This window comes from Calidris pugnax, unplaced genomic scaffold (assembly GCF_001431845.1).
Source record: "Calidris pugnax isolate Ruff unplaced genomic scaffold, ASM143184v1 scaffold103, whole genome shotgun sequence".
Lineage (NCBI taxonomy): Eukaryota > Metazoa > Chordata > Aves > Charadriiformes > Scolopacidae > Calidris > Calidris pugnax.
In genome coordinates, this window is record NW_015090990.1 from 1,800,297 (window position 1) to 1,871,929 (window position 71,633).

Genomic DNA, 71,633 nt, shown 5'->3' on the forward strand with positions numbered 1-71,633 from the left:
TGCTTTTGCTTCTGGATTGTAAAACCAGAAGATGTGAGCACTGAGGAGCTGCTAGCCCCAAGGTCACAGTCCTGATCCTACGTGCCCACTTGAGCCTGAGGAAAAATCCTGCCAATTTCAGTCAGGTTTATGTCAGGCCCTTAAGTGACCTGGTTCAAAATTAATAAACTTGTTGCCTAGTAGACCTATATTACACTGGGAATTTTATCACTCTAATTGAGGCAGTTAGTTGTCTTCTTCAGGGGTTGTCATCCTCTGGGCTTTGGGCAGATGGCTGTTGCATTCCTTCTGGACATGGAATTCTGGATGGACACTTGTTTGCTGTTTGAAATTCTCAAGCCAGATTGTTTTCTCTGTAAAATACAGGTAAATATATTCCCCCTGCAGATACACCTACATTCATTGTAGGTTAGGTTTTGAAACTTTCACTCATTTCTAAACCAAAATAGCTTCACGTTCCCAGTGGTTAAAACTTCTTCCTGCCACCACCTTGCCTGAAATACTTTTTACTCTCAAGCCTGTGATTTTTGCAATTCTGCTGTGAATTTTGCAGCTTGAGCTCAGATCCCAATGTTTTGGCAACACTCCTGGCTGTGTGTGAGGGAATCCAGGCTGCAATATCACTCAAAACCTCCTTGTTTTAAAGACAACTTTCTGTCTCTCTAGAGCAACCCAGAGTTCCAGCATCCCTGTTCTCCTGAAATCCACCGAGCTGGCAAAGAGCAGAGTGTGTAATAGCTGCTACACTTCAGCAGAGCCCTGGCTGGTGTAGGAAATTACTTTCCATCTGAGCAGGTGCAGGGCACATTATGGTTTTTAGCAACGTAGCTGTGCGCACAGAATAAAACAAGCCCCGAGAGGCCGCATGGAATCAGGAATAATCCATTTTGGTAAGAAAATTGAGTTACAGGTAAGATGATGTGTGCAGCAATTTGTGTTTGCCTCGCCTGGGTGATGCAGCTTTTTGTTAATCGGGGGATGTAATTTAACAAGAGGGTTGTTTGTCAGGCTGAAGTCTGTGAAAGATCCAGTTTTGGTCCTGGAGTCATAGAAAGGCTGGTTGGAGAGAACTCTGTGAAGCCCGTGTGTCTGCCAGTGTTTCAAGGCTCCTTCCTCTTTTCCCTGAGGATCATCTCGGGCCTCTCTTCCCCTCTTTTCTCCAAACCATCAGTTTTATCGCTGCAGTAATCAATGGTTGCCACCAGCCTCTTCACACCACGTGTCCCTTCTCTCTGCCAGTCCTGTCCCTGCTCCCTGTCTTCTGCCCATACCACTGTCATATCCCATCCCCTTGTTTATTGTCCTCCATTTCTGATTAGCACAGCTGTTTCTTTCCAAGCAGCTCCTTGTCCTGGCCCTCCATTCTCCCTCTTTGTCTCTCTGTGTATTTTGATAGACTTATTGGAATAGATTTATATTTTAAAAAAAGAAAGAAAGAAAACGAAAAAGAGAGAGAAAAGAAAAGGAATTATCTGGTTTCCAGGGTAAGGATGAGGAACAGACTCTGCCTGTCTCTCCAGGGAAGGAGACACATGTGGAAGTATGGGAAAGTTCTGGGACCCTTCAGCATAAGAGTTTTCAGAGCTTCTTGTGACCGTCTTTTGTGAACCCTATATTTGGCTGGTGAAACACTGCCCCCGCTTTCCTCCTGAGACACGAAGGTTGTGTGGCTGGTTGCACTGGACTTCCAGGCACATCATTTCGAAAAGTGGTTCTCTGGGCATTCAGTGGGCACTACAGAAACAAGGGGCAGCCTCAAAAGATGTCCTGGGGTACAGCTTGCTGTCACGTGCCCTGCATTCAGGAGAGGAGCTGCAGATCTAACCTAGATTTTTACCAGCCCTTTCCTACCATGGCACTGGTGATTGCTTTGTGTCCTCACTTTCTCTGTGCGTACTTCCTCTGAGCGTTCATCTGTGTCTTGAAGCTCACACAGCAATTTGTAGAAGAAAAAGCCCTGGAGTAAGGGCTGACTCTGGTACTGCTTAGATGGGAGATGTTCATTGTCAAGGGCAGTTCTGTGCTGTCCCCGGGAAGAACCTTACACACCAGAAGTGGGTACTCAGAAAATAGCCTTTTTCAGTGCTTGCCTGTACTTACCATGGTTGCCTCAAGCTTATTTCTTGCACATAGGGAAGGCACTTTACATGGACCTTATAGTGATGTTTGGTAAATGGTTTTTGCTGTTTAATGCCATAAACAAATGATAAGTCAAAGTGCTAACACATCGTGCTACGTATGCTATGCCATGGCATTCTAATCCCTTATATGAAGACTTGAGCCCCGATGTGCAGGCAGAAGATGAAAGCTCACTGTATAAGGCCCTGTGTGGATTGTGACCAGAAAGAAAGAGATTTTATTGACCAGGAATGGCAGTAAACAAACAATGAAGAAGGTAAGTTTCACAGTGTGTGTTACAGGTTGATAGAGGAGAGGAAAAGATTAACAAGAGTCGTTCGTTTGCTTTTTTTTTATTATGTATATTTTCATTAGAAAACAACCTTGAACACCCAGGAATAGTTTTCTAATAAACGTAAGCTCATGAAGAGCACTTGGAAGTTTCCATTCTGGGTTCAGGAGAATGACGGGACAGTAACACAGTCGACATGGTCATTCCTCTTCGTCAACCCCTCCCTTGTGGCTGATTGTTTCTTACATTGCAGCCTTCCCTTCCCCGTGCTTCCTGCCCTGAAAAAAAACACACACCCCCCCCCACCTCCCAACCCCACAGACATCTCTGTAGAAGTCTCAACGAGAGTATTTCTGCATGGACACGCCATTGACTCGTCTCATCCCTCAGTGAAAATTGTGATTTCTTCCAGGCCCGATTCAGGACCCTACCAACAGACCTTGGAGATCCATGCAGAGACACTGCTTCCTCTCCCAGGCAGACCCTGTAGTAATGAAGGATCAGACCGCAGGCCTTGCAAGTGATTTCAAAGAGGACTCAGGTGAGGAGATGCAGAATTAGCCTACTGGGGATTCTGCCCACTGGGGATGAAGTTCCAGGGAACTGTTCTTGCCGTCTCCACTAGCTACCTCCCTTCTTACTCTCAGCCTCTCTGGGGCAAAAGTTCTGAAGGGGTTGATGCATAGCTATGGGCTGGTTGTGCTTCTGGAATGAGGAAGATTTCCTCCCCAAGCCTGGCCTGCATTGCCTACAGAGGGTTTGTTTAGAACGGAGAGCTGATGTATATGAGCTAAAAACATGAGTGACAAGGCCATTTTGCTTTGCTGCTGTATAAATCTGACAAAGATTCTTGCTCCCCTGTCATCGGGGCTGACCTCACCTGGTTTTACCACCATTAAAATACAAGTACTTTGTCCTCACCATGTTTTTGGCTCGGGTACATCAACCACTCTAGTTACCCTGAGGCTAAGAAACAAAAGATTCCCCATGCCATTATCCCACAGCTCGATAGCAGTGAAAGAGATGCTTGAAAGCATTTGCTCTTCTGGATCAAGAAGCTAAACTCCATGAAAAAGGGTTTTGCTGGCCACACCAATCTAGAGGGATGGGAGGAAGGTTTGTGTGCCTGTTAGCAAGGAGTAGAAGGGCTGTCCACACTCTCATCTCAGAGAGATGCTCTACCATTTAGTAACAATGAATCACCCCTTTCCAAAGAAAAGCGAAGATTATGGAGTAGCAAGTGAAAGGGGAGGGGGAATATAATCTCATAAGAACATAGGTACTGAGATCAGCTCTTCAGAGAACATCACTTTTTGTCTCTCTATCTGGGAAAGAAGATCAGTGGAACATCCTTCTAGGAAAAAGGACTAAACTGAACTTCTATAATGTGCAGTGGAAAAACTCTCAGAGAAGTGTGGCACGTGGGATCTTAAAGGAAAGCTTTATCAAATTCTTTGTAATGAAGAGCAAAGAGCAGAGTAGGTCTGTCACCAATTTGAATTGTTAAAGGATGAGATAGGTCAGTTGCAGGGCCACACTGGGCATGTGCAGTTCTTGTGATTATTGATATCAAAACTTATATAAGCTGATAGATGCTCCCACTGCCCAACAGTGACTCACTAACAACCTGCTAACAACAGGTTGTCATCCTCCCATCGAGGGGCACAGCTGGAGGCAAAACATCTCTATCTGATTCTGTCTATCCCATCCAGCTGTTGTCCCCTGTAGACTATGGTCTAAGAAGGCTTCTTGATTATGAGCAGACTCAAACACTCAGACTTTCTTTGAGCAAGCAGGAAACTGAATGTGATAACTAATTCTGTTTGTTAAAGCACATCTTGATGCATAATGTAACAAAGAAAGAAGCATCTTCCCTTAGTACCTCTTCTTTACTGTTATTTGATTCTTTAATCAAATGGGTATCAGAATCCTCTTCTCTTCTCTTCTCTTCTCTTCTCTTCTCTTCTCTTCTCTTCTCTTCTCTTCTCTTCTCTTCTCTTCTCTTCTCTTCTCTTCTCTTCTCTAAAAAAAAAGGGGGTTAATAATAGGAAGTAAATAAGCTGGGAAAAATACTGTCAATGTGGCTTGGAAAATAATTTCTTTCTGAGTCCTTGTCCCTGTTCGGAAATCCATCTCTTCTCAAACAGTTGTGGTGGCAGGTGTTTGTGCTTTTGCATCATTGTGCTTGTTTGAATATGGCTCAGATAAGTTTGAGGGATCTTCAGTCTGTTTCCTGCTGCTGGAGCTGAGCGTCTTTTTTCCACATACTTTTGCATTAATTAAATGTTATACAATAATGATCATGAACCACAGACAAGCCACAGGTCACATAAAAGCATTTCCCCCTTCTGTCTTCTCTTTGCCTGAAGTCAAATCATATGTCGTACTTTCCACACAGCAGCTCCCTAGCTCCTGTCAAGACTTACTCAATACAGTTAAGTGTTCTTTCAGGTTTATTTGTTGGTTGGTTGTTTTTTTTTTTCTCTTTATGTTTCCAGGATAGCACTTATAAATATATATGTATATGTGTACATACATTTTATCTTGCAATTTCAGTTCTGGAAGAGAAAACATCATTCTTTCATCAAAGGAGAAATTCACCCACTGACCTGGAGGTAATTTGAATAATGAACTAAGATAGTTTTTGATGTTTGTGTAAACAGCACAGAAGTGTCAGATTCTGTTCTCCTTGTATCCAACATGATAGATGTGAGATCAAAGACTGCCTTCAGTAACTGCAGCATGTCAGACTTGCATTATTGAGGGAAATACTCCGACAGCCATCAGCTCACTGCTGTAATAGGGAGACCAATTGAAGTTTTCACTTTATCTCCTTCAATGTGCTAGAAAAGGTGAAGGTCAATGCAATAAGCTCTTAAACTTGTTTCTCCTCTCAGGATTCAAGTATGTCACTGTCTATCAATGAAACGTCTGGATACATGAAGGATGTAGAAGACTCTAAAACTAGTCTGTGAGGAATCCCGTGTCTGTCTTCTCAGGAGGTCTCCAGGGCTGGAGATGGCAGAGGGGATGAGGCATCTGTTGGTTCAGGAATGAGAAGGAGCAGTCACAGGTGAGGTGAATAGTGTAGGAGTGGTTGGGATATTCAGCCAATATTCACTAAGGCAATTGCACTGCTATTTCCCTCCAATAACTTGACAGACATATAATAGCAAGAGGAAGGAATAAGTCTTCTGCCCATGTGTTCTTGCAAGGAGATGTGCAGGAGTCGTGGTGGATGAACCACAGGTTGGGAGTGGTAATGGTGCAGCCTCCTCCTACAGTGAAGAGTAGCGGTACTTTATTTAGTCAAAATAATTGCTTTTCTCTTGAGGAAAACAAAGAGAAGATGCTTGAATGACTGACTACCACATGTGGGCAAGGGATGGTCTTCAGAACTGGAAAGTCTTCAGAATTGTTCTCCAATGACAAGCATTGGCTCTGACATTTTACTGCTGCCACGTACAAGGCTTTGAGAAGGGTCAGGGACCTGGCAGACATGAGTAGTATTTTCCTGAATCTTCTGGAATCAAAACATAGTGGACAGCCAACACCTCTCTTGACGCAAATCTATGCTGCTGACTTTTCCTTTCCTTGGGTCATCCATCATGGTAAAGTACGGCATGGACCTCTTCAGCACCTTGCTTGGGAAACCACAATAGGAAACACACCTAATTTACTTGAAAAACAGTCCATCACTTCTGGCGTTTGAAATTGGAAACAAAGTGTTAGGTGGGTACCTGGGTTTTGCTAGAATTATGGGGGTTTTGTGGCAACCAATTAACAGCAGGCACTGAGATTGGCAAAGTGAATATATATATCAAAGAGGACTGACTGATGGTTACAGAGTCTGACTACTGATACAGGCTCCTTATGGTCCCTGTGTTCTCTGGTGACCCTTGGGTTTAGTGCATGTGCTTGAGCCATTGCAGGCACAGAGGAAGAGGGTCTGAACTTGGCATGGGTATTTACCAAGAGATTCGATGGCAAGAATGGAAGAGCTGTGGAAGCTGGAGGCCAGCACTGATTTTTCAATAGGCAAGAATAGCGTTGGCAACTGACACAGAGCAAAACACTTCTGAAGAGCATAACCAGAAGAGCATTACCAGAAAGACCTGTAAAAACTGACAAAAAATCAGGGGACTAGCAGAAATCACAAGAATGAGCAGGACCACACACATACGATTTCTGATGATGGATAAACACTGTCCTCCACACTGACCTCCCCCAAACGGTGTTGGAGGACCACAAAGCCCAAGAACTGAGGGTCACCACAGTGATAGGACCTGGAATTTTCTCCACTGGGAGAAACAGCTGCCAAAACTCTGCAAGCTTTGTTTGTTGGTGGAAGCCGATCCGACTGCTTTGTAACAAAATACAAAGAACATCTCCAGGAACCCAGCAGACAAGACTACAGGAAAGATGCGGGGGAGAGGAGATGCCTTCTGTAGCACGGCTCTGCCCCAACTCTTCTGCCTGCTAAAATGCCCCAATACACAATGTATTTTGCATGCCTCGGGAGCGTACTGTCTCCATTTGCACCTTGTAAAGTCCTGCATAGTAGCACAAAGTGGGTGGCACAAGGAGGTTGCAGGAGATGAGAGAACTGTGCTATGGAAGGAAGAGACCCTCATCAGTATTTCTGCCATCAGTACTTTGGGGAGGAAAGAAAAAGAGAATCCAAAACCCCAAACCCCACACTAAATTTGCACTTGTTCTCTCAAGCTGGCAGCCTAGAAGTTCATAAACTCAGAAGTACCTTGTTCTGAAATAAACTGTTCTGAAAACAGTTTGCAATGGCTTCCCCGAGTTTGCTTTGCTGGTGGCAGCCCTTCGGCTCCGTGCTGGCACACGTATGAAGCTCTTTGAACAAGTTTTGACCTTCCTTTAGCCCCTCTTCCCATCAAGCCAGCTAATGACATGCTTCGTATTGCACAGAACACATACAATTGACAAGTTCATAGTGCTGTTTAAATATTAAACAGTCTAGACAGGCTTTTGAGTCTTGTGCCGCTATGGAAAGGCTCAGACCATACCCATCTCTGAAATTGGGCTGCGGGATCATTTGCACAGTAAGACAGACAATAAGACTTGTATACATTGCCATGCAACAGAAGAGACCCCGAACCGCCAGCCCTAAGTGGAAAGTTTATTTCTAAGCACAATATATGGAAAAACCAAACCAACAAACCCCACAGATATAGAAAACGTTGTAGCAAATCCCTGGTCAAGTAGGACTTCATGTCTGTCACTACCCTGCACCTCACAGCCGCTTAAAATGTCATGCAATGGAGGAGAGGGCACTCGGACGACACCCTCCGCTTCGGATCAAGGAGGATCTCCAAGCAGGAGAGGGCCGATGGGACTCCCGCTGAGCGATTCGGACTGTAACCAGCAAAAGGGCAGCGCTGCTCACCCCCACCACGCGCTCCGTGACTACCGGTGGGTGGTAGACTTAGCACTTCAACAGGCTTTACCAACGTGGATTCTCACAACACCCCTGTGAGGTAGGTACGTATTGTTATTCCCCCTTTGCGTGGAGGGGGGGACTGAGCCAAGCAGCCCAAGGCTACAGAGTCGGTGGCAGAGCTGGAGTGAGAGCATGCAGAGTCCTGTGTGCTCAGAGTACTAGAGCGCACCACTCTTTCACGGCAAGTTGTGCTTCTGACCTCATAAACTTTTAGCCGTTAGCCAAATTAAAGAAATTTGACTTGTCCGTATTAAATGAGTGGAGGGCAGGGAGGGAAACAACATCATGTCTGACAGCTGTCCCTTCATCTGTGTATGCTTCCCCCTTCCCAAAACCACCATAATTACTCATCTCTTGGAATGAGGACAGCTTCCAGAACAGACATGGGAGCGAGAGGCTGCTGTGTCTGCTTGCTTTGGCCAGGTTTCTCTCTACTGTGGATCAGAAGCGGTTCTTCCAGAGACCGTTTGTTGCAACACCTTCGTTCTGGGGGTAGCTGCTTTTAGAGATGACCAGAATTACTCCTTCCCTCTCCCTCTGCCCACCAACGTTCCTTCCCTCCCCTCTGGCAAAAGCACTCTTTGGTAGATAGTAAGATTGGTCAGATAAAGGTACAGTGGCCTCAGAAACCATGCTGTTTCACATGGGTCCTCAGTAAGTCAGCTTCCTTGGCCGGTGTTTCTCCTCCCACATTCTCTGCCAGAGAAGTACCTGTTCTGGTGCATTCTGATATTCAAAGGGACACTGTCAAGTAATCGAGCTGAAAAATACAACCTGCCCTTAAGATGCTAACCTCCATCTTCAACGTTGCAGAATGGCTGGTGTGTTTTCAAACACGGAGGCTGAAGTTTGACACCTCCTCTGGTCCAGAAACACCTGACCCATGATGGGCTAGCTGCCGAAGGAGCTGGTGGCTGGCGTTTGCCCTGGCTCAGATAGCAGCTGCCAGAGGTGCTGGTAGGATGGTGGAGGGTAGGTGGACACAGCCACTGTGCAACGTTGCTCAGCACTGCTGCTAAATGGATGCAGTTTGGCTGAAGTCTGTGGTTTAATTTTAGGGGGAGCTGGGTTCAGGCTTGATGGCTACGGGCTCATTGTTTTGGCATTGCTGAGCTGTTGCTCCTCAATTAGCTAATCTCCATATTTTTTAGGATTCCTGCTGTTGTACTCCCTTTGTGGCAGTTGCACTGGCAAAACGGCTCAACCCCATAGAGCTGGGACGTACCCTCCCCAGAGCGAGGACAGTCAGCAGGAAATCAGTAACATGGATTTTCTCCTGTTGCAGAAGAAAGCCGGGGAGGAGAAGGACAGCGATGGTGAAAGGGATGGGGTGAGTGGAGAGAACGATACGTGCCCAAATGGAAAAGGACAAAATCAGTAGGGAAAGAAATTTTATTTTCAAGCTTGTAAGAGAATATTACAAACAATGGAGAGTAAAAAAAGCCCAAACCCTAAAAACTATTTAAAAAGTACTTGACAGTGTCCCTTTAATATCCACAAATGATTCAGCCATTGTGCATTGAAAGAGAATGTTCCTGAAGAGCAACCGGTACCTTCAAGGATATATCCCAGAGAAGGAGACTTAATAGAAGTGTTAGATATTTGATCAGCAACTGTGCTCCCTCTTCAGACTAACTCTCTCTTGAATGATTGAATGGAATAGACTCTGTAATAAACTAACAGACTGGATGTGAAAGGCTCAGCCTATAAGACTGAGACTGTTGCAAATCGAGCAGCAGGGATACAGACACCAAAAAAAAAAAAAAGATGTATATCTCTAATGCATGAGTGTCTGAATCAGCAAGGAAGCAGAAACCCACCGAGATGGGTCAGCTTCTTGTGATTGGTGTAAAATGGAAGGAAATTAACCTGGAATGTCTGCATGGAAAATGATGTGTGCGAGTGGCAAGATTTGGATGTTGGATTTGGGGTCAATGAAGGCATAAATCACACCAGTACTTGTGCTTGAAACACCTGCGGAGCATTTGTACAAAATTTGCCAAAAATGCTTATACGTCGAATAAAGGTCATGGAGCGCCCTCCCCCCTCCCAATTCCACCCTCACAAACCCCTTGTCAAGAACAGTATGAAAAAAACCAGGATTTTTGGTGAAATTTGGGTATGGCTGGGTTTTGTTAGATTTTCTTGGTGGGATGATTCGGCCTCTCTTTCTGTAAATCAACACCGAAAAATCTCCAGCCATTTCACTTCAGGTTTCCTATGGTAAATCAAAAAGGCTCCAGAGTGACTCATGAAACAAAACAACGCATAGCCCTGGTAAATCACAGTCTGGAAAATAAGAATACACCAAACATTTCATTCCCTTCCTTGTTTTTATAAATCTCACACTGTGTGTGTGTGTGCGCGTGCGTGTGTGTACGGGGGGCTGTGTACAGAGCATTACCTATTCCAGGTAATAGGATTTGTAAGACATGCTAAACCGTCTGTTTCTCTGCTTCCCCAGAACTCTGCCTACTCAGTTTGTAGTCTGTATTGCACTTGTTTTGTTGGTTTTTTTTGTGATTTGTGGTGTTGTTTTTTTTTTCTTTTTTTTTTTTTTTTTTCTTTTTTTTTTTTTAAACTAGCTGGAAAACATTGACCTCTTTAGCATGAGTGTGCAGCTCTCCCTCCACCTGCTTTTTTCCTCAGCTGGCCAGGTGCCGCCTCTTATATCTTGTGCAGTTACCGAAAAAGAAAAGGAGAGGAGGGAAGAAAAAAAAAGAAAAAAAAAAAAGAAAAAAAAGAAAAGGAAAGAGAAAGAAAAAGGCACACCATGCTCCTCTGCTTTATGAGTTCTTTGTCTCCTCCGCTTCGTGTTAAGGCCTCCTGAATTCCTCGGCTCAGACCGTCGTGACCCTCATGACGAGCTCTCTGTTACTACTAGACTGACTCCTCTGTTCGTGAGGCCTCAGGTGGCTGAGTATATGCAGGATGGTATAAGCACAGTGGTGGTCAGAGAGGGTGCCTGTGGCATGGCCGGCAGCCCGTGCCCCGCTGTCGGCTGGAGCGGAGTTAGTGGCTGTACCACCAGTGGAGGACGAGTGGGTGGTTTGGGAGGAGGGACGCTGATTTGTCCTGGTCCCTGTTTTTTGTTCCTCCATGTCCTTTGTTTTGTCATAGTTCAGCACTTTCCACTGCTGATTGACCGCCTGCCACCGTTTAAAAATCCGGTAAACCGAGGGCCCTTCGTGTATTATTAGACCTGGAGGGAAGGGGGAAAGAAATAAACATAAAACAGAAACAAAACTTTAGAAAGAACCATAAACCTACCCCAGCATCCTGCCCCCAGCAGCTGGTTAGCTCAGCTCTCCCTCAGCCGGTGTTTATTCACCAATAAATCGTGTATTTTAATTACGGACTGGCAGAGCACCGGTGGCTCCTACTCTGCTGGATCCCTTTTTCCCCCCGAATTAAAAGGATTACAGCTTTATCTCAGCGATCGATAAACGGATCGTAAACGCAGCGGAGTGAGTTATGCTCTTACAGCCAAACCGGTATCTGTTTACCAATAAATGCCCGGGGTTTATCCATCAGGTTTTGCATGCTGCACAGGCATGATTCACCCAGCTACCGGCGTGTGTTTGGAGGGGGTGTCGCTGGCTCTGACACGCCGGTGACGTCCGCTGCACCAGCACCATGTGCGTGCACAGCCCCAGCCTCTCCCCGCACACACGGCAGCAGAGCAGGCGGGCAGGAAAAAAAATAAAGGGTCTGTCTATCCCTATAAAATGGTTTTGTCGTCCTAGGCAAAGTTTTGCTGGTCTGCAGAGCAGGTACCTCCTCGTACGTCATCGCTCCTGGCCGAGGGGGAAAACAATACCCTTGAAAGAAAGGGCAGATGATCCTACACGGTGTGTGGGCTGAGCACGCACAGCATCTGTATGTTCTGCTGCCCATCTGCATATACCACAGCTGATGTCCAAGGTATGGCACGGGGCTGTAGAACACCCCACTTCTATATGGTCTTTTTAGTCTGGAGAAGAGAAGGCTGAGGGGGAATCTAAACACCTATAAATACTTAAAGGGCGGGTGTCAAGAGGATGGGGCCAGTCTTTTTTTCAGTGGTGCCCAGTGACAGGACAAGAAGAAATGGGCACAAACTTGAACACAGGAAGTTCCATCTAAGCATGAGGAGGAACTTCTTCACTTTGAGAGTGGCAGAGCACTGGAACAGGCTGTTCAGAGAGGTGGTGGAGTCTCCTTCTCTGGAGACTTTCAAAACCTGCCTGGACACGTTCCTGTGCGACCTGCTCTAGGTGGACCTGCTTTGGCAGGGGAGTTAGACTTGATGATCTCCAGGTCCCTTCCAACCCCATGTGATTCTGTGATTGAGGGATTAAATAACGTTAGAAGCTGTTTAGATGATGACAGTACTTGACTATTAAATTCTGTTACTGTTACTGTTATTCAAGCTGCCAGGCTTTGGCTAGACCCTTTGAAAGCGCTAGGTCCAGCAGTGACAGCAACACTGTGATGTTCTCCACTGATGCTGAAAGAACCTGCAACTTCTTACGCAGACTGGCTTAGTGGACACCCTGTAATAGAATTAACAAGCTTTGCTAGAGAGTGGGATTTATACAGAATAAGGCAGGGTCTGAGTCTCCTTGTTTTGCAGCAATGTTGGAAACAGGAAAGTGCCTTTGTGCCCCATGTAACTGAAGCCAGACCAGCAGGTAGGACTGGGTGAGTTAGCACATGGATAACTCCGTTCTTCTTAATAACGATGGCTTCACCATTCTTGGTCAGGATCAAGATTATCAGAAACAGTTCTAGGAAGAGCAGCTCTCTTGCCTGCCTGTTGCAAGCACACAAATACAAGAGCAGAGAACAAAAGGCCCACAAGAAATAAGAAGCAAAATCATGCCTAAACGAGCAGGATGCCTCGGCCAGCAGTGGGTGGGGAGATGACGGTCACCACAGAATAATGTGTTTCACTGCTACCCTTGATGAATCAAATGCTGGGGCTTTACCCTCCCCACAGCTTTTCCAGACTGTTCTAGTTTCTGATGGCAGATAACTGTGGGAGTAAACCTATACTATATCAAAAACCAAACTATCTGAAGGTCATCCATCCCTTAGGGCTGATCTACCCACTGCTCACTGATGGTTTCTTAGGGTCTGCATATGATTTTACAGAGTTTACACCCTAGCTTCAGTACAGATTGAGTTTGGAGACTCTCTGGTTTTAAGCATAACTAGAAGCCCTGCTGACTTGATCACAGATTAGCTTTAGGGAGACTATAACGTTCATTGTAATGGGATGCTGGGCCTGTTTACCGGCTGTAGAAGTGACCGCATTGGAAACCGTAAGTATGAAGATCTGGCTATTTTGTGACAGGGACTAGTGTTGGGCACTACAGTATGAGAGGGATCTTCCCTCTGGTTCCCATAGACCACTGAGATTGCACAGCTGCAATCCTGCAGTGATGCTGGCTTCTCATAACCAAACACCGTGATGTCATAATAGAAAAAAAATGTGTTTTTTCCTCCCTATTTTGAAACACTGTTGAGGCAATCCTGCAGCGATGCTGGCTTCTCATAACCAAACACTGTGATGTCATAATAGAAAAAAAAGTGGTTTTTCCTCCCTATTTTGAAACACTGTTGAGAATTCTGACATCTTCTGATCAAAGCATCAACCATAAAAAGCAGGACTTAGGGAAAGCCTGTAGATCCAGCCAAGGAGACAGAGCTTTGAAGCAGGCCTGAAGTGGATCATCCCATGACAAGGGACATTAGACATATATTTAAATGAGCTGTCTGATCTGTAATGAATGAAATTCCACTCTGATCAATGACAGAGGCAATGTTTCTCTGAGACCACTTTAAGCCTTGGATAAAAGAGCCGAAATTGAATGTTTTCTGCTTGGCTGTAGAACATTCTCCATAGAATCAAATCCATTCTCCAAAGTATTAAACACTGAGCCAGGATTGTAAATCTATTCTTAATTACCTTATCACAAATATTTAATGCGCAGCCTGATTCAAGAGGGCTGTTTATAAAATTCTTGTTTGTTTGCCTTCTAATTATAAATGTTTATGATCTTATGCAATTAACTGTGTGATGCTGATGGATGGGTTGCTGAGTCAACTGAGCACCTGTTTTCTTAGATAATTTCGGTTTCCAAATATTTATAAAAGTACAAAATAACTTGTTTTCCTCTGTATTTACTGGGCTTTAAATTACTTATCGATTTCCCAGTGTCAAGCTCAGGAAGCTGTAAAATTAAAAAGGAACCAAGTGGAGGGGTGGGCAGGGAGGCGGAAGTAACAGTGATTCATTTGCAAGAGTGAATGCCAAGAGTAAGCAAGAGTCCATCAGTTTATATCAAGCTGCAGGACGCTTAATGCTCCCATCGAAACAAATTTTGTCTGCCTGAGATTAATTAGGATAGGAATTCCTATGTTCAGCTCTTGTGCATCTGCTTCCAGAGACACCCCTCCCTCAAGGATCATTCTTGTTTACGGAGGCGAAACTTTCCAATTAAAGACCAGACTTAAGTGGGAAATCCTTCAGGAAGAACTGCATTCAACTGGAAGTGTCCGGCTAGAAGCTATTATTCCATAATTCAAACCCTGTGTATGTGGGGAAGAGAGCAGGTTAGTGTGAATTCTGTCTTCGTACACTTCTCTCTTTTCAATACGGAAATGTCTGTATGAGAATTTGAGATGGATTCTGGTAGTGGCCTAGTGCTTTTCCACTCCTCTGTTCTCAATGGATCCTCTGTGAAAACCATCCCCTTTGGAAGGAAAATCTTTGTGAGTTTGCCTGGTCTATGAAATCCCTTGTTTGTGGTGCTGATGAAAGGAAACTCCTATGGAATGTGGATACTAAAGATGTGCTATTCGTATTCCCATTTTCTTATGGAGAGACCTGGCTGGACCAGCATCAGAAGAAATTCCTTGCGCTGAAAATTGTTGAATGCTAGAAGAAGTATTCGAGGGAACTATAGTATACACTTGTGTTGTTCTTATTTCACCCTTGTGTCTGTTTGTGGCCATTGATGGAAACAGGGCAGCTGGTCATTCTTATATTCTTAGACATTTCTACTTGCAGTGGCTTGTACCGCGAAGATTTCCCAGATGGCTCTGGAGCTGGAGAGAGCCCACATTATGTGGTGGGGTCATTCATCTGACAGCAGTGGGCAAAAAAAATTTCTAATGCCTCTGCTTGCATTGGCACGTTGATGTGGCCATGCTATTCCCAGGACAAGACATAGTACCTCCGTAAGGACTAACACGGTAGGGTAACGCAGTACAGGGCTCCGAATTAACACATGCTGAATCTGGATTGGTATGTACAGCAAACCATGCTGATCTTTTTTCATTGTGTTCCCTCTCTCCGTATATATTAGACTTTTCTGCTCCTGCTCTTGTGGCTTTATTATTATTGAGTCAATGCAAAGGATCAGATCATGGTCAGCCCTGTGGGGCTTTGTAGAGTCCAGACCGGAGGGACTAGTGATTATCCTGGGTGCAGGGATTACTTCCCAGAGCTGAGAGGCTGCTTTGTGCTTCACAGCACAAGCAAACACCACGATACCTTGGCAATGGGTTATACCAAAACTGCACACATTGCTTACGCTGGTATCTTATGCTTCCTTTCATTTATTATCCATGGGGGAGCACCCAGCACCTAACCACTGCTCTTATGCAAAACTGTCACAGTAAGTGACCCGTCCCCAGAGAGCACAGAGCCTGGTTCCTGATTGGAACACGGGCAAAACCCAGATGTAACTAGGACAACTGCATTTGTGCCTCTGGATGGGCAAGGGAGGATCCACTGGCACACCACCATCCTGGGAGACTAACCCGAGCCGTTGTGAGCCTCCCATTTAAGGCAAACCTAGAGCAGCAGTTTCCCAGAAATGACAAGCAGTCACCTTCTGCACATTGTCAGCCTCTGCCACCAAGTGATCTTTTCACCAGGACTTTCAGCCTCTAATTAGCCTTCCTCTTATTCCAACACTTGCCATGCATTTTCTTGAAAGAGACAGGTAAATTTTTTGGATGGGAACTGTTTCTCATGTTTTCCAGTAAAGAAACAACCAAAACAAGGCTTCTGCTGACAGTGAGTGGTACATCACCCCTGAGCTGACACTCACATTATCTGCAGGAGGAAAAATCACAGTCTATTCCAGCCAGTTACTCTGTCCTGCTTCTCATATAGTCCCTGTCCTGCCACCTGAGCTGTCACCTCTTATGGCAGCTGTGATCAAAGCTGAATGTTTGCATCCACAGCAGCAGTGGCTCAGGCCAAGGCAAACCAATCCTCCTGGGAGACACCACTTTCATTGCCAGGTGTTCACTGGCCTGACTGTCATTGTGTACACAAAACCTTCCCTCGATTTCTGTGAATTCTTTCAGCTTTTGTGGCAATCTCAAATTCCCCACTTTGTTCCCAAAACTCCAGCAGCTCCACTCTCACTTATCTCTTTGCCTTAATCTCATCCTAAGTGCTCCATCCTTAGCCTCTGTTTATCTTAACCTAAGAGCAAAAAAGTGGTAGTACTGGTTCAGACGAGGGGTCTGTCTGTCACAGCATCCTGCCTCCAGCAGCAGCCAACAGGGTGTAAAAACAAAGCGATGCTTCCCTGATGGGCTCTGCACACTGCAGGGACCATACCTAGCCACAGGTGGTCTCTTTAGGCTCATTTGTGTTCCCCAACCATAGGTTTTCAGTGTAGTACAGTAAACTGTTCTGGCTTTTGCTCTGCGCTCTGTGTTTGCTCAAGTTAGACTGCCTCGCTGCTTCCCAAATTCTCCCAGTCCCCATGAGATTGCTCCATTCCAAAAAGTGCTTTAGAAATAACCATGAATCTCTGCCTTGCCCCAGCTCTGCAAGTACCTCACAGTATGTGGGAGATGAATCACCGAGCTCCCTCTGGACCCTTCCAATCCCTACCACTTTTCAGTGCTGTCCCCTGTACTTCATTCCTCATCCATGACGCAAGATAGTGCTTAGTGATAAACTGGGAAAAGAGAGCCAGAAGGGACCTTTTCCTGCAAATACAGGGTGAGGAAGGGGCAGCTGGTGTCTGGCATCGCCCAGCATTGTGGCAGGGTCTGAATATGACAAGTTCTTTAGACAGCTTAGCATCTTTAAATCCTCCAGTGGCAAGCAATGGGGAAGAGGGTGACCCAGGGAGCAGGAAGAGGTAGATTTGTAATTGAAAGAAATGTCTTGGCACCAGTGGGACACTGCACTTGGGCTGATTTGAGAGGGGAGATGTGAACATCGGAGTTCACATGGGGAAGGGAATCAGATAGTGCCCTCCCTCTCCTCACTCCTGTTCATAATCTCCAAAGCCTCTTTATTTTGTCCCCCTTCTTTTGCAGTCCCCAGAGCAGAGAGGTGCAGAATCAGCACTGTGTATCTCGCCTTCCTTTCAATATCCTGATGACATAAACTGATCTGTCACAGAATCTCTGTCCTCGGCAGTATGACTGCCTGGTCCAGCTTCTGTTTGGGATTCTGATTTCTGCTTCCTAAGGATAGTGCTTTGCACTTCTCTTTATTCAATTCCATCTTGTTGATTTCTGCAATTTGATGATATAATTTATGATTTCTTATTTGATCCTCCAGAGTGCATTGAGCCTTTCCACGCTTGGTGTCATCTGTGAATTTTATAACACTTCCCATTCCACTATCTAAGCCATTAATAAAAAATATTGAAGACAGCAAACTCCAAAACAGTCCTACTTGAAATGTGTTTCCAGGTTCCAGTACACCACTGACAACTACTGAGAAAGCAGTTTTTCAATTGGCTGTACACCTGCATTATAGTTATTTAATCTAGATCACATTTCTCTGGTTTGTTTAGGAGAATCTTAAGGCAAAGCATCAAAAGCATTGCCTGTGTCATGGTATATCAAACTGACTGCTCCTCCCTTAGCCACTAGGACATTTACTCTTCCAAATTAGATACGGTTATACTCTTGTGCTCATCAATTGGCTGGTTAAAAAATATTCTAATATCTTTCTGTGAATCAGTTAAGCTGATTTGCCCTTCAATTCTTTGATCCTCAGTTCCTACCTTCTTTAATGACAGACATTATATTTAAAGCTAAGTAATCTGCTTGCATTTCCCCAGCTGCCTGGCACCTCCTGCATCCTCCCCAGGTTCCTCATTCTAAAACGCTCATGGGTCAGAGACTGTTCCTGTAGCTCGTTCTGAAGTTCATTAGGACATGCTGACAAGGACAGAGATATCTTGTTTGAATGTTTTTGAGTCTGTTCTTTTCTGATTCTGCCTTGGGCTCCCTTCTCCTCATTAAAATTATTTCAGTTAAGTTTTGAAGACTGAAACAAAGGCAACATTTAACTGTTTTGCCCTTTTTGCATCGAATATTATTTGAGCTCTTAGACTTGCCTTGTTCTTCTTACTTTACATATGTTTATGGGCCTATTTCTTGTTGCCTTTTGTATCTCTAGATGGTAATCCTGGGGCTTAGCTCTGAGGGCTCCCCATGCCTGTGTGACTCCGAGGGTCTTGTCATTAGTTGCGGGCTTTTCTTTCTGCCTTTTGTGTGATTGCAGCTTCTGATTTTGGGTCCTCAAAGAGCTCCTGATGCAGCCTCAATGCTCTCTTCCCACGCTTATGAGCTTTCCCCTGCACAGACACAGTTTGCTGTTGTGCCTTTAGTATCATCCCTTTTGGCAGCCATGAGCTGTTCGCGGCTCTTTTATCCGTCAGATTCCCTTCCCAAGAGACCTTCCCTGCTCTGGTCCCCTGGGGCTGCTGCCACTGCTTTTCTGGAGTCCATTATCCTCACTACTTTTCTTCAGCTCAGGAATGCTTTCATTGCACAGTCACTTTTCATACAAGCTACAGCTACATTCAGATTTTCAGGGATTCTTTGGTTTCAGATGAAATCAAATAGGAAGTATAGACTCCTTCATAACTGCTTTTCAAAATACAAATTTTGTCCCCAAAATGTTTCAAGAGCTTAGTGGGCAGTCTATCTTGCATACAGGAGAAGTCCAGGTAATGGATGACCTGGGACTGTCTTTTAAACAGTTCTGGTAGTTGCAAGACACTGGACCAGTGAGCAGGATGTCTCTAGTCCTCAAGACATCTACTGAATAATGCTGGAACTGTATAGGCTTAGAAATGTCCAGCATCGAATGACATATAGTATAAATTGAAAATGTATTTATAATGGTTAGACCTTGAGTGAATGCTTAGCATATGGAAAAAATAATTAGCTGATTACAATCAGGCATTTTCTTATCAATCATTCTCCATGCACATTTTTTTAATATCTAAAGAACTGATTAAATATGTATGAATCTGGGCTGGTTTGGCTCAGCAGAACGGGGGCGGCTGCTACATGGTTGAACCCTGTTGAGAGCTGTTGACCACTAGATGACATGGGCTGTCATGGAGCCCACGGGTCTGGGAAAGACAAAATACTCCTTCTTCTGCCCATCACCCTTTAAGTGCATTTGCTGTAACGGGGCTCCACTGGCAGGCAGCTTTCACAGTGATATTTATGCCACGCTTGACTCTCCTCAGGCCACAGTCCCCAGAGCAGAGAGGTGCAGAATCAGCACTGTGTATCTCGCCTTCCTTTCAATATCCTGATGACATAAACTGATCTGTCACAGAATCTCTGTCCTCGGCAGTATGACTGCCTGGTCCAGCTTCTGTTTGGGATTCTGATTTCTGCTTCCTAAGGATAGTGCTTTGCACTTCTCTTTATTCAATTCCATCTTGTTGATTTCTGCAATTTGATGATATAATTTATGATTTCTTATTTGATCCTCTAGAGTGCATTGAGCCTTTCCACACTTGGTGTCATCTGTGAATTTTATAACACTTCCCATTCCACAATCTAAGCCATTAATAAAAAATATTGAAGACAGCAAACTCCAAAACAGTCCTACTTGAAACGTGTTTCCAGCTGCCAGTACACCACTGACAACTACTGAGAAACCAGTTTTTCAATTGGCTGTACACCTGCATTATAGTGATTTAATCTAGATCACATTTCTCTGGTTTGTTTAGGAGAATCATAAGGTAAAGCATCAAAAGCATTGTCTATGTCATGGTATATCAAACTGACTGCTCCTCCCTTAGCCACTAGGACATTTACTCTTCCAAATTAGATACGGTTATACTCTTGTGCTTATAGTTATTTAATCTAGATCACATTTCTCTGGTTTGTTTAGGAGAATCTTAAGGCAAAGCATCAAAAGCATTGCCTGTGTCATGGTATATCAAACTGACTGCTCCTCCCTTAGCCACTAGGACATTTACTCTTCCAAATTAGATACGGTTATACTCTTGTGCTCATCAATTGGCTGGTTAAAAAATATTCTAATATCTTTCTGTGAATCAGTTAAGCTGATTTGCCCTTCAATTCTTTGATCCTCAGTTCCTACCTTCTTTAATGACAGACATTATATTTAAAGCTAAGTAATCTGCTTGCATTTCCCCAGCTGCCTGGCACCTCCTGCATCCTCCCCAGGTTCCTCATTCTAAAACGCTCATGGGTCAGAGACTGTTCCTGTAGCTCGTTCTGAAGTTCATTAGGACATGCTGACAAGGACAGAGATATCTTGTTTGAATGTTTTTGAGTCTGTTCTTTTCTGATTCTGCCTTGGGCTCCCTTCTCCTCATTAAAATTATTTCAGTTAAGTTTTGAAGACTGAAACAAAGGCAACATTTAACTGTTTTGCCCTTTTTGCATCGAATATTATTTGAGCTCTTAGACTTGCCTTGTTCTTCTTACTTTACATATGTTTATGGGCCTATTTCTTGTTGCCTTTTGTATCTCTAGATGGTAATCCTGGGGCTTAGCTCTGAGGGCTCTCCATGCCTGTGTGACTCTGAGGGTCTTGTCATTAGTTGCGGGCTTTTCTTTCTGCCTTTTGTGTGATTGCAGCTTCTGATTTTGGGTCCTCAAAGAGCTCCTGATGCAGCCTCAATGCTCTCTTCCCACGCTTATGAGCTTTCCCCTGCACAGACACAGTTTGCTGTTGTGCCTTTAGTATCATCCCTTTTGGCAGCCATGAGCTGTTCGCGGCTCTTTTATCCGTCAGATTCCCTTCCCAAGAGACCTTCCCTGCTCTGGTCCCCTGGGGCTGCTGCCACTGCTTTTCTGGAGTCCATTATCCTCACTACTTTTCTTCAGCTCAGGAATGCTTTCATTGCACAGTCACTTTTCATACAAACTACAGCTACATTCAGATTTTCAGGGATTCTTTGGTTTCAGATGAAATCAAATAGGAAGTATAGACTCCTTCATAACTGCTTTTCAAAATACAAATTTTGTCCCCAAAATGTTTCAAGAGCTTAGTGGGCAGTCTATCTTGCATACAGGAGAAGTCCAGGTAATGGATGTCCTGGGAACGTCTTTTAAATAGTTCTGGTAGTTGCAAGACACTGGACCAGTGAGCAGGATGTCTCTAGTCCTCAAGACATCTACTGAATAATGCTGGAACTGTATAGGCTTAGAAATGTCCAGCATCGAATGACATATAGTATAAATTGAAAATGTATTTATAATGGTTAGACCTTGAGTGAATGCTTAGCATATGGAAAAAATAATTAGCTGATTACAATCAGGCATTTTCTTATCAATCATTCTCCATGCACATTTTTTTAATATCTAAAGAACTGATTAAATATGTATGAATCTGGGCTGGTTTGGCTCAGCAGAACGGGGGCGGCTGCTACATGGTTGAACCCTGTTGAGAGCTGTTGACCACTAGATGACATGGGCTGTCATGGAGCCCACGGGTCTGGGAAAGACAAAATACTCCTTCTTCTGCCCATCACCCTTTAAGTGCATTTGCTGTAACGAGGCTCCACTGGCAGGCAGCTTTCACAGTGATATTTATGCCACGCTTGACTCTCCTCAGGCCACGGAGGCCACCACTCTAGCAAAACTGAAACTGAGCCCCTCATTGGATAGGACCTCCATGGCCTGGGCAGAGTCCCCACCAGCGTACACAGAGAAGCTGCTCCCATATTTTGTAGAGGTATGGACTCTTCCATTTCAAGTCATTAACAGCCCAAACAGGCTGGCCCCCAAGCCTTCAACTGCTGACTAACAGGCAAACCTTGTGCTTATTACAGCTTGTCTCCTCTCGTGCAAGCTGGGGTTCAAGGACAACTCTGCCTCAAAGCTCCTCAGCCCCAGGTGGGCCAGGACCCCCCACAAAGGCAGCAAGAGCCCTTCTTCTTCCCTGCCTCCTCCACTCCATCTGGCAGAGCAATGGGAGCAGCAGGTCCCATCTGGGCGGGTGGTTATGCTATGCCCCAAGCGCTCTGCAGCCATTAACACCCGCCCCCAGACTCAGCGAGAGCCCCGCTAGCTGGGAGATGGATCCAGCACACCGTCATCTCAGAGGGTCCTCACAGTTGCTGTTCCACCAGGCAAGCAATCATGGCAGACCTCGCCAGCTGCCACGCTGGGGCTGAGCGTGGGGGGCTCTGGAAAGGAGGCAGCTCTTTTCTTACGGATGGGAGTGCTTGGTGTGACAGCTGGGAGCGTTTCTCCTCCAGGCACCACTGTGACTTTGCAGGATGCTGCTGAGCTATATGGCAAGAGACAATTTCCAGGTCGTGACACTGCAACACATCATGACTTCATGTAACACGGTGATTTCTGCGCGCAGAGGATGCTATGGGTTCTCCTTGGAAGCAGAAGCAGTCCATCCCCATATGTAGCTGGCGAAGGAGCAACGCTTTATCCAGTGGGATGAATTGAGAGGACAGGTAGGACTGCCTCTCACGGGGCTTATGGAGCTGGGGACAGTCTGTTGTAGGAGCACTGGGGGAGCTTTCATGGCTGCCAGGTAGATGCCAACTTCTCTGCGAGATGCTGCCTTCATCCCAGGGCAGCCATCCTCATTCGCATCCTCTGCCCACCCTCATGGTCCTATCCAACACATGGGCTGGGCTCTGGAGGGCTCAGCTCGTAAGGTCCCAAATGGGGAAAGACTGGTGAAATTAAGGAGCTGATAGGAGGTGTCCAAGGGACAGGAAATTCCTTTTCATTCAGCACTCCCACATGTTTTGTTTGTAATGGGCAGACAGCATCAGCTGCCTGTAGGATGCCACCTGTGGCAGAGGAGCTGGGGTCACCCTGAGAACCGCACACACCAACACCATCACTTTCAAAATGCCACCGTATTTTCAGCTGTAAGCACAAGAGCTACTGAGCACCACCAGCTTTCTCCTGCCCTGCCCAGACTAGCACTTTTACACCTCGCCTCAAAACTGGGACAGAAAAGCCCCCAAAACAAGAAATAACAGCAAAAATAGGTAAAATAAAACCCAGAGAAATCCTCGCTCAGGCAATAGATAAACCATAAACAAAAGCACTCCTGTAAACTCAGCTGGCTGTGGACAGCTACAGCAGAATGGATGTTTTCCCCTTAAGGGATCTTGTACTCCTGTGGTATTTAATTCACAGCACACGATAAAGCAGAGGATTAAAGGGCCGTCTCTAGCTATGCAGGCAGCAATAAATGAGACTCTTCTTGGAAAAGGCAAATAAATAAATAAAGACGGGAGCTCCACCGGCGGAACAGCCTTGCTTCTGAATCATGCATCTCCAGCAGCATTCCCTGTTTGTGAGTCTACCCAGGACTGTGCCAGTACAGAAGAGATAGGGCTTGGAGGCAATACCCATATATCCCTTGTTCTCCTCAAGGTTCCCCTCCTTGCTTTGCAGATAGGATTATATAGACCCTCTTGGTGCCTTTTCCCCCCAGTTTTAAAAGGGAGATAATGGCAACACCCCACATCTTGAAAAGATTTTTTGCACAAGAGGTGAAAAACATCCATCTTCGTGCATGTCATACCCTTAGGTCTTTAAAAGAAAGGAGTAAATAATCATTTCAAACTAGATTGACCAGAGCACTGGCCAAATGCACACCCTGGTCTCTGCATGATTTTATGGGTCTTTTCTGCCTTCAGGTTTCCAAACATTCCCTGACAGGAGGCCACAGAGCTGGATACTCATGCTGAGGAGAGAAAAAGCACATGGTTTCCATTTCATTATGCTTGCACCATGGCAGTCAGTCCTCCAGTCTGGGTTCCTGAACCTTTCTATCCTATAGCTAATGGTACTTTGACTAAAGCTCTGCCTGTGCAGTCGTGCTGGATCCCCAGCCATTCCTGGGACATTTCTTTAAAGGCAAAGCAGGACAACAGCACTGTTTTGGGTAGGGTTTGGAAATCTGGCTTCACACTTGCTTGGAGTGAGACTTGAAAAAGTCACGCTGTCCCCGCGAATGAAAGAATACATACATATTTTCAAGCAGGTGAGAATGTTTCATTTGGACTTGATTTTTTTTTTAAATGTTGTATTCCAATTCTGACACTGAATTTAAAATACTCAGCATGAGCAGTCATCTCTAAATGCTAAATCAAAATGCTTTGTTCAATAATGATCAAAACATGACATTTGCTTATTGAAGGTAGAACTACTGCCTCCTTCTCTGCTTTTATTAGCAAATGAAATTCTGTAAGAAAAAAATGGGAATAGTTTCACAGTTTTTCATTTTCTAAGGAATGCAGGTCCTGTCTGAGCCAAATTCCTCCAGACTGCTCCAGCCAACAAAGTGCTCTTCCACTAAGAGGAACAGGGACCATTTATGAGAGGCAAAAAGGTGGGTACAGATCACCCTTAACAGAGCATCACCCAGGGTAAGGTAAGGCACATAGGCTAAATTAATGGACCTGGGAGTGCCTCTGAAATTGCGGGTTGGCTTGTGCATTACCATTGCTTCTACCCCTTTGTTAGAGCAAGATGTGGGCATCTTTCCCCTCTGCCACGTAGGAAGGTATCTGCAAACAAGTTGTATCTGGGTCTGAAAGATGGCTCTGTTGATAGGTAGCCATCCCTCCAGAAGAAGAACCAATCAGACACTACTGAGAGCTGGGGACACACCAAAAGCAGCCTCATCCACTGTGCATGGGGAATGACCCCCCCATGGCCTCATCTTTGACTATGGAGTTGACTTCTCTTACTACAGCCACACAGGCGTGCCACGGACCACAGCCTCCCGCTTCCAGGAGTAATTTGTCTGTAGTAGGAGGAGCGACAGGACAGAAGGCAGTTGGAAAAACACAGCCTGGCACAGAGCTGAGGACTGGTTCCATCCTTTACTAGACAGCACAATTTGTGCAGCTGGTGCGGGAGATCCTACCAGCTGCCTACCAGGGAATCTCCTGCCGTAGTGTAGAAGCTGTGACAGGCAGGTGAGTGCTTCTGCCTCTGCCCACAGATAGGAACTTAACCCAGGGACACCAGGCATGATTCCAGCATGGGCTTTAATGACAAAGAAGCATCGGTCTGATTATAACGTATCACACTCAAAAGCACAAGATGCAGTTCACAAGGCAAAAGGATTTCTTTTCCCCCTCAGAAAATGTTAATTGTGTTGCCCTCATTAAATGCTAAACACACTGATCCACTGGAGCGGAGAGCACCATATGGTTTTTCATGACAAAATACATCTCTGGAGCCTGTTGCAACAGTGGGAAACTGCTTGGAGATGGATGTGGTGAAGGATTGTGCCATTGAAGGGACACGTGTGAAAGGCCAGGTGCTTCTCTGCCTGTGCTGGAAGCCAAGATCCTTCCCTGCAAAAAGGGAGGGGGTTCAGAGCCAGGTCCAAACCCCGTGGCTCTTTGCTCAGCAGCGACATGCTCATTCTGCAGAGAGCTGCTGGAGCTGCACTGGAGCTCGGCCGGCGCATCGAGCCTCTGCAGAAATGCCCGCTGGTGGAAGCAGCACACATGCACACACGCCGGCTGGCCCACTCCGCTCTCTTATTGAATAATCAATGCAGCATTAGATAAAAATAGGTCCCATCTTTCAGGAACGGAGGGGTGGCATGTCTCGGCTCTGCCGAGCATCCGCTGTTCCTGGAGAGCGGCCAAGAATTCAGCCGGCAGATTGGCCGTGCAGCGTCGCTTCTCGTGCTGCTGGCCCAGGGACGGGGCCCTCAAGGACTGCTCTCCAGGGATGGTCCCTGCCCAGCTGGATGGAGAGCCCCACGAGGCACCCTGCGGGGACTGTTCCTGTCTCCACATCCCCCTTTACAGCTGATAAATCAATGATTCGCTCAGTGGTTTTTCAAGCATCCACATTGTGGCTGAACGTACGCAAACCAGGATTCACAGTGGAAATAAAAAGTGAAACACCTGCCTGGCTTTACCCCAACTGCCTGCTCTGATGACAGGGTCTGGGTCTACCCTATCGTTTGCTCCTGGTAGCTCTGAAGTGCATGAAAAGCGTGGCAAGCAGTGAATTAAACTGAAGGGTGTGGAAGACTTCTGCATACTCTCAAGGGTCTCTTCCAGGTACCTTGAAGCCATGCACGTTTACTGTCTGGGTTGGTCTCAGGTTTCTCCTCTGAAGACATCTGCTGAACTTCTCTGCCTTGTGCTCTTGCCTTTAGGGTGTCATCAAGCCAACGCATGGGCTTGGTGCTTCCCCAGAACTGATTCCCTCGAGCTGTAGCAACTCTTCCTGCTTTGCACCTCGGGGATCTATGCAGACCTGAATGAAAACACCTGCTTTCGTTTTGAGAATCAGATCAATACAGAGGAAGACCCTGAAGACACTTAAATTCTCAGTTCCTCTTTATTTTATTGGGACTTTGACTCCTAAATCCTTTGAACGCTGAGGGCCCAAGCAACCTGACTAGAAAACACCCTGAGGCTACCTCAGCCTGGCATTTCCTCTAGGAAGCAAAGCTCATTTAAAATGAAACCACATTAGTCTTGGCAGGAAGTTTGAATTGTGACTGTCTCAAGGAAGCTCCATTAATTACTGTTCCCATTGCACTATGAAAGATCAAATGCTGTGGATCAGTTTTAATTGGCTATTGATTTCTTATGTTATTACCTACGGTTGTGCTGAGATGCCGTTAGACGTACTGGATGCTTTTGATTATTCTTGCTGGCAGCTGGGATTAAAAAACAGCGGGCACACACTTCCTGATCTGTAATGGATTGCATGGTGTGCCAACAGAAATCGTTGGCAGGATGAATGGTCCTCCTTTGCCTGTCTCTTGTGCTATTGAGCTGCAGTGCAGTTACTGTTGTGAAGGCAAATACCCTCAGGGACTGGCTGCCAAGGAAATCGAGGGAAAAGCTTCAGAGAGCATGAGGATTTAGTGCTTGCAGCAGTGAGATGTTCAGCACCAAGGCCGGGTGAGTCAGAGAGCAAGGACGGGGTGGGCACGGACAAAGCAACAGTCTCCAGCAGACAGTGATCCAAGGGGAGGCAGGTGGGATCGCTTTCGCATTGCTGGGGATGCCATCCCAGGGATACCCCTCTGAGGGCAAGCAGGACTGCACACACAAGCAGTGACCACAACAGCCCTGCACACACAGCCTGCTCATGGCCTTCCCGGGACGCGCTTCCCCCTTGGAGCCCATCTGCTGACACCTGAGCCTAGACTGTGACTTGCTCTCATTAGCTGGCAGAGCTCTTCCTTGCTTAACAGGAGATGGTTTCCTGTCCTCCTGACCCCAAATGACACCTTAATCTACAAACGCTGACTTTCCTTAATTGCACCTTGACAGAGAGAGAGGCAAACCCCTCCCTCCCCCTCCAAGGACCATCATTTAATTAACAGGCAGGTATCTCTCCGGATTTACAGCCCAGCTCTAAGCTGCTACTCTCCCTACTCAGTAACTCAGGCCTGTGAAGGCTCACTCCATTTATCTCTGCATTTCAATAACTGCATTTCTGCTAATCCCTCTCTCTGCCAGCTTTCTGGATTTACCTCTCATGGACCTATGGAGAGAGCAGTTAATCAAATGAACAGTCCCCATCTCACTTTTAATTCACTTCCTGGTCGCTGATCTCAAATGTCTGTGTTGTAGATGGCTTCATAGCAGAGCAATGTCTCTGCTGGCACCATTACCAGTTTCTCTTTTAATCCAACTCTCGTATCTGTCCCACAGACATGACCAGAGATAGCACACATGAAAGAGAGAGAGATCAGAATCAGACGTTGGGCCAGACTGGATATCAAGAAGCATTTTGTTTCGTCCTCCTTCACAAACCAGGATCATCTCTCCACAACCTGTTCTTGACATATGTTTTTTGACAGGTTCTCAAAAAAAAATCCAGTATTGGAGGCTCCCAGAAATCCCAATCAATCCTTTCTAGTGCTTCCTGAACTCCTGTTAGATGTCTGAGAGCAAGGGGGAGAACCATGTTGAAAGACCGTCTTGTCCACCTTGCCCAGATGGACGTAACTTCTGACACTTGGGGCCATACCATCTGGTCCTGCTGGTCATGAGGAGGAGATTCATTTTACTTTGGTTTTGGTTTTGTTCCCATGGTGGGGAAGGGGGGGGGGAAATGGTGTCTGTCCCTTACACCTGGTTTTGTGGAGCATGTGAAGATCTAGCAAAGTCCAAAGAACATTAGTGTATTACTGAATGTGACCGGCTGAGGGTTAAACCCAAGACCCCTGGGTTTTGATGCATGGATCAATAGTCTCTGAGATAATAACCATATTTTGAGAGCTCAGCTTGGATATGATCTGACTATTTCAGCTCAAATATGGCTCAAACGAAGATAACAACAACCAAAGACCTGTGCTTAGGGAGCTATACATGCAAGTGAGCACTCCTGCCCTCACCTTTGACTCCACACTGGAAAGACCAGCGCTGCCATGGGATTGACCATGCAAATTGCCACAGATATCTCTGTCTTGGCAAATCGCTACCTAAATCCCTTACTGACTTGGTAGAGAGGAGATCACACAAAACAGCTGGGCAGTTGCTGACTAGGTGCATATTCCCTGTCTGACAACAGTCAGAATCTCTGCAGATTTGGTGTCTTCTCCAGTTTTGCGTCCCGGAAAAATGTTGCTGGCTACTTAATGGACATGAGACATCCAAGGACAAATGAAGTGGGAACTGGCAGGAACTAGAGAGGAGCTCTGCTTCAGCACATCTGCTCTTTAGTAAATACCTCGTCTTTCAAACCTTGTCTTTCAAACCTCTGCTCCTCTGCCAATGAAAGCAAAACTCAGGGTCAGCCTGGGGCAAGAAACAACTGGAATTCATACAATTAGTGTAGGACCTACCGTATAACGTTTCGCAAGCTCAGGCTGCCCAGCCTGTTACCAAACAATGCACAGACAATGTGTGTGTTACATTAGCCGAAGAAAACCAAGTGTGGTAGAACTGAGTACACTTAATGTCCTGCTCTTTCCCTGCTGCTGAGCATTTCTTAGTTTCTAAATCTTTCCTACCCACCCACAGACTGGAAAGCAAAAGGGTAAAGGGCTGGACTGTGGAGGAGGAGACACCGAAATGCACAGGCAGCGCCCTGGTATTTCAAGAACTGTTGTCACTGCAATTATCCATGAGAGGTTTTATCCTGAACTCGCAGAAGTGGAACTAAAGCCCAGGGAGGAGTAACAAGAGGCTTCGGGCCACACTGGCAGTCAGGAGCAGAACTCTGTATCTCCAGAGCCGGCTTTGCCCGGCTCTGATCAAAGACACCGTGCAAGGCTGCAAGGTTTGGGAGAAGGATAAAGAGAGGGAGAATAGCTGTTCCACAGTGAGGAGCTCACTGCGAGTCTTCTAGTGAGCTGGCACTGCTGCATCCATCACAGCTGAGCAAAGCTCTAATGAATGAGGAATTAAACCCAGTCACAGAGTCCTCTTTGATCAGCCCCTTCTGCTGACCTGATCTGACCTGGCCAGGCCTCTCAGTGGGACAGACCGGTCTTTTGGCTCGTGGTAGTGCAGCCCCCTGAAATCAGCAGGGCTGCAGAGAACTCACTCAGAGGAAAGACCTGACCGCATCGACAGCCAGGGAGTCACAGCTCCCTGTGAAGACCTCATTTGTCACTTGGTTCAGTCTGGGCAGAGAAAGAAGAGGAGGAGGAGGAGGTGGGGAGGAGAACAAACACTGGATCTCAGCAAAGCACTGCTCAGAGCTCCCTTCCCTTCCACTGCAGACCTGGGAGCAGCAGCATCTGGGATTGCAAAGGGTGTTGATGCCCAACACAAGCCAGTTTTACACTGGAGCGTGGCAGGGGCAGCGGGCGGGCTGCATCCACATAGGAGCTTTTCTAGGGAAATGTATACAAAGGCTCACATGGTCCAGAATATCATCTCTCCTGGTCGAGCACGGGTGGGCTGCCTGGCAGCACAGGCAGACATGCTGCTCACAGCACAAGCGGAGACATCTCCGGGTAGTCTCTGAGGTGCTGGGCAAGAGAAGCCACAGACAGACATGTTAACTCACTGCATCTGTAATGCTTCCCACTTGCTTTCGAGTTTGTGGGAAAGCCAGCATGCCTGGCCCACCAGAACTGCCAGCTGCATGGGGAAAACCATGAGACAAGAGGCTGGCCCAAGCCACAAGTCTGAAATGTTCCTGGGAACAGGATGGGCACTTGATCTTTGGCTGGAAAAATACAATGCTCCCAGCTTAGGATATTAAGCTTAATGGTGACATCAGTGGAGACGCAAAGGGTTTTTTTTTTTCCCTCAGATAAGGTGGAAAAGAGAAATAGAGGCCAGGTCCTTAAAAAAAATGAATAAGAAAGAAACAAAGAACCTCAAATCTGAATCTGTCTGCCCAGTTCCCCTTCAGTTCATGGCTGGCAAGATTTGTTCTCTGCCATGTGGGAGGATTTAGCTCCTATTGACAGATGAGATAATCAGTTCTCCTCAGCTCTTGAAGCTTTATCAAAGCCAGTTAATCATGTTACTGATGTCCACCCAGGCCAGGGCTCTTCACTTCTGTCCTGTGCCAACACGACGACACAAACGCACAACACACACACATAGGGATAAATTTTTTCCACTCCCAATTGCACCAGCAAAAGGGTGCCACCAGTGGCTATTGTGCCAACAGGTGGGTGCTGCCCGTCTCTCTTTCACACCCTTTGCTCCTGGAGAGATGTGGTAGCTCCACCAGCATCTCACGAAGGAGCAGGATGATCTCTACAGACCAAGGTAACATCTCATTGTCAGCAACAGTGGGAGGAATTGGCCTGGTTTTCGCCAGGCCCAGGTCCCATGCTGGAAGGGTGCTGAAGCCAAAAGCCGTTTGAACTGGGATACCAGGGTCTCTGCCACTGGGTTTGTTGCCTGTGGAGAGGCCCTGACATAGCCAACCATGGGGCAGTCCCTAAATTAGCTATTCCAGAAAGAAAGGTGTTCTTCAAAAGCCTTACAGACCTCCCCACCCTTTTCTTGCTCTGAAGACAGAGTTGTTTCTCTTTGGGGTTGCTGCAGGTCCCTCTGCCAGCCCAGCCAAGGAGGCACTCTGGGACTGCCCAAACAAGCAGAGAGGACTGTAAAAAAGGTGCTGTGAAAGCAAAAAGGTGGAAAAGCCAGGGAGGCTCAATCTGAGCCAAGCTGTACTGGCCAGCTCTCCACACCATCTCCTGCTCCTCTCCACGAGTGAGTGGGGGGGGCGACCTCAGCCGTGCCATGAGATAGGATCACCCACCTATACAGACAATGTCCATGAAGCCGTACATTCCATAGCAGATCTGGAAGAGCAGGTCCTGGCGCTGCCATTTGGCTGAAGGACTGAAGGTCGACCAGATGAGCCACGAGATACTGGCGATGAGGAAGAGGGAACCCAGGATGGCCGCTGCTATCTGGACCTTCTCAATGACTGTCAGAGAGATGGCCTGCCACTGCAAGGGGAAGCAATGGGGAAAGGAGAGGGGACAACGGGGAGGGAGGAAGGAAAAAGAGAAGAGGTTCATTACTTGGGGCACATCACTGTTTTTCATCATCATGGTGGTTTTGGAGATCTCAAAGAGCATCTACGAGCACAGGCGCTTTTACCTGGTCCACATCTGGGGTGGAGCATGGCAGTTGTTGAACAGTGTTCCCAACAGCATTGCTGAAGAGGCACTGGGGAGGAATGCTGCATCTCACCAGGAAAGCATAGAGACCTGAGGGAGGCAGTGTGGACTTGGGATAAGACACCAAAAATCCCCATGACAGCAGGTCTGCGATGGCCATCACAAACCAGGACATTCAGTTGCTGCCTCAAATAGAGGGCAGGCAGCAGCCTTGGCCAGGTCATCCTATTACCATGAGACGAAGTGTCTCAGAGAGCCGAGCTTTCCTTTGGAGGCCTCCCATGAGCTGGCTCTGTGCCACCTTGTGAGATCTGTCAGCATCACAGCACTAGGTAGGATCTCGCAGCGGCAACGCACATCCCACAAAACTTGTTACAAACAACACAAGTTGCTGTGGTCAGGACACCCTGCCTTTAGGTGATGACACGTTCAGGCTGTGTTCCAAGGTAAACGCCAATGCTTCTTCCTCAGAAGAAGAAAAAAATAGAAATAACTCCCCCAAATCCATTCATTATGTCAAATAGCTTTGTATAAGCTACAGTATAAATATTCTAAGCCTGGATTCCTCTCTGTCATCCAGCGTAAAACCTCCCCACACAGATTTACACTGCTGAGAGAACTTCCCTGTAAAAACCAGAAATTGCTTTCTTTAACAAGACGTGGGGACGTGGTCCATAGGCCCTCCTGTAAATCAGAAATCAAACCCATAAACAGGCTGGGGAGAGACAGCCTCTCTTGGCATCAAAGTATATAGGCCACCTTTAGCTGTGAGATACATGCCCTTGAAATCTCAGTGGGACTGGCAGGAGGATAAATAAAGGCAGACTTCAGCCTCCTGCAGGTATAGAGAATTCAGAGGAGCTGAACATGTTGAGTCTGGATTCAGCCCAAATTCAGTGTCCTTGTTGAGGTGGCATCTCTGGCTAGCCCTCAGCATCCTGCCCATTTGTCAAACCTTGTCCCATCCTTTTGCAGGGCAAGAAGGGAGTTGAGTTGCTGGGTCTCCTCTTAATGCCTAGGCCAGCCAGGAGTTTCCAGTGGTTTTTGGGAGGTATTGAACAGCAAGAAGTACAGCAGGTGGCTTGTGCTGGTACGGGCACGCATGGCATTGCTACCAGTCCAGTGACTAAACCTCTGAACCAAATGCACTCCCTTGCAAAGGGCTGCCTTTGGAGAGGAACAGACGAGAGCTTCAGCCTGAGGCTGGGGGCTGTGGGATGCAACTGGAAGCAGATTGCCCGGCTTGGCTCAGAGGTGAGCTGAAGTCTCTGCCTCTGCCAGCCTTGCCCCTTGGCTTACATCCTGCAAGGGCAGACGGCCCTCAAATTGTATGTCAGGGATCTGCAGCATCAGTGAGGTGGGTGGTACCATCTTATTTCATAGTTGGCCACAAATTAGATGGCCATAAAGCTGCTCAACAGAAGAGAATCTGTTCCCAGCTGAGGCAGGACTGTGCTCAGCTAACCCCAGTCCCCTGCCTGCCACCAGCTCCAGCAGCTGGTCCAGCCACAGGCAAACACTGGGGAGACTCGGTGATCTCTTCAACAGCCCGTTTCCACTCTGCCATAGCCCAATCTGGTCTGTGTTTCCACCAAATCCAGCCACATCAGTGGCCTCTTTGTGCCACCAAGAAGTTGAGGTTGCAAACTGCCCTCCTCTGAGGGCTGGGAGCTTGGTGGTGGCAGTCACAATGGGAAGGTCAAGGGGTGCTGGAGTCCACAGGAGATGCCCAGCTCTGCCACTCCTCTCCCCTCATAAGACACAGCAAAGGCCACCTCAGAGCTGACAGGGGGTAATAGACCTCCCAGCACAAGTCACCCCCAAATTTGGGTTCTGAGGGTGGGATCAGCCGCTATGCTGCCCTCCTGTCAGCTCTTCAGCTTTGTCCTCAACAGCACCACAAGCAGACGCAGAACAAATCCACAACCAATGCCACCAGCTCAGAGCTCCAGGACCTAGGGGCATGTGGTGGGGAGAGAGTTGGGTACGTGCATGATCTAGATGATCTTTAAGGTCCCTTCCAACCTAGATGATTCTATGATTCTATGCATGGGGTTGCACTTTCACCCCTGCATCTTTCCCCAGACCTCATCTCCCCTTCCACCAACTCTGGCAAATGTCGAGGGGATGGGAGTGCAGGAGCCCAGTGCACAGCCTGGTGCTGCCTGTGAAGGTTTTACCGCAGGTCCCTCACGCTGACCCGCGTGCGCCTGTGCCAGCCAAATCATTCTGCATCATTTCTCTCTCAAGAGGAGGTAATGGGCTGGCTCCTCACCATCTGTCTGGCACACAGCAAGGCCTGTGGTGGCAACAGGTCCTTCCAAGGTATCAATTAAAGGCAGAAAAAGAAGAAGGAGCCGTTTTCTACAACTAGCAGCCACGTGCAACCAGCACCGCTGCTTTGCGGGGACAGGGAGGCTGAGGTGTAGTACTGCATATATTGTCAAAGGGATGGGGGGCTTGGAGCATGGAGAAGTGACACCTGAGTGCAAACTTCAAATCCCACTCCCTTTGGTTGGGAACAGAGAGGCTGAAACCCAGGCAGGGATGCTGCCTGACGCTGCTCAGCCGGCAGCAGCTGGCGGGAAGCGTGCTGCGGCGATAATGAAGAGGCTGGAGTCTATCAGTCGTGCCAGGGGGTAGGAGACTCTCCCCCAGCATCTGGCACTAAGTGACAGAGACACACGCAGCAGCAGTCCTGACTCTGTTCGGGAGGTGGCACTGGGGTGTGATTACCCTCTGGCAAGGAGGTAAATGGGTCAGAGCTGAACACTGGGGAAAATAACCAGCTTGCAGAAGAATTTAATATTTTCCAGAAAAAAAAAAAAAAAAAAGTAGTAAGTAATAAATGTTGTATTTCCTCTCTGGCAACCTTGCGAACTGCAATTTAGCATCCCACATCCAGCTCGAGTCACCAATAACTGAAGTCATTATTTTCCATCTTTTAATTCCATTTTGCTACATATATTAGGGTATGAGGATTGCAGAGAGAGAAAAAAGGGGCTGAGACAGAAGATAAAGCATGTTACCCAGTGAGAGCACAAGAGGGGTCCAGGAGCTGTTCAGAGGTGGAACATGATGATGAATTTCAGCTGCAAGAGCTGGACCTGATGTGTCCCTGCACCAGTGGCCTTGGGAGCCCACCTCAATCCTAGAATTGTGCCTTTCAGATTTTGTAACAGCCCTTAGAACATCACTTATTTTCCTAATCCCTCTCCACCATCATTATGGCCAGTAGACTTTGGTGGGTGACCCTATTGTCCTCGAGGCACCACTAAAGCCTCAAAGAAAGATCTCAGCAGCGCTGTGGAGTCCCTTTACCAGCATGTCTCAACCCCCCAAAGCTCTTTGTCTGAATGCCTGGCTGCAGATACAGCCCACTCCCTCCAAATCTCCAGCTCAAACGTTCAGGCTCTAGCGAGGTCACAGTGTCGAGCAATCCCACCTTGTGGGGACAGACCTAAACCTGAGCCCTTCTTTCCTCAGCTGATAATGACTGTTGAGTCCCAGGTAGCCATGGAGCTGTACTGAAGTGCACCTTTAACAACCAGCAGCTCACCCAGGTTGTCAATCAGGAATGTGACCTTTAGGCAGGTAGAAAGCTCTATAGATGCTCTTCCAGCACTCAACAGGGCAGAACTAAGGACTTGGTGGTACCAGAAAGCTTTAAAGGCTCCTGCAGGATAAGAGGAGCAGCTTTGCGAGCTCCGGGCTTACGAGGGCTTCAGAGAGTGCCCAAGCAGCTCTCTCTGATGCTGTCATGGCTTAGCCCCAGCAGGCAATTAGGTCCATGCAGCCACTTGCTCCCTTCCCCTGGCTGGGATGGGGAAGAGAATTGGAAGAGTATAAGTGAGAAAACTCGTGAGTTGAGATAAAGACAGTTTAATCAGTAAAGCAAAAGCCACTCACACAAGCAAAGTAAAACAGTCAGGCAGGTGTTCAGCCATCTCCAGGAAAGCATTTCCCCAAATCACAAAGCTCTGCAACCCAGATGTCTCAAAAAGGGTTCCTTAGGAGCCCAGGTCTGACATTTGTGATGACCTTAGCCAAGGGACAAGTTGGGATTGGTGCCTGCCAGTCTTGTCATGCTTGTTCTCTTGCACTGCTTCATAACCTACATGTTATACTTGGGACAAACCTGTTCCCCTGTTTGCTTCAGTGCTTCTGCTCAGAGGCTTGTGAGTGAAAACTCCCAACTGCTAATGTACCACAGATTAATAATCTCATTACTACAGTGCTTAAGGCCTGATCCGTATTTCCCTTTCTTTGGCACCAGCAGTCTTCAAATGATCCCAAGCACCAGCATGAGCAGATCCAAGGCAGATATTTGCCCGCAGAAGATACCTGTGTCTTACTGCAGCAGCTCACTAAGAAGACTTGCTTGCTGGAAAAGCCTTCTTACACTCCTCTGAGAGCTCCCCCATGCCTGCCTCAGGCAGTTCAGTTTATTTTTATTGCTGTATCTGACACGTCCCCTTAGTACGTATCATTAACATCCTGAGCTCTGCTAGTCAGCAATTTAATTTTCAGACCCAGGATCACAAGCAAGCAGAGGTTTTTCCTAGAAGGATGGCGTGGACCATTCCCAGTCCTGCTTAGGTCTGACTCTCCCCTCTCTGCTGTCCTGAGGCCCTGGCCATCCTCCTCAATTATCTTTTGGAGTGTGGCTTTTCTTTTTATAAATTCATCAAGCAAAGTTACGCCACCACTGTGGTAGCTTCCCTGCTGTACATTTAGAGATGCTGTGGCTTCTTCAGATACTGGAAAAGCAGCAAGGAGGAAGAAGGGTCCACTAGGGCCAAGTAATGGAAATGTGCAGTGATGAAACCCTTTCTCCTCTATGTGCCAGAGCATCTGGTAAGACACAGCCTACAGTATTGGTGCCGTGGAAAGCTCCCTTTATGAGGCACCAGCCATGAAGTCTCTCTCGCTGTGACTGCGCACATTGCTTGCAGGCTGGAGGCTGCAGCTGGAGCTCAGCAGGGACCAGTCAAGGTGCATACTCAACACAAAACAACAGCAAATTGGGACAAGCAAGAGACCTCAGTGAACTTGTTTCAAGCTTTCTCGCCCAGGAGCTCAGGCTGAAGTTCCCACATCCTTGGACCTCGGCCACTTCTTGCAGATGTGGGAACCCTGATGAAGAGACCATACAAACGCTCAGCTCTTAACAGGGCATCACCACAGTCAAAACAGAGCCAGAGGAGAACTAGCACCAGATCCCAACCCCAGCACTGGATAACTGAGGATCTTTGGAACAACCCACAAGACACAAAGAGTCAGAGATAACAACCGTAAAACAGACTTGAACTCCCTGAGATTGCAGACAGTTGTAGGTCTGGGAAGGTTGGTTGAAATGGATCTTGTATTTGCTAAACTCAGAGCATCAGAGTGAACGTGGCTCAGGAGCGGCTACAAAGGAGCTGTATAGCCACTGCAGAGTCCCGTCAGAGCAGGTACCTACTCTACCATGTATCAACACCAGCGTGCCTATAGTGCTATCAAACCCCCGAGTCTTCAGAGAAGTTTTAAAGTCATGGGCTTTGCACAAATATTGCAATGGATGGGGAGCATTTAAAGCCTCTATGCCCATGACTCCTGTCTCGGTGACTGCTACACGGGAGGATGGATGGATGGATGGACAGACAGATAAAAGCTCTGGATCTTCTAGTTGCTCACAGCTGGTGGGATATTTTTGCTCATTTTCTGTCTGACTGCTGCTTGGCAGGACACTTGCCATGTTGTCCAACAATCTTAATCCCCCAGTCTCAGCAGGTTTGCAGTGTTGCTGCTTTAAGACCTTTGTTCTTAAATGCCTGCAATCCAGGGGTGGGGGAAGGGGAAGTTAATTTATAGAGATTCGTTCTGCCAAAATATCAGAATAAAGGCCTCTCTCTGGTAAGAGACATCATAACAGCCTGGAGGCTGGAAGGAGTCTTTGTTAATTATGCATGAACCATGTTCCCCTGACTGTAACTCTTCTGCCCACGCCACGAGTCTCCACACACATCTGACCCATGCTGTGCTCCTAGGCACTCCAAAAAATGTACAGCAGATGTCAAAATGGGCAGAGAAACATGCAGATCCCTGGAACATGTGGGTGTTGGGTGTGCTGCTCTGTTTGGACCAATTGGACATGCTTCAGGGAGCCCAGGACCTGCCAGCTGCCTGGGTTTGGCTTTCCAGTGGTCTGTCACATGAGAGGTAGGCCATGTTGGTGGTTAAAATCTAGCCAGGGTCAGAGCACCACCCAAACAGTTTTCATTTGACAAGGGAGTGAGGTTTGTGTGGTCCTTGCCTGTATTACGGTTGGTCTGGAATAAACAGACAACCATGACGTCCTACAACATTTACCCTCCAAAACCTCTGCTTGAGAAATTCAGAGCTTTCTTGTAAGAATAAAGCTGGGCAGAAATGCCAGCAGACCCTGAGAAGAAAGGCCAGGGACTATTGCTTTACTTAGAGGCATGCTGTATGTCCAGGTGGCTCCTGCTATCCACATGCAGGGTGAAGACTGAGCAGAAAAGATGCTCTTCCCGCCTGCACATGCTTTGGCACATTGTTATGGCACATATTGTCAGAGAATTGCAGCCCCTGGGTCCTCTCAGCCTCCCTTTCCCAGTGTCAGAGGATGGTGAGAGCCATGGAGGAATGAGGGAAACCCTGGTGGTGTGCATGGTGATGGGTTATGGGGGGCCTGATCCTTTAGTCCTTGTGGGAATTCCAGGCCTGGTATGTCAGCCACTTCCCACGGGATTTCACATGTTAGTGCTAGTGTAGCATCTGCTTCCCAGAAGTGCCTTTGTGCTGGCACCAGACAGGGCACCCGGGCACAGAGCTGTAACTCCACACACGCCGCAATTATTCCAGACCAAGCGGCTTTTCACTCCAGTTGCTTCTTCCCACCCTCCCAATCTCCCAGTGCTCCTGCAAGAAGTGCTGTGAAGCCCAAGCCAGCCATGTTAGATTGTTATCCCAGGAGTCTAACACTCTGGGTCCGGGGTCTGTGTAGTCCTCTGGGACCCTTGCTCCTGGAACTGAGCTCTCTATCTATCTCAGTTGTTCCTGCCACTCAGTTTTTGTGTTCGTGGCAAAGGCCAGCAGATCAGGCCACTTTCTAACAGAGGAGCCCCAAAAGAGCAATCCTTTGTGCGGGCTTTTGAATGTGTGTGTGGGAGGGGAGCCCGTTCGTGAATAGCGCCGATAAATTTTAGCCAAGTGAAGAGCAGGAGGAAAGTCACTGCCCCGTTGCCCTGAGCCACGTGAAGGCACTGAGCATTTGGAGGTCCTTCATTAAAGGCAGTGCTGGCGACATGCACGTTGGTAAATCTGCACTCCCAAACTGCACTCCAACGCTGCGCAGCATCGCGCCCCCAATCTCAGGCACAGAAAGCATTAGGGCACTCATGGACCGGCTTCCCAGAAATAAACAAACACTGTTTTGTCCACATCTCCCCTCCTGTGTTTCAATCTGCTCTGAGTTACTAGAGCCAAGAAATTAAAACACCCTGGGTCTGGGATGAAACCTTGGGATGAAACTACTCATCTCTCCAGCCCACGGCACATGGAAAATTGAATCTGAAGCTGTAGGGACTTGCAGAGAGCAGTCAGGCGTCTTTCTTCCCCCCAGCAAAATTTCCCCATGGTGCCCCACTAATTTCACTACTTCGTTTAAGTCTGGAGTCCTAAAGGGCTGTCCCTGTTTCCTCACTGTGGTTAGTGACCTCAAGCCTGGAAAAAGACACACAGGGACTGCAGTTTGGAGGAGAAAGGAGAAAGCAGGACTTTGCATTCTACCCCCCACCCCTGTACAACTAGGCACCATCCCTGGCAAAGTCTTTGCCTCCTGCTAGAGAGCAGAGCAGCCAGCAGAGAGCCAAAGCTCTCCATCATGTGCTGGACAGACAAACATCCTTACAGACATTGCCCTGGTCTCTAAAGCACAGCATGTTGCTGTAATGTCTCTCCCATCCAGATAATGCTAATTAAGCAGTAGTGCCTAGATGTAATGTGCTTCCCTATGTCCAAGGCACTAATGGTGCTCAGCAAAGGCATATAGCAATTAGTCCATCTTCAGGCGTTGCCCCTGCAATAAATCAATAACTATTAAGGATAATTTATCCCATTTTTAACAGTCACATAGTTTTCCCCATTCTGAATCTTGATTTTAAATTACCAGCCTGCAGTGGGGCTTATTAAACCACAGTGGTTTTGAACTTGGAAGAGAAAAAAGGTGGGTCCTCTGATGCCTTTCACAGCCACTTACAACAAGATGTGCTTTACCTGTTGTGTGTACATCTGCAAATGTCCACTGAGAGTCAGGGTTGGAGAGACCAGATCACCTCAGCCAACACCCCTTGTGCTGTGCCAGGATGTATTTGATCATGGGGAAGTGGTAAAGTGAAAAGGGTGGCAGGATCAGAGAGGAGAGCAGTAGGAGCCCTCCATCTGCCTCCTCCATCCCTGATGCCAACACAGAGGATGCTCAGCAGGCAACTGGGGTTAACTGGGCAACTACAGACACGTGGAGTCTCAAGGTACTGCTCTGTCACAGACATCAAGGTACCGCTGTGTCACAGACATCCCTGTCACAGACATCCCTGGGGATGGTGGCAGACCTGCGGTCTCCAGTGGATGAACACATTGGAGGGCTTGTGAGGTGTCACAGCACTATCATGGTCACTCTGGGATTTCCAGCAGGAGGCAAGAGTGAACGTGGGAATTGTCAAAGGACAGAAAGAGCAGACTCCCAAGGGATGCCCCTGGTACCACTGAGCAGAACATGGGTCCTCTTTGGACCAGACCCCGACAACCCTGTCTAAGTGTCTCAGACATGTGGATCACTGTGCGCAGGAAAGAAAAACCCACGCAGGTAAAATCCACTTGCTCCCAGAAACCAAAAAATAGAAACGAGAATAAATAGACTTTGAAATGTCTCTAGTACCTTTACCTGCAGAGGGTTCTTTGTGCTTATGGCAATGACGTGATACTTGTAGTAACACAGCTCACAGCTCCAGCAGCCTCTCTCGCTAATCCATTTGATCAGACATGGCTGGTGCGTGCACTTCACCGATCCATCGCATCGACACGGGCTCAGCAACTCCCCCTGAAAAAGAGAGACAGCATCAGCGAGGCTCCCCTCCTCCCACAGGCATGGCATGGCATGGCATGGCAGAAGCTCCATCATCCACCCATTTGCTCTTTGTTCCTTTTTACCTAGTTTGGCTGAGGCAATCATGCTGCCTCCATCTGTTTTCCCCCTAATAATTCCTGGCTGATGTGAACAGAGCTTGACAGCGATGTAACGGTTTCAAATACTTGGGTCCTACTTTTTTTTTTTTTTGTGGAAAGAGACAGCTGGATTGATAAGAGATGCCTGATATCACTGCTGAAGGGAAAACTAGATGAGCACAGCACTTAGTAGACTCCAGAGGACCCACACTAGACCGCAACCAGTGGACTCAGCTCTGTTGGCAACCAGATGCTGCTGCTTCCCTGCTCAGGTTCCTGTCTCTCTGCTACCTATTTTAGAAAGCGAGGCTGGTGGTGGGGATAGGTGCGAGACAGCCTCTGCTGCAGGCTGGGGTCCTGCTCAGCCTGGGGTGGCTTCCTCCAGCCCAGCCAGGCAGGAGGGGGGGCACAGGCACGGCGGCCCTTGGTCTTTCTGTGCAGGCTGGCTCATGCAGGCTGGCTCCTCTCCGGGAGCTGGACGGAGCCCAGCGCCATGCGGTACCTCCCGGGATGTGCCAGGCAGTGGGCGTTCGCAGCGCCAGACACAGGTGTCTCCTTCCCAGCTCCTGGACCAAGAAGGATGAACGTGACCATGGGTGGCAGGTGTGTGCGTTGTGTCCAGGTCTTTGTGTACCCATAGCCCAGCAGGGAAAAAGTCCTTAAATTTCACCCCCCCTGCCCATTTCCCCCGGACAGTCTGTCCCGAAAGTGAGTCACGCTGATGGATAGCCTGCAGGGCTGGCTATTTTCACCCTAGAAGCAAACAAGGTGGAGAACAAATTGTGTCCTGGCTTGTGACACACAGACATTTAAGAGTGGTGGCTGAAACACTGATCCTCCTGGCTTGCTCCCTTGTTTGTGGTGCAGCTTTAAACAGGAGTATCCAGGAAACCTCAATATTATTGTGATCCAGTCCTGTTCACCATGGGACTAAATTCCCCTCTGCACACACAAGCTCAGGAGCTCACTTTACAGTCATTTACCGTTGCTTATTTAGGGAAGAACAGAGCAATTACATTTTACTCCCCACCTTTTAGTGTTTAAAAGCCACAGTATAGACCCCAATTGTGTATTTAGCTGTGCTCCAAGATTTAAAAGCTTTTAAAGGCAGAATGAGAATATCTATGGGATGGGGAAGGCTCGCATCATGCCCTAGATCAGCCCCATCTTTACCACTGATGGAGCACCAGAACAACAGAGCCTGGTGTCTGAGGCTGATGGACACAGCAAAAAAGGTCCATCCCAGCTGCCTTGGATTAGGAAACCAGATCCTGCTCTTGATAGCCCTGGTGGGAAACTGCCTTAGCGTTCAGGGTACCATGCCTGGTCTCAGAAACCGAGGAACTGAGCACCATGCTGGGCAAAAGTGACACTTTTTTTTTACAAAGCCTAATGCAAACATGTTAATCATTTCATTTGCTTCAGTTAGGTGACCTAAAAATGTCATCTTCCATGAAATTTTAGCAAAACTGTAAATAACTGTTTACATTACAAAACCAGGCTCCGCTCTACCTGTCACTGGTTTTCATTGCACACTGGAGGGGATGCAAAGGGAGAGGGGGAGCAAGGAGGGTTGTAGGATCCATGAACCTTTTTCAGCTGGAAAGGTGGAGCAGGACAAGCCAGGAGAAGGGAAGCAGGGACGGATTAGATGGGAGGAAGGTGCGTGTGAGAAGGAACACTGACATTTGGCATTCAGACGCCCCATGTGAAGTGCATCCTGAGGGGCTCAGGTTTGGCTGTGCATGTTTGTGCCCCTTTTTGGGACTGGGGTGGAAAAGGACAAGTGTGATAAGGAATCTGCATGAGCACGTACTGCCAGCCAGGATGCAAAAGGTCAGGACTTAGCACAGCTCCTCCACTCGCCAAACCTCTTCCACACCAATAGCTATCCTGGTACAAGGACCTCTGCTCTGTGCCTCTAGTCTACCCTCCTCATCTGCTGCTTTATTTTCTCAGCAGCTTCACTCCTCAGCACACAAGTGTGGTCCAGCACCGAACAGGCAACGCAAAAACCTCCCAACTCTACAGCATCCCTGCCTTTCCACCTCACTGCACAGCAGGGTCTCCTGCAGGGCTCAAAAGGCCAAGTGAGGGACCTGGGTTTTGTCTAACGAGGCACTGGTGATGAGAAATCAGGAACGGGGCAGAACAGAGCAGGAACGAAGAGCAACAACCTCCGTGTGAAGGCAGAGGAGAAAAGCTGTAGCTGCAGCCTGGACTCACGTTGGCTTCTTGGGCTCCGAAATAAACAAGTCTGCAAAATCTGAGCTTGTCTTTTCAAAGCCAAGAGATGATCATAGATGCCCTACACCGCCTTGGGGACCCAGGCCCCCTTCTCTAATTGGGACACAGTAACCCGGACAGTCCTGCCAGCTTCTGCAAGAATTCAGGACTCAACTGTGGAGACGAATCCCCAAGTTTTTTGAGTATTGCAAATCCAGCAAAAAACCTGATTTATCACATTTACTCCAGTCGTGTGAAATATTATATATCCTTGTGTGTGGCGCACAGCTATTTTTGCATACTGTGAAGCCCAATTCTGTCCACAGCAGGCATTCATAAAACACTGCCACATGCACACACACACACACGCACTCCTGTACCAGCAGAAAAATAAACACCAGGGGCATATTAAAGGAATAAATCCTTTGTACAGCAAAGGAGAAGGAGTCTCATTGCTGGCTGTACCGAGAGCTCAGGAACAGTCCATTGGCTGTGATACACATGAAGGATCCCCAGCACAGAGACCTCTGCTAAAAGCTACATGCACAGAAAAGCAAGCCTAAAATGAGGTGCAGATCACAGCAATTAGAGACAGAAATTAAATCCCCACACCCGTTTCTGTAGGTTTGTAGAAGTCAGCTCTGCACAACATATTCTTCAGTGCTTCAAACAACAGGATTCCTACCAATTCCCTTTGGGGACTGTTCTCCAAAGACCTTTTGAAAGGTCTACAATTATTGTTGCAGTTTTCCTTTGTAGAGTTTCAACCCATCACTTGGATCAGCCTAAGCAACATTTCTGCTTTAACAGCATCTAGAGGAGAAATGCTCCCCAGCTGCAAGCTTCATCCTCAGCTTGCTCAGTACCACCTTGTTCCCCTGAAACAGCCAAGTGGGCTTGGGACTTGGGGCACCTGCCTTTTTTTTTGGTTGTTATCCAAGTCTAAATTAGGGTTCATGTGAAAGGTGGGAAACCAGAGGTAACAAAAAAGGAAGGGTGGCTCTGGCTTCAGCCATAACCCTCTCAACTTATGGATGAAATATTCTTCCCTATATATTATTCCCCTTCCCTACTTCTGTGAAGAGTAATATATTAATCAGTTACGTATAACAGCCTTCCTTGTTTCTGGCTGTGATGGGAGCTGGTCTCTAGGAGCAGCAGTGGCAAGGCCAGGCTGAATTGTGAGGAGGACAATATTGCTGGAGACGAACCGGGAGTGCGGCTCTGTTCCAGCTCTGTCCCCTCCTTATGAATTCCTGTGCCTGTTGCAATATGTCAAAGTGGTTAATGATTATCTGGGCCCTGCTATTTTAAGCCTACTGGGAAAGGATGAAAAAAAGATTGCCAGCGCACGCTTTTGATGCTCAGTGTACCTAGGGAGAAAATAATGACGTCAGGAGCAGCATCACCCCTGCTGCTGGTGTCAGTGTTTCGCCTGACCATTTTATCTGTCATTCATCCACTGGAGGGGATGCAAAGGGAGAGGGGGAGCAAGGAGGGTTGTAGGATCCATGAACCTTTTTCAGCTGGAAAGGTGGAGCAGGACAAGCCAGGAGAAGGGAAGCAGGGACGGATTAGATGGGAGGAAGGTGCGTGTGAGAAGGAACACTGACATTTGGCATTCAGACGCCCCATGTGAAGTGCATCCTGAGGGGCTCAGGTTTGGCTGTGCATGTTTGTGCCCCTTTTTGGGACTGGGGTGGAAAAGGACAAGTGTGATAAGGAATCTGCATGAGCACGTACTGCCAGCCAGGATGCAAAAGGTCAGGACTTAGCACAGCTCCTCCACTCGCCAAACCTCTTCCACACCAATAGCTATCCTGGTACAAGGACCTCTGCTCTGTGCCTCTAGTCTACCCTCCTCATCTGCTGCTTTATTTTCTCAGCAGCTTCACTCCTCAGCACACAAGTGTGGTCCAGCACCGAACAGGCAACGCAAAAACCTCCCAACTCTACAGCATCCCTGCCTTTCCACCTCACTGCACAGCAGGGTCTCCTGCAGGGCTCAAAAGGCCAAGTGAGGGACCTGGGTTTTGTCTAACGAGGCACTGGTGATGAGAAATCAGGAACGGGGCAGAACAGAGCAGGAACGAAGAGCAACAACCTCCGTGTGAAGGCAGAGGAGAAAAGCTGTAGCTGCAGCCTGGACTCACGTTGGCTTCTTGGGCTCCGAAATAAACAAGTCTGCAAAATCTGAGCTTGTCTTTTCAAAGCCAAGAGATGATCATAGATGCCCTACACCGCCTTGGGGACCCAGGCCCCCTTCTCTAATTGGGACACAGTAACCCGGACAGTCCTGCCAGCTTCTGCAAGAATTCAGGACTCAACTGTGGAGACGAATCCCCAAGTTTTTTGAGTATTGCAAATCCAGCAAAAAACCTGATTTATCACATTTACTCCAGTCGTGTGAAATATTATATATCCTTGTGTGTGGCGCACAGCTATTTTTGCATACTGTGAAGCCCAATTCTGTCCACAGCAGGCATTCATAAAACACTGCCACATGCACACACACACACACGCACTCCTGTACCAGCAGAAAAATAAACACCAGGGGCATATTAAAGGAATAAATCCTTTGTACAGCAAAGGAGAAGGAGTCTCATTGCTGGCTGTACCGAGAGCTCAGGAACAGTCCATTGGCTGTGATACACATGAAGGATCCCCAGCACAGAGACCTCTGCTAAAAGCTACATGCACAGAAAAGCAAGCCTAAAATGAGGTGCAGATCACAGCAATTAGAGACAGAAATTAAATCCCCACACCCGTTTCTGTAGGTTTGTAGAAGTCAGCTCTGCACAACATATTCTTCAGTGCTTCAAACAACAGGATTCCTACCAATTCCCTTTGGGGACTGTTCTCCAAAGACTTTTGAAAGGTCTACTTCCCAATAATTATTGTTGCAGTTTTCCTTTGTAGAGTTTCAACCCATCACTTGGATCAGCCTAAGCAACATTTCTGCTTTAACAGCATCTAGAGGAGAAATGCTCCCCAGCTGCAAGCTTCATCCTCAGCTTGCTCAGTACCACCTTGTTCCCCTGAAACAGCCAAGTGGGCTTGGGACTTGGGGCACCTGCCTTTTTTTTTGGTTGTTATCCAAGTCTAAATTAGGGTTCATGTGAAAGGTGGGAAACCAGAGGTAACAAAAAAGGAAGGGTGGCTCTGGCTTCAGCCATAACCCTCTCAACTTATGGATGAAATATTCTTCCCTATATATTATTCCCCTTCCCTACTTCTGTGAAGAGTAATATATTAATCAGTTACGTATAACAGCCTTCCTTGTTTCTGGCTGTGATGGGAGCTGGTCTCTAGGAGCAGCAGTGGCAAGGCCAGGCTGAATTGTGAGGAGGACAATATTGCTGGAGACGAACCGGGAGTGCGGCTCTGTTCCAGCTCTGTCCCCTCCTTATGAATTCCTGTGCCTGTTGCAATATGTCAAAGTGGTTAATGATTATCTGGGCCCTGCTATTTTAAGCCTACTGAGAAAGGATGAAAAAAAGATTGCCAGCGCACGCTTTTGATGCTCAGTGTACCTAGGGAGAAAATAATGACGTCAGGAGCAGCATCACCCCTGCTGCTGGTGTCAGTGTTTCGCCTGACCATTTTATCTGTCATTCATCGGTGCTGGGTGCCCATCCACACATTGCTACCAAAGCTGCAGCTGCTCGCCCACCAGCAGCAGTCAGGGGATGTGTTTCCCAGGCCTGTCCTTTTAACTATAAATTAACTAGAGCAATTTTTCCCCCCCAGTCTCCTTTGAAAATGGCAGGCCTGGGGATGATGGTGTCATCAGGCCAGAAAGTGACCTTCTGGGATCTCCCAGCTCCACCTGTGCTCATCTACGTCTGCTTCCTGGGCTTTTCCTGAACAGCAGCTGAGCTGTAAAGAGCCACGTTAGCAACATCCTGCTACCACAACTATTAAAGCAAACATTTTGAGAACCAGAGCAAGCCCTACAGCAAACCAGGATGGCTGATGGTGATCTTAACACCTGCAGTTTTTCCTCAACTGTGTGTTTTCTCTGCTCTGGTGTACAAAGTAGCATCAGTCGTTAGCATCACTCACAGGACCAGTGCCCCAGGCCAGAGAAGGGCAGTGAGAAGAAGCTGAAAGAGTCACCTGCATCACAAGGACAGCCATAACCATCTCTTTCTGGGTACACACATGCAGCTGCCGCTGTTCACGGGAGTAGCTGCACGCACGGGTCTGACTGCTTGCATTTATCTGAGTTTGTCTTGTTTGGCAAAGGAAACCAGGAATATTTAATTTCGGGTCTTCAGTTGAGTCTCCTAAATACACTTAAATCTTCACATTGAATTTAAATGTAATGGGAAGTTTTATTATGGCAAATAAATGCCAAATGATTTCTATATTAGGAACATAATTACAGAGGAATTAAGTCCAATGGCAAAGAGAAACCCACTGTTACAGAGCTGGTAAACTTCAATAAACATGTATTAATGATCACTCTGTCTTCACACACACTACAGGAACTGCCCCTCCATCTTTGTAAACTAAACACACGTGTTATTATCACAATCTCAAATGCTTCCTGTGAGTACCCACCTTTGCACGAGCCTGTGCGACAGGCAGAACCAGCAACAGGCAACAAGGGACATGTAATAGGCACCTATGAATATCTGCCACCCCAATCTCCAGCAATTTGCAGCAATTTGCCAAGAGAATTTCTTTGTGGGAGGATCCCCCAACCGGGCAGCTCCCTAAAACCTGGGGAACCTACAGGTAATCCTATGTGAGTGATTATAAAAAGAAACCACCCAGACACCTTGCAGCTCCCTTACCACCCCCAGGTACCACCACTGCTGCCATACAACCTCTGTGCCCAGGACTGGTTCATCCCACAGCTCCCCTACAAGACTGGGCATCCCTTCAGCACGCAGAGGCAGTGCTGCCCTGTGCCAGGCAGCCCCAGGGGGCAACAAGTAGGAAGAGAAATGCAGCCCCAGAAAAAATAAAAAAGAGAAAAACCCAGCTCTGGATAACTTTTTCTATTGCTTGGCTGTGGTTTTAAGCCTGCAGCTGCCTGGCTGGAGTTTTCATTGTGGGATCTTGGCTTGGCAGCTCCTGGGGCAGGACCATATCTTTGAGGGACCCTGGCACTGTAGAAATATGGGTCCCTTTCTGTGGCTCCTCATCCTCACAGCAGTATAGCCGGGCATAGTAGCCTTGAGGCTCTGAGATGGGTGCTGGGGAAAGGGCAGGGAGAGCACAGATCTGTTTTTTTGTGGTTTTCTGCAATTTTCAATGGGTATTAGCTGTTCTGGCAGCCCTGCGAATGGGACACTTATCTCCAACAGGGCAATGACTAATCTAGCAAAAAAACACAGGTATCCGTCTGCCTACAGGCTGGGTGTGAGCAGAAAGGCAGCTCGGCTTTAATGCACCCAGCAAACCCACCACACATCCCTCCAGGACCATCGGGTGTATTTTGGGGATGTTTGGAAATGTGGGTGCTGGGCAGATGAGGGATACGTCTCAAGCAGTCCTCAGCTGAGACCTAATGATTGTTCCAGAGAGCACAAAAAAGCCATTGCGTCTGCAGAGCTCCCGAGCCTCCAAAAACAGCACAAATTGCCTTTCCGCCCACGGAGGCTGCTGCCGCCGCACCTGCAAGGAGCGTGGAGGCTGCCACACTGCTCAGGCTTTTTCTGCACCTCTCGGATGAAAATACAAAAGGCTGCAGCCACAGCTGCGGGGAGGACACTGTGGGACCTGCTCCGCCGCCTGCTTCTGCAGGAAAACTCATCCCATCGCTACCCCGAGTGACATGGCTCTCTGGCTGAGCAGCTGCTACCCACAGCCCTCGGCTTTACCACGGCCGTGGGGAATTTTAAGTGATCTCTGCTCCTTCCCATCTGTAGCGTTTTGTGCCTGTCACCACCACTGGGACAGATGGATGGATGGATGGATGGATGGACAGACAGCGCTGGGGGTGGCAGCTCAGAATTTGGGAACAGGATGGGGAAGGGGAGCGCCGGGGGTAGCAACTCAGAATTTGGGAACAGGATGGGGAAGGGGGAATTCCTGGGAGGGAGACTTTCTTTTTTTCTGAGCGCTGTTGATCCCCACAAGGTTCCTGGGCCTTTTTGTCACTGCAGAGATAAGAGACCATCACCCCATCTGACCTGCTCACCACAGCCTCAGTGAGGCTTGCCCATGTTTTAAGCCAAAAGATGTTTTTTTGGTTAAAGCGGAGGCTCAGCTGTGTTGGAGGCAGACACCAGGCAAAACCCACATGCCTCCATCCTCTGAAACGGTGCAGGGACCTGGGGAAAAGGCATCTGTCCAGTCCCCATCCCAGAGCTGTGCCCTGGGATGGAAACAGGACACATGGAAACATGTATCAGGAAACAGGAAACAGGAAACAGGAAACACGGCACAGGAAAGCCCCAAAGGGCCCTGAGCTGCACCATGGCATTAGCCGTCCTCTTCACCAAACTGCCCTGCTCCTCCTCTGCCACCTCTGAGTGGGATGTTCAAAAGCAAGGCCCCCCCAGGGCTGCCCATGTGCCCCTGTGGGATCCCCACTGCCTATTAACAGGGATGGGTGCCAGGTTGAAAAAGCCTGAGAGCAACCTCTGTACTCCACCTTTCCCACAGGGTAAGCAACGGACTGAGCCAGGCGGGAGCAGAGACAGGTCTCCTCTGCACGCTGATCAGCTCTTGGCCCCACCAAGAACCAGAAAAAGGATGGCTTTTTTTCCCCTTTTAATAGCTAAAACCTTCAAGAGCTCTGCAGGGCAGAAGGGCAGGCGAGAGACAAATGAAGATGGGGAATAAAAACTCAGGAAAAAAAAGAAAGGAAGAGGAAGATGCTTGAGAAGTCCTTGGTGCAGAAAGCCCAGTGTGTTAGAGAGTGGTGGCTCTGCCTCCCTCTGACAGGAGCCTTCTCTGGGTGACATCCTCAGAGGAGTCTGGAGCGGTGGCTTGGCCACACAGCTCTGTCCTGGCTCCTTCACTGAATTTCAGGGGAAGGTGATTGAACGCAGCTCCGTGGAGCTTAATGTGAGCTGTCAAGGAGCTGGGGCATGTTTGTGCAATGCCTCAGAAACAGAAAAGCAAAGCAGGAACGTTGCGAAGTTTAATGTGAAATATTTGGACATGGCCCCACCCCTTCCAATTAAAAAATAAGAAAAAAAGGACTTGATTTTTGGCTAGGGCTGCTTCAAAATTCAGCTGAGAGTGTCACCACTATGGCATGGCCATGTTGTGGTCCCCTCCACACAGACAGGAGGAGCTCGCCCAGCTCCCAGGTGACAGGGGGTTGGAGATGAATTGTCCCCTGCTCTGCCCACCGCACCAAGCTTCGTACTTTGCCCCTTCACAGCTCCACCATCTTGTCCTTTCAGCATCAGCCCTTTCTATTACCCAAACCCCACACAACCTAATCTCCTAAAGGCAGAAAACACCCTTCCTAGGGGAATGAAAACCTATCCAATAGAAACGGCACCTGGAGGACCAGTGTTCTGAAGACCACACCACTGCCTACACACACCACCATCAAAAAGACACCTGCAAATGGCCTCGCCATCCTGTTTTCCTGGCATGGGGAGGCAGACACCGGGCTGTCCCAGCTGGACACAGAGGTGATCACAGAGCCCGGCCACGGCACGGCTACACCCCTGCGTGCCCTTGCTCCAGCAGCTGTCACATGGGCCCTCAGCCAGCCTCAGCTATGCCACCAAAAATACAAGAAGAAAAGGTTTGAGAAAACCAGTTCCAACAGAACAAAGCCGAACCTTGCCTGAAATGCTGAGTAACAAAGGATTTTCAGGAATCAATAGCCCAAGGAGCAGAGCGCTTACAATATATAGATCGCATTGGGATTTATTTGCTTTTCTCTCCACAGAAAGATTTCCACAAGAAAAATAACTTTTCTTAGGTGTTCCAGAGCCCACTTCATCCTAATGTCATTGAACATGTTTTTGATTAGCCGATTTAAGTAATTCTTACTAAATGTTGCTCAGTTGCAAGGAATCAAAAAGCAAGCATCTCAGATATCACCTGCTGTGCCTCATCAGGTGTGATAATAGCACCGATTAAGTGAAGAGCCTTCAGTGCATAGAAATCACAGTGCTGCGCATGTGAAATCAAGATACCTGAATACCCCTGAGCACTTGGGTGTTCAGCGAGCAGAGCTCCAGACCTGTCCTGAATACAGAGCGGAGCTGTCTCGGTGTCCCAGAGAAGAAGTGTCCTAGTCTGTAGCTCTCGGGCTTTCACCCAAAGTATCGAGGCTTTAAACTCCTGTAAGCTACATCCATTTTGTAAGCTACAACAATCTAGTCTCTTCTGAAAGAGAAACCCACTGCCATCTCTGGTTCTTCTTAATTACAAAAAACAACCCAAAAGTATTTCAGACAGATTTATTCTGTGTGAGAGACAAGAGCAAGCTCAATTTTTCTCCCTAGGATGCTGGGGTAAATCTGATGCAACTCCATGAAGCCAAACAGTTCTTCAGTGCCCTTAAGTTATGGCTTGTTGTACTAAATTTTCAACCAATTAAAAAGGTTTTCCATTAATTTTTTTTTTTGGTACAAATTGCTTTTTCTAGTGAAAAAGCCTCAGCTAAACAGAACTTTTCTATATATACTGCTTCTTTTTTCATGGAAAAAAAAGATAGCAATTATTCCTTATTATGTCTAATCCTTGGGGACCTTCACCTTTCTACTTCTTCAGTCCTCATCAGATCCATCAGTGCGTGTTTTAAAAGTTCAAAGTATAAAGTTAATGCTTTCAGCATGCAAGTACCATATAATGCAATTCTTATCAGAGATGTGCTCATAATTCAGCAAATTGAACTTTGCATCTACTTCCCTGGGAAGCTGTTCATAAAGATACTCAGCTAATGGGCATTTCAGAAAACATTATGCCATCAACCACTGAGGAGCAGCCATGGAAAATCCCCAGAAATGGATGCTGGTTTGACTCTCCAGATGATAGATCCCACTTTTAAAGACAGTGAAACAAACAGAGCAATAGACTTTTTTTTTTTTTTTTTTCCTGAGAATGTTGAAAAACCCTTCAACATAAGAGCTGAGAAAATCTTTATTCTGTAATATTTGCCTCATCTTCCCGCTTTCATCATGAAAGAGAAAATGGCCAGGTGCTGTTGGCAGCCTTACAGCAGTGAGATGCTCCTTCCAAAAGCGCAACAACTGCTCAAGAGCTGCTTCACGCCAGTGCCATGAGCTCGTCAATGTCAGGGAGTGGAAATGAAGGTACCGTAGGATCTGGGGGCTCCTCTTTGCCATAGGATCCTCCAGTGACCCCCAGCTGGGACCGAGGGCAGCAGGGTGGGGAACTGGGGGAGCTGCGTGTGTATTCAATACAGGGAAGCCAATAACAAGGTACAGACAGAAAGGTTTCCAGCCCTCCAAGGCACCATTTCCCAGCTGGGAGCAGAGAATGGGGGCTGGCACGATGGGCCACCCCAGCAGCTCTGGATGAGGGTGCTATGCAGTTATGTTTCCTCCTTTTTCCAAGGCTGGTCAGGACTGGCACCTCGGAGATGAAACCTTCCAAAGCTGTTTGTGTCTCCAAAGCTGTTTGTGGCTCCTGCTGCGTGGGGTAGTGCTGGGACAGGAGCAGCCACTGGCCTCGGGGACAGCTGGGGTGAAGACAGGGGTGAAAGCAGAAGTGGGATTGAAAGCAGAAGTGGTGGAGGGGCAGTGAAGTGGGAGACAGCACATCACACACAGGGCTGCCGCGGTGGCCGGGGAGCCGTGATATAAAATAATGAGCAAGGTTTGTTTACTTTTAGCTTCGGTAACGCTGCCGGACTGAGCTGTTTCATTAAGACGTGGCCTGATCCACTTTTCCTTTCTGCCTCCCAGACTCGAGGAGAAGAATATGCAATTACAAAGTTCACTCATGTAGAGCCCTTCAATTACCGGGTAACTCTGTTACGGCTTTTCCAAATGTTACGAGACTCGTGCAGTAGGACATGACATCTGAAGCAATTCATTTTTCATCTGCCGATTAGCAGAAATTAAAATGGTTCTCAGAACATCCCAATTTATGTGAGATCAAGTTCCTTATTACTACAAAGTGTCTTAGTGGGGAAGGCATTTCTTTTTAACGTCTCAGGCAACCCTGCAAGCAGAGATGCTGAACAAAAATATATGAAGGAGGTGGTGGAGGGGAGAATAGAGGTCCTCAGAGACTGTGAGTGGTGGAGCTCCAGAGCCCTGCCTTCCAATCCTGCCATAAGGTCACTTAAATGCTTGGCAGAAAGTCAAAACGCTTGCTGGCACAAACGTGCACTGGAGGCAGAGGCACGTCCTTTGGAAATGATGCAGTTAGAAAATGAGGCTGAACTGCCTTTACTGGCAGTGAGCTAAAAACCAGCCATAAATATAAAGCGCTCCTTCGGCAGGTATCTGCTGAGCCGGCGGGTGGAGCGGCAGCAGAGCAGCTGCCTGCAGGATGCGCTCCAGCAGGGATGACAGATGCTGTGCAGGAACCCCAATGGCAATACCTTTGCAATGGGACCTGGGGAAGGACCCACGGGGCTGGGGCTGGAGGTGTCCACAAGGCTGGCAGATCAGGGTCACGCTCAGGGGGCTGAGAATTAGGTGGGAGAGCCAGCGGCAGCGTGGAACAGCCAGAGCAAGGGATGGGATAAGGGAGGGGATAAAGGCAGGGAGTCTCAAATGACGTGGCCACGGCAAGAGCGGTCATGTTGCCCCTTCTCTTGCTCTCTACTTTCACGGCATCCTGGGTGTTGGAAAAGTAGGTGAAATCCCCTGGGGAAAAGCTGGGATTAGGAGGCGGGCAAGTGTGCTCTTGCCGGCTCTCAGCACCATCCTCCCCTCCGCCACGGGAGCGTGGTCCAGAGCTCATGAACCTGTAGGCCCACTTAGTTGAAGTGCAGCAAAAATAAACCACGGGAAAGGAGAACAGGCAGCTTAATCCCCAAATCCCTTTGCCTTGCGTGACAACCTTCCAGCCGAGAGCAGCTCAAGAAGATAGAGCCGAAGGTACTGGCGGCACTGGCTGTACTGTCCCGGGGGGAAGCTGCACAACATTAATTCTGATTTTCCGATGCTGCCCTGGCCAAAGGCCTCCTGGATAAGAAGCTGCAGGAATCCACGTATTTCAGTCTTTGCCTGAATATACCTCCCGGTGAAAAGCCTTGTTGTGTTTACCTACCCAGCTGGGGAATCCAGCTTTCCCTTTCGCAGGCAGAGTATAAAACAGAGAGGAGAAAAGGTAGAAGTAAATGTAAGAATAGCTGTAATATCAGTATAGTGGGCTACAGAGGCCATTTTATATTTTTTCTTTCAGTCTTCCTTTTGCACAAGAACAATATCGGGTTTATTGTGTGTCTAAAAGTGAAATACACACAGAGAGGTGTGTGTATATAAACAGTGCCAGGGCTCTGAGGTTTCGGCACTGTCAGCATAAAGATATTAAGCATTACATAGGGCTGATTTATTATCTGACTCTGCAATAACCTTTAGAAGATATACTGATTGGCAATTTGCATATTAACAAATGCATCAACACTGAGGCAATGTCAGATGTTATGCATGGCTATGTTCCACTCCAGAGGTGGCTGAATTTCAAACAGTGGCCAAATCATTTGTATCCTTCAGTGCAAAAGATGCCCTATTGAAATATGAATTATTACCCTCTCTGCTGTTGGTCTTTGTTGTGCTTCGTCAAATTGTTTCTCCTGCTCCCTCCCCATGGGATTTGCCGTATCAGCTACAGAATCTCTTTCTGCCACGTGAAGCTCCCCCTACCACACCTGGATTAGTTTCTTTAATTTGGTGCAGGACATCCAGTCAGGCTGGGCTGTGATGGGGTCTTCCAGCACCCTCCTTTTGATAGTGGGTAGGCTGCCACCTTCTGAAACAACCCATCTCCTCTGTAACAACTGGGAGCTCCCTTAGCAACTTGTGTCTCCACAGGGTCAAGTGCCTGTTCCCGGCTGGGCTTTCCTTTTCCCTTGGTAATAAAACCAAAGACACAAGGAACACAACCGGTGCTTGACCCCACTCATGGGCAGTGTTACAAACAAAAAGTTGGTGTGCACCACTCATGGGCTTCAGCCAGTTGACAGGCACAGAGACACCACTTCACCACTCTCTCCAGTGGCAGAGATTCTATCACCTTTCTTACCTGCAGTAGAGCTTTTAGGATGGGATTGTCCCTTACACCCACCCAGCTGCTCTGCTCCACTTTCTGGTGCACCAAGCTAAGAGCAACACGGAAACGTGACGCTCGGCCAGCTCGTGTCCCTGATGATGACCTGATGTCTTCTGGCAGGACTAGTTACTCCTTCACTATTGTTCATGCTGCAAGCAGCTGGGATGCAAGATGGTCACCAGCTGGGCCATCAGAGAGAGAAGAGGAAAGAGGGATGCTGTTCTCATCGCTTTGCCCTGGGTGTCATGGGTGCAAAGCGGCCAGGGATGGAATTCTCAAGAGCTGAGATCTTTTAGTGCAGTGCTCCTGGGCTTTGATGTGTCCGGAAGATTTTAAGAGGTTTTTGAAAGTTCCTAGGTTTTTTTCTTGCATTTGCAGAACTGGGGTTGGTAGACGTCATGGTTTGAGTGACACAGGACTAATTATCTTCTAATGCCTAGGAGACTCTAGTGTTTCAATCTGTGAAGATATTTACTTTATAGCCAGCTACGGTATGTGGGTTTATTTTATATTGGTATTGGGATCGATACTGGTTCTTTAGTATTATTAATGTTAATTATTTGGTCTTCTATTAAATCTGTTTATATTTCAACACTCGGGTTTCCTTGTTTTTTCCCGATTCCCCCTCACGGACGGGGAGGGGTCATCAGGTGATAGAGTAATTGTCTAAATGACAATAAATTGTTGTGGGTTCCTCAAACCATACCAGTAGAGATGAGTACAGAAATTATCCCTGTTCACAGATGCATATTACCTGGAAGAAGTCCCACTAATTGTTGAGATTTGTGTTGAGGGCAGGGTAGTGTGTAATCAGCTACTCATCTGCTCTTTGGTGCCGAACGTGGAGAAGTTGTGTCTGCAGAGCTGAAAGCATTCAGGCAAGACTAAAGAAACTCATTATCGAGCCATCACCCTTCACGGCGATGCACTGGGAATGGCAAATATCTGCAGCAGCTGCCGGTGCTCCTCGTGGGCTGCAGTACACTGGGAAGCACGGCTGCATGGGGTTGGCACGGGCAGAGCAGGTCCTGGCCCTGGCTCTCCCTCCTGCAACCCCGCTAACGGTGTGCCGTTGGGTTTGGGGCAATGTCCACACCGAGGTCCTTGCTCTGTGTATCAGGGTAATGGCTCTTACTCATTGCACATGGCGAACTGGAGACTTCATTTATCTTCATTTTTCAGGGGCTTTGAGACCATAAATAAACAAGGCTGTTGAAGTGCAAATGATTAAACATGGCTGGACACCCATCTGCATGGACACTGACCTTTGCTGGCGTGCCTTTGCTGCTCTGGCAGTCAGAGCGTGTCCCAGCCTGGAGCACTGGGGCAGCCCATGTCTGCTCTGGAAGAAGGTCCTGTCCCTTGCAGCAGCCCTGTCCACCCACAGGGGTGTTTAAGTGGGTGTCCTTCACAGCCTCCTGCCAGCGTTATGTGAAAGCAAACTCAGCCTTTGAGGGAAAAGAAATTATTCTAACATTGCACATCCATCCAGTCAAGGGGCTCCTCTTATTCAACACATTTACACACAAATCCTCAGTCTGGCTTTTGTGTCCTCACTGAAAGGAGTGGGTAGTGGGAGGTGACGTTTTTTAAACTCAATTTCCAAAATGAGTACTTCCAGCTGTCCTGCAAGCCTCTGTGATGTGCCGGTGCTCAGCAAGGTCTCCGGATCTGGGGATGGCAGAGCAGGATGGAGGTGCTCTAGCAGAGACAAGGTGCTTGCATCCTTGGCTCCTGCCCAAGCCATGTCTGCCTTCATCTCTTGCATTCATGCATTAACTGGTGGTGCCTGCTGGCAAGGGTACTTGCCATCATCCCGAGAAGTTGGAGGACTTCTGACAGCCCCAGGGCCTGGAGGGTGGAAACACTCCTTCTGTGTCCTCTCCTTGTGCTTGGCCACCATCCCTGGGCTCTGCCAGCAGCCTGGGAAGCTGAGTGCGATCTCCAGGTAGGATCTGTGTCCTTGGCTTTGCAAGATCTCTGGGTGGGATCTGCATCCTGGGCTTCACTGTCCAGGATCTCCAGCAATTTTGACCTCCTGCTGCTGGGAGGATAGCAACAGTTTTGTAATTTTTATTTAACTCATTTTCTTTCATTTCTTTGGAGATGTTGGAGACAGAAGTCTGCCTGGTAACAGTGCTGATGAACATGAGCACACAGGGGGCAGGCCTTGAAATGTGCTCTGCTGTGCTGCCATGTGTTTCAGGGCTGGCTATATCATAGAATCATAGAATCATCTAGGTTGGAAGGGACCTTCAAGATCATCTAGTCCAACTGTCAACCTAACTCTGACAAAAAAAAACATCACTAAACCATGTCCCCCAGCACCGCGTCAACCAGTCTTTTGAACACCTCCAGGGATGGTGCCTCAACCACTTCCCTGGGCAGCCTATTCCAATGCTTGATAACCCTTTCAGTGTAAAAATTTTTCCTAATATCCATCTGAACCTCCCCTGGCGCAACTTGAGGCTGTTTCCTCTTGTCCTGTTGCCTGTGACTTGGGAGAAGAGACTGACTTCCCGCCTCTCTACAGCCTCCTTTCAGGGAAATGTAGAGAGCGGTAAGGTCTCCCCTCAGCCTCCTCTTCTCCAGGCTGAACAAACCCAGCTCTCTGAGCCTCTCCTCATAAGACTTGTGCTCCAGACCCCTCACCAGCTTCGTTGCCTTTCTCTGGACCTGCTCCAGCACCTCAATATCTTTTTTGTGGTTTTGGGCCCAAAACTGGACACAGCACTTGAGGTGAGGCCTCACCAGTGCCGAGTACAGGGCCCGATCACCTCTCGGGCCCTACTCACCACTGTTCCTGATACAGGCCAGGATGCTGCTGGCCTTCTTGGCCACCTGGACACACTGCTGGCTTATGTTCAGCCGACAGTCGACCAACACCCCCAGGTCCCTTTCTGCCACATCACAGACGGAGAGCAGGGTGCCCAGGTCTCTCCTGACTAGCTTGTTTTCTGGTTAAATTCACTGCTAATAAGGAGGGGGGGGAAGGAGCTCGCCTCCTCCCTTACCTGATTAGATCACAAGGAAACAGAGACATAAACGGAGTGAGAGTTTTCCCCGAGGAACACGGGCACATTCGTCCCGGCCGGAGTGATGTTATTTGTACGGCCTGTGGGTAGCTGGGGCCTGTGAGGGTGATGCTGGGCGCCTGGGCTGGAGAGCGGGGAAGGGAAGGGATGGCAGGGGGGACGTGGCCACCTCGGCACAAAGGTGACAAAAGGGAGCGAGGTGTGAAGCTGCAAAAAGGAAATGTAGAGGCGGGGAGCGGTGGTGCGAGGAGGGAACACCAGCTGGCAGCCTGTGCCGAGCCCTGCCGGGTGCTGCCCGCACACTGGCCGCCATCGAGAGCGGGGCAGAAACAGCGGGGCGGCAGCCCGGGGAGATCGGTCATTTGGTTTTTCCCCACAAAAAAAACAAGGGGTAGGAGGGGTAAAACACTGCTGGGCTGGATGTGTTACAGTCACGCTGCCTCCAGACTGCCAGCAGATCCCAGTCCTGCCCTGACCTGGGTGATGCTCTGCCTATCACCTGCTGCAGGCCTTGGGATTTTGGGCAGGGGCACCTCAGGACTGATCATCTTCTCATCGTCCTGGGGCACAAGCCCTTCAGGGCAGGGCTTTGCACTGTCCCCAGCTTTGTACAGCCCCTTGCACGTTGTTTTCCTGAAGCAAAACCAGCATTTTCCTCGTGCTAACCACAAAACAAGCTGAGATACGCAAAGGCAGTCGCTCAAACGTGACCGACTGACTCTGCCATAACCTGTCCTTTCCTGTCTGTTCTTTACACAACTTTGCCCTGTAAAGACATGTTTTACACTAAACTAACGACAGAGTTTAGTTATTTAGAAGAGGCCCAGCTAAAAAGTAAAATTACTGAACGGAAAGTTGGTTGTTTCACCTCAAACCAGGACATCTACATACATTGATTTCTCCTTTTACATCCCAGACCATCAGAAGTAGATGGCAAGAGACAGCTGCATACAATATGTCATGTCCACCTGCACTGTTCTCTCAGGAGAAGCATCACAGGGTACGGCCGTGAAAGATGACAGGGACAATACCTGGGGACAGACACAGGGAGCAAGGGACTACAAGGGAAATACCGCTATCCACCCTGTGGGGGTGCCTTAAAAGAACAGGCATCGGTGCGGGTGTACTCGGGCTTTTTGCACTTTGATACTCAGTTATGGAGTTTGTCACACATAGAACAGCTTCCCTATTCCCACTGGGCAGTGGGGAGAGGATCCCACAGTGCCTTAGCATATGAATCAGTCTTTCTTTTTAAGTATGAATATTAAATTAACACTAAAACCATCCTAGCTAAAGTAGAAGACATTTCTAGAAGTCCAACTTCCTAAAATACAGTCTGGAGAGAGCCTGGGTCTTCGGCTCAGCAGGGACCACAGAGCAGTATTGCCTACCTGTAGCTCTCCAAAAGCTGTCCCAGGACTTCTCCTTTAACTTGGTTAACAAGCACGTTAACTTGGTTACTAAAGACACTTGTGGAAACCCGTTGGGCTCATCTCCACAGTCCTGTCCCTTGTTATCAGACACACCTGAGCACTTCCTGCAGACACTTTAAAAGCAGAAAGCAACGCCCATTCAGGGTTTGAATGAGGCAGCAGGTCTCCTCTTGAAGACACTGGGATTCTTCTGGACAGGTAGCCTGAAACTCCCCAGGAGGCTCCCCCAAAGCTGATTGCTTCTCAGAGCATTTGTGAGGAGGTACTTTTTAAGCTTCTGTTAAAGCAGAGAGGTGGCTGGGCACAGGTTTACTGTGGGTCACAGAGGCATCTGGGAAGTTTTTGCTGGCTCTCTGGTGCACCTTTGTTGGCACCTGGGTGGCTGTGCACATGGCTAGCTCTGCTGATCTGGCTGAAAACCAGCCTGGGAAAACTGAAGTCTTTGGTGGGGCCAGGGAAGGGATAGATACATAGAAAGGAGCCTGTCCTTGGAAGCAGGGTGGATGGAGGCTGTGCTCCCTTTTAAGCAACAATGTTATGGTTGTGATTTAGCTTCAGTGGGTTGTGCTATGTTACCCTGGGTCCTGCAGGAGTGGTTTCCCTGTTAGACTGGCAGTGGTAATCTGCACCTCCCTCCTAGAAGGATTAGCTCACTGGTCTTACAGTTCCATGGGCAGCAGATACTATTGATTTTTCTCAGCCTCCTTGGAGACCTTAGGGACAGATTTGTTGGTTCTGGTCCACGATGCAGCCAGGTGCAAATGGGATCATGAGCTCTGAGCTGATGTGGCTAGGATTCTTCCTGCATCCACCTTTACTCTGCATGTGTCTCAGGTACAAAATGTCTCAAGAGCAGAATAATGGCTGAATGGGAGCCGGTATGAGCTTTTTAACCTGATGCTAAACACATTTTATCTTTAAGCTTCTGTGATTCAGAAGCCCCTCACAGCTCTCCAGTCCCTAGAGGAGACTTTCTACTCTGCATAGCGCAGGACTGGAAAAAGGGACTGCCATAGATATAAAGAACAGTAGGTTATGGCTAAACTACCTCACCCTTGCTGTGTTTTAGGCTCCAGAGGTGTCTTCTCCCCCATGAACCTGAATAGAGACACTCAGTCACTGGGGAGGGAGTATTTTTCACCAGAGGCCTGATCCTGCTCTGATTTGTTTTGGTTTTTTCTTCCCTGATCCTCAAGAGTTTGAGATGATCTTGAGGCTAAAAATCAGTTTTCTATCTATGAACCAATGCTTCTCTTAACTTTAAGGCTCACAATAATGTGGCTGCTGACTGCTGGGGTTGCTCAGCATCCTTTGCTCTCTCCATTTGGGGCTTGCAGCCTTTCCCTCTTCTTCCCGCTACCTTGCAGGGGTGCCCAACCTCACATCTTTCTGTACAATCAGATTAATCCAGAGCCTCTGTATCTGGCCTGTGCTTGACACAGGTTTTTCTTTGGGTCAGGCTGGTTTTTCAGCTGTATCAGCTCAGCTGATAAAAGCCATTACTGCTCTCTGCAAACCTTGGTGTGGACTCCATAGAGAATGACATCTCCCTGCCCTAACCCCAGGCTCATAGAAACATGCTATCACAACCCAGCAGCCTTTCAGTTAGGCATTCAGTTCTCTTATGTGATTTTGCTGTAATTCTGTGTTTTTGTGAGTTGTGAAGTGGTTGTTGGCAGCACTGACACAGCTAGATGCACAGCTATCACCTGCAATGAGCCATCACTCAGCTCTGACCTGTCATCTCAGGCTCTCTGCAAACACAGGGAACAGTCTCTTGGATCACCACAATCCATTGTTAACAATCTTTTTTGCAGGTGTGACAGAATAAGATACTGTGAAACTGAAGACTAAGACTCTTGGGAACAATGATGGAATCTGTATCCCAAAGACCCTCACTTCCTCCACCTAATTCTGTGTTTTCCTTTACACTTTAAGAAAACTGTCTTAGGCTGCATAATCTGAGAGACAAGCACTGCCAGCAGCAGGTTGAAGATGCTGTTGAGTTCTTTGGGATGCTTCTCCTCAGGGCAAAGACGTTTTTGTTTTTTGGTTTTTTTTAATTCTCCTGAATGGCTTGTTAGATCCTATTTAGGTGGAAACAGTACTTATTTCACTTGGGAGACACTTAAAACTGTCTGCCAGGCAAGTGCTATCTACCTGGAACTATGTTGGAGGCTGCTCCTCCACAATTCAACAGTAATTGTAATAAGATCACCCAGGTGTATTAGCAAACTGGGAGCTTTGTTGAGTGATAATATTAAATGAGCAATAAGCAGTTTACCAATTTGAGGTTTACTTGTTCCCTTGTGTGTGTGTGTGTGTGAGTTTGGAGCTGGTTGCTCTCAGTGATCATGGCTGATTTGAGGACTGCTTGTCCTGATTCAGATTCAGAAAACCCAGAGGGGGTTTAGCACAGGGGAATACCTGCTAGAAATCAGCAAAAAGGCTGGACAGGTAGCCCCACTGCGCACATGCACTGCTGAAAGCTGCAAGATCAGGCAGGGAGAGTGATTACTTAGCAAAGTTCAAGGAGAAGTAATGGGAGAAAGTGAACAAAGATCCCTCACCAGGTCATGAGGGTCTACCAGGATGATGCTCTCCTGTGCTGGGAAGGGTCTTCCCCTAACATTGACTTTGGCCCAGCCTTCATGTGTCATGAACCATGATGCTTCCAATCTTTCTGTGGATGCCTTTTCTGGATTGCTTCTGAATTGGGAATAACATGCCTTTATCTTTGTCGCCAGAGGGGGAAAAAAAGCCTAAAAGCATTCAAGGGTGTCTCTTCCAGTAAGAGAGCACAGTTGGGTTTGGCTTTAGAGGAAGGAGTTTCTCTGGTGCAGAAATTTTTGTTGCCTTCTGCAGTAGCTCTATGGTATCTCCTTAGACCAAGAACTGGGAGTCTCCAGTTCAACCATGGAGAGAGCAGACCATGGGGAGCAGGTCTGGGCTATGAGGAGAGACCTTGTGCTGGTGGCCAGCCACACATCTTCCCTTGTTAACTGTGGCGAGTGCTTTGACATTAAGAAATTGGAGCCTGCTTTGAACAGACAGATATAAGATTGAAGAGATGGCTTCAGCAGCCAGCTCCAGTCTCCTGTTATTGCCTATCATATAAACTTGCTCACAAGCATGCTCTGCTCCATTATAAAATCAGTTCAATTTAATGCTCTAACTCCATCCTGAAAGCTCCTTCAAAACCTCCCTACTTGGTCACTTAGAAACTTGCTTACTATTTTAATCCTAAATTCATTCCAGCTCTATCTATAATAAATATTTCTGTTGCATGGTAATTTGAAGAGCTTGAACAACTCTTTTCCCTCCCCAAAGTTCCCCCTCTCATATATTTACAGCAATAAATCAGGTTCCCTGTCAGCTGTTTCTTTTACTAGACTCCCAAGCTCCTGCTCATGAGACCACCTTGCTGTGGTTATGTGTGTGGCCTGTTTCTGGGTTGAAGATCTCCTTTAAGCATGGGTGGTCTGCTGCTCATGCTGTCCTAGCCTAGCCCTTCCCACCGCCAGACACAGAGGTAGTGATACTGCATGACAGCGGTGAGGGAGACCCTGTTTTTCACCATGTTGCAGGATCACATTTGTCTCTTTCAGCCCAGAAGCACTCTGGTCACTCAAAATCACTGTATGTCAGAATCATAGAATGGTTTGGGTTGGAAGGGACCTTAAAGATCATCAAGTTCCAACCCCCCTGCCCTGGGCAGGAACACCTCCCACTAGAGCAGGTTGCTCAAAGCCCCATCCAGCCTGGCCTTGAACACTTCTAGGAATGGGACAGCCACAACTTCTATGGACAACCTGTTCCAGTGTCTTACCACCCTCTCAGTAAAGAATATCTTTCTAATCTAAATCTACCCTCTTTCTATTTAAAACCATTATCCCTCATCCTATCACTCTACTTCCTGACAAAGAGTCCCTCTCCAGCTCTCCTGTAGGCTCCCTTCAAATACTGGAAGGCTGCTATAAGGTCTCCCCGGAGCCTTCTCTTCTCCAGGCTGAACAACCCCAGCTCCCTCAGCCTCTCCTCATAGGAGAGGTGCTTCATGTTCTGCGACAACATCAAGTCTTTGTGTTACAGACACACAGAAACCAGACTTCCTTGTGGAGCTCAGTTATCTCCTCTCTGTTGTAGGGGCAGAGATGTCAGACACAAGGAAACACACATCTTTCTGCTTCTGATGTGTGCAGGACTTCACAGCAGCAAGTGTAGGAATGTTATTTGTACCAGCAGGCATATATTGGAGCCTTGTGAGACCAGCCTGTTTGAGGTGGAACCCTTGCAAGTTTATCAAATGTCTAAGACTTGTACATTAGGAACTGTGATTTTTATAATAGGATGCCACACCTTTGGCCTTGCTCCACACTAGATCAGCTCCAGACCTGCCCAAATCTCATCTGGGACTCAACCCTGTGTTGTTCACTCGCCTCCTGCTGACTTTAGTAGCAGGGTAAGGATCCAAACTATGCCAGAGGGTCTTTAAATGACAGAAACGCATGGCTACAACAAGCCAAAACATAGGGAGGAAAAGCACAAAGGGGCACAGCAGCAAAAGCCCAGATGAGCTGAAGATTTCCTTCAGCAAAGCAGAAGGCCTTGGTGTCCTTCTCCTCTGCGTTCCCCTCCGAGACCCGAGGCGCAGTGAGCACTTTCAGGCAGTGATGCTCTGAGCTGGAGGGGGAGGATCGCCCGGCTGGTGGCAGCGCCAGGAGGACTTACACTTCTCTTTAATGGCAGAATTCCTTTGTTTCCTGCTCATTGGTTCAAATGTTGCATTGTCCAAACAATTCATTACAAAAGGGAATTAAACAAACAGCTCTTTTCATTTTCCACAATAATTATTTTATTCCCAGGAAACCTTTTTTGCTGCACTGTAATTTAATGGGCAGAAGACAAATGTACCCATTAACTGTTTCTAAATTTACTCACTTGGTGCAACAAAAGGGAGCTTAACCTTGCAATGATGGGATTTGAATGACAGGTACTTTTGAGAGGCAGGTCAGGATATGAGGCCAAATAAGGGCTCATCCTGGGGATACCTGCTGCCCTGTTCCTCTGTGTCTCTCCAGCTGTTCTCCCACGCAGGGCAGAGCATTGAACTGGAGGCAGAGGTTCAGACCTCTAAAATATGCTTGGTGCCATTCAGTACAAGGCCGTCCTCCTCCCAGGTGTGCTCAGGCTGGCTGTGGCAATAGCAGTGTTGTACCATGACCTCAGGTTCACAGGATGCACTAGAGGGAAGTCCTGTGTGCCTCATTTTCTGCTGTGACCTTTTGAAAGCTATGGCTATTTTCAGACCTCATCCTGTGAAGCCAGTGGGAGGTTGCAGGCCCAGATCTGAGTGCTTTCCAGACCCCTTCAGTTCATCACCACCCTGAGCACATCAGCAGTGGGGCTCAACTAATGGTGCTGGAAGAGCAACAAGGCAGTGAAGGTGTTTCCTAGCACTGTTCCTCCTCTGCTTTTTCAGAGGAAGGGCACAATCCCCAAGCTGATGTTTGAAGTCCCTCATGGTTTAGGTGAATTTGCCCTTTGGATTTCAGTGCAGCACACATGTCCTAGCCTGTGAATGGGGCTGGTGGCTAGCTTGATGGTTGGCTAATGAAGATCTGCTGATTGCTTATTCTGCAGTGAGACATCTTCTAAATCACAGCAATGGAAAACCTTGGATCATGGTGATGGCCAATTCAGCTGTCGTGCCTGGATTGGATGAAACACCTGCTTGGCTTCACACACTCATGAAGAGGGGGATAAAATCCAAGGAGATGCCACTAAAACCAGTTCATTCAGGCCTGCACCAAACATCCCAGATATACTGAATCTTCTGAGACATATGGCAGGAAAAAAAAAAAAAACCAACCAGCTTTTTAGCACTTAATTCACAGAATTTTTTTATGCTTTTTCTTATCCATTCTAGCATGGCTTGCGAGAGTATGAAGGCACTCTAGGGATGCAGGCAAAGATTTAAGACTTAATCCGTTCAATTTCAGACATTTTAAAAATATGAATGCACCATAAGAGTAACTGCCTCTCCCAGGTCTAAGAGATATTGGTAGTAAGTGAAAGGAAAGGTCAGAAAGGACAAAAGAAGTCTCAATCCTCCTCTCCAGCAAATTCAACAGCAAAACTCTTATTGACTCTGTTGAAATAGGGACCTTAAAGAAAGTGTCTCCTGCTGAAACATTCTGAGGGTATTTTAAAACCAGATTAATAAATAATTGGACCATCTGCATCAGAGTCCGTAAGTGGAGTGACACACTGAGGGTGTCTGTAAATGGAACAGCTTCAAATATGCACAGTAAAATACACAGTGGAATGGATTTTTTTTTCTCTATAATAGACATAATTATTGCCAATTTGGGTCTCTATTGCAAGCACAATGAGAGGCACTGCCCGAGAGATGGGCTGATTTCTCCAAAGAACAGACAAATAGTAAAAGATTGCTCCTGCCCTACAGGGGTGACCATCGTATTAGTAAGACAGACCAGGGTCAGGAGCAATACCAAGGAAATGCTTTGCCTGAGGCCATGCAGCAGATCAGCTTCCCATTTCCTAGAATCCAGCTGGGCTCCTTTGCTTTTTGACAGAAGACGATATTGCTGCTAAAGTCACTAATATCTGTTGAATCTCCTCCCGTCACCACTGGGCACTGTCTGCCCAGGACCAGACAACTGTGTTTTAATTAGTATTCCTTTTCTGGTTGTAACAGTGGTTGAGGTTAACGTTTCACACCAGCAGATTTCATAAGAACGGTGTCAGACCAAAAATTCTTTCAAAGAGGTTACTTCTGGACCACTGAGTTTAATAACTCTTAATGCCTTTTTCAGGTGTTTTATTCTTTTTCCTCCTGCAGCATCCCAAGGAAGGAGCTGCCCAGCTGATGCATTGTGTGGGAACACCTTCCTTTTGCTGCCTTTCAACCTGTTATCTGATAAATGGGCACTCTTTGGTTCCTGGATTGGAAGCAGCAGCCAAAAATTAACTGTTCACTGTTCTTGTCCTCCACTCCATTCTAGATTTTATAGATTTCTACCCTGTAATCCCCACTATCATTCCTTTGCCAAGCCAAGATGAGCTAGTTATTTAGCTTCTTCCTATCTAAAAACATAGGAAAGGAAGGTGGTGTATTTTTGGGGAAAAAAAAAAAAAATGTTTCATTTGCATAACCTATAGATAGCAGCAACATCAGCCTTTTTTGAAACCTGAAAGGGAGAGGAACATGGAGAAAGGCACTGACAGCAAGAGAAACACTTCAAGTGACAGACACGGAGGGTGCGATTTGTCACGTTTTACGTGCAGTGCTCCCATGCAGACTTCTCCATCTGAGGTTGTCCCCTTGGGCTCCTGGTTTAGGGGCTAGTCACCTGGCAGGTGAGCCAGGGCAGGGTTTGTTTGGCTTATTTTGGGTGAGATGATGTCTGCCCTACAGCTCACTGTCTCCAATGGAGGCTGAGGCAGATGCGGACACCTGTATTTTATATGATAACACCAATGTTAAGTAAGATTCTTAGGCTGGGAGCTATAGCAGTAACAATCAACCAGCCAAGACCATTGTGATAGTCTTGACGCTTCCTCACTGTACCATATCAGTTATTAATCCATGGGGATAGTCCTTACTTTCTAGACATTTCTGGAGGTGTATGGGGTGTGCTTACCTTCCCCTGTGTACCTGGAAGTTTTCCTTCTCCAACCTCGGTGGTAGAAATTCTGTCTCCAGAAATCTGAGATGTGATATTTTTAGGCTCTTTCCTGCACAATCAGGCTGACTAGAATTTAAATTTTTTATAAATGCAAAAATATTTTTGATCGGTTGACATCTCGTTTACACTAATTGTTTCTGAATATAATTAGCTTTTATAGTGACAACTTTCCTGATTTTTACATTGTAGTTGAAGCTACATCATACGTATGGAAACTATATCATATGTAAGGGGAGACATACTTTCTGTTTCAGTTGATTTAAATACATCTTTACTGCAAATAATGTCCTCTATATTTTGGGGAGAAAAAAGAAAATCATCTAAAGCTCACTTCAGTTCTTCTTTTGCTGTTCTTATGAGCAAAGGAAAACAGCAGCATTAGAACGAAACAGATGCTAAATGTATCAAATACATGCTAAAGGCCCAGAAAATGGTCCTAACTTGTGGTAGCAATGGGGTCTATCTCCAGTGATAAAACGGTAAAGGAATAGAGCATTCCCTAGAAAAAAAGGGAAGGTCCCACCTGGATGGTAGAACAGATGCTGCTGGTAGAACAGACAGCCCCTGACTTTAGACACCTGCCAATGTGGGACCCAAAGAGTGGGACAATGCTAGGACTACACCCATGAGTGGACAACTGTAGTGGTGCCCGGAGAGATGAATCACACAAAACCTGCAGCCCCTCTCTCCAGGCACTGTTTGTGACTAAGGCAGGCAGTTATAGATGATGGAAACCAAAAAACATGGGAAGGGATGGAGAAGTGAAAATAGATGGTGTTGCCATATGGATCACATCATTTCACTTTACTCTGCTTTCTCTAATGTGGTTGTGAGCGTCCAAGGAAATGCATGAAAAGAGATGAACCAAAGGGGTCATTTTGGCCAGGATGGACCTGACACCCATGCTGCATCCTCAGGATAACCCATGTTCCCTGCTCTCATTTGAGGCAGTCTAGGCCTAGTCCCTGCTGGCACCTGTGGATGCTTGACCACATCTCTACACTCAGCCCCACCAGCCAAGAGCACAGGTGGAGTCTCCAGTCACAATCTGTACCAAGACCCTTCACCTGATGGGATGGCAAAGGCAACATTTGTGAAACCCATGGTTGCCTCTATCACAGAATCACAGAATCATAGTGGTTGGAAGGGACCTCAGAGATCATCGAGTCCAACCACAAAACAAAAACAAAAAAAACAAACAAACCACCTCCCACCCCCTAAACACACAACAACAACCAAACCAAAACCATCACCCACCCACACAACATCCCACCACAAACCAATAATCTTGGGCACTAGAGCATGCCCTGAAGAGCCATGTCTACACGTTTCTTAAATACCTCTAGGGATGGCGACTCCACCACCTCCCTGGGCAGTCCATTCCAATGCCTGAAAATGTTTTAACCCTGAAGGGAAGCAGTTGTTTTTCACAGGCAACTTCCATCCCAAACCGCCTGGTCATTCCCTGCTGAAATTCCTGGCTGTGGGTTGGAGCAAGGTGGCTGTCACAGCCTCTATGGGAGAATTGGGATGGGAAGTGCGGAGGGCAGGCTTGCCTCTGGCTTGCCACTTCTGGCAGGTTTGATAATGGTTTAATCCTTGTGTAATTCCTCCTCCCTGCATCCAGGCATTCAATGAATGTAAAGCAGAAATAAAAGAATTGTCTCATTAAAATCTGGTCACAGAGCTGAAGATAACACCCCTGTCTTTGTCAGACACAAAGTCACACGAGCCCCAGCAAGGAAGGGAAATGATAGATGGAGTAAAGTGTACCTCCTGTCCCTCAGACACCCCCTGCTCCTTTGCGGTCCCATCAGTGGCTGCCGTCAGCACGCAACGTCTCCGGCAGTAATGAATGACTGACAGCGCTGCACGAATCCCTGCTGGAGAGCTGTCAGTCAGGGGCTCCCGGGAGGAAACGCAAGAGGAACCTGATTGAAGAAATAACCCCCGATGCAGATCTCCGGTGACTCCCCTCCCCACCCTCATCAGCGGATCCAGACGCACCCCTGAGGGCTGATGTCTCCGAGTCCTGCAAACACACGGCCATGGCTCCTTCTCTCCCTGCTCAGCACAAACACCTCCACCCTTTTGGGTTTAGCCCTCTTAACTCCTGGCTGAAGGCTTCTTCCCATGTTCCTGGCATCTCCTCAAGCACAGCACATGCTGGGGAGCCACCTACCACTTGCTCCCCTTTCACCGAAACTCCCAACTTCCCCAAAAGCTCCCTGACTCCATCCCAGCCACGCTAGCACCTTGCTGTGAGCATGTCTTGGCATCTCACTCCTTCGAAACTGCCCCATCCAGGGCTCAGAACAAGAAACAAGGTTCAGCTCTCCTCCTGACAGGACCACCCCACGTGGGCATTCGCTGACCAGGATTTAGACCAGTGAGCTAGAAAGGAAAAAACACTTATTTTTCCCCGATTCCAGTCCCCTGAGCTCAGGGATACTGTGAATGCTCTGGGTTTTCACAACAGAAGCAACATCTGAGTGCTCTGGGGATAAACTCCTGGAGAAGTCAGGCAGCACTTAATTTTCAGATCTGAAGAAAGGGAAGGAACACAATCTAGATCTTAGAAAAACCTGTTCAAAGAGCCTCCGAAAAGGCTTTCTCCCCCAAGATTTAGCACCAAAAAAAAAAAAAAAAGCTTTTAAATGCACTGAATGCCAGAGACATGCCCTGGGCAGTGGCCTTAGAAAAAGTGGAAGGTTGGAGCCGATGCAATACCAAAGTGGCCCAGAAGTTGCTGAACTGAGGTCTGAAACCCCAGTCAGGGGGCTGCCCACATTAAATCTGTTTGACTCTCAGGCTTCAGTTAGCTAAGGGGGTTTGATTTAACAGGGGGCTCGCAGGCAGGTGCAGGCGTCCCCAGACTGGTGTCTGGCAGCTGGGTCAGAGTTGCCCATAGACGTTAGCCCAGCACTGCCTTTGGGGTGTCTTCTCCTGCCCCACTGTGCGTGAGGTGTGAGGACACCTTCTCCCATGTCATGGCCGGGGTCAGACCCTCCCTCCTGATGGGACTGCCTTTGAGGGGTACAACCTGGTTGTCTACAAGCTGCTCCAGAGACACCATCTCATGTTTCCACAATGAGCGGTTGCTTTCAAACCACCCCTGTAGTGATGCCGATTCAATGTCGAGGAGCCCTGAGCACCCAATATTTGGGTACTGAGAGTGCACACCTCTCAGCACTGTCCCCCAGGCAGGGGGCCTCAGGAAAGCAGGTGACCAAAATTATTCCTTTTTCCCCCAAATTTTCACACTATTGTGACAGTTTCAGGCTGGCTCTGAGTGATTCACCAAGATCCCACAGGAGGTCTGTGGCAAAATTTGATTTCTGCCCCCATTTCCTCTTTCAATGAGCCCTAAATGACTTCTCTCTTCTGAGCAACACAGATTTCTGCTACAGGCCAAACAATAGATTTTCAGACAATTCCAGAGAAGAATAAATGTTAACACAGGACAATCACCTCCAAAACTGACCACTGCAGAGCTAGGAGGAAGGAAATTAATTTAAAATCAATTTCTTTGAGTGTCATAAACTGAATTCAGCCTGTGAAAACACGACCAGGATGAAGAGCATGCAAATGAGATCATTAGTCCTCACATGAAGCAAGGTCTGCACAATGCTCCAGAAGCTGGAGCCGAAATGTTGCAGACCTCAAGGCAGGGGTTGGCTTTCCATCTTGACAGGTTTTCACGGGTCCCAGTGTCAGCTGGGCAACCCGACAAGTTCCTCACAGCAGCATCCCCCAGGCATAAAATGGCTCACAGAAGTGCCCAGCCACAAGCGACTTAGAGTGCAGCATCTCTTTGGTCAATTGGCGAAAAGAGAATGTGCACTTGGTGGAAAATATGGTGTACTGTGACTGTAAATACTATGTGAATTATTAATTTGCTGTTTACTAACTTAAATATTTTTCTGTTCAATTATTCTCTATAGATAGAGCGACGGACTGCTCTGATTCTTAAATAATACACAAATAATTTTTTTGTACATATTTACAGGAAGAATTCTTGCACATCTTTTTCCTTGAATAGATTTTGAATTATTTGTTGCATGTTTTATTAAAGCATCTGTTCAATAATTAAGGAGGGTATATAA

The 71,633-nt window shown here is 47.5% G+C and overlaps 1 protein-coding gene across 1 annotated transcript; it reads right to left on the reverse strand.

The window, feature by feature from the left end:
* Positions 1 to 2,455: 2,455 nt before the first annotated feature.
* MARCH4 (membrane associated ring-CH-type finger 4) lies at positions 2,456 to 41,439 on the reverse strand. Its single transcript, XM_014954111.1, has 4 exons — positions 41,398 to 41,439; positions 40,664 to 40,819; positions 31,347 to 31,539; positions 2,456 to 11,082 (listed from the first exon to the last, which is right to left on the reverse strand). Exons 1-4 carry the CDS (start codon positions 41,437 to 41,439, stop codon positions 10,721 to 10,723), a joined length of 753 nt encoding a protein of 250 aa, XP_014809597.1. The 3' UTR covers positions 2,456 to 10,720.
* Positions 41,440 to 71,633: the final 30,194 nt, after the last annotated feature.

What these genes read in the sequence shown, in the direction of transcription:
- MARCH4 (XM_014954111.1), bottom strand. Translation starts at nt 41,439, where the DNA reads ATGGCGCTGGGCTCCGTCCAGCTCCCGGAGAGGAGCCAGCCT. An exon ending in GCACAAAGAACCCTCTGCAG is followed by an intron (nt 31,540 to 40,663) that starts GTAAAGGTACTA and finishes TTCCCCTTGCAG; the next exon opens with TGGCAGGCCATCTCTCTGAC. An exon ending in CATGGACATTGTCTGTATAG is followed by an intron (nt 11,083 to 31,346) that starts GTGGGTGATCCT and finishes CCTTCCCTCCAG; the next exon opens with GTCTAATAATACACGAAGGG.